The sequence below is a fragment of the Gigantopelta aegis genome, unplaced genomic scaffold (assembly GCF_016097555.1).
Source record: "Gigantopelta aegis isolate Gae_Host unplaced genomic scaffold, Gae_host_genome ctg3480_pilon_pilon, whole genome shotgun sequence".
In the NCBI taxonomy this organism is placed as follows: Eukaryota; Metazoa; Mollusca; class Gastropoda; order Neomphalida; family Peltospiridae; genus Gigantopelta; species Gigantopelta aegis.
This window is the reverse complement of record NW_024533363.1, coordinates 4,301-76,389: the sequence shown is the minus strand read 5'-3', so window position 1 is coordinate 76,389 and position 72,089 is coordinate 4,301. Positions and strand designations below refer to the sequence as shown.

The window sequence follows — 72,089 nt, the reverse complement described above, 5'->3', positions numbered from 1 at the left end:
CCACTTTGATACACATTTTGGGGAGTTGAAATTACAAGAATGGACATTATGGATCTAATCAAATAGTATTTAAATTTATTGAATGTATTTCCTTATGCATTTTTTACTTTAGTTCCATCTCATGGCAAATTGATTTCATGGATGTTGACTTCATATTAATATCTATTATATATATATCTTCTGTATATAACAATGATGTTTATATACTTGCCACGTTGATCATATTAGTGAGCATGGGTGTACAAGTTTTTACAAATAATAATATTTGCCTAATGTAGACTTAGAACAATGGAATTAATATTATTGGTACAATAGTTGTCATTTTAAAGTCAATTAAATGTAAAAAAAAAAAAAAAAAAAAAAAAAAAAAAAAAAAAAAAAAAAAAAAAAAAAAAAAAAAAAAAAAAAAAAAAAAAAAAAAAAAAAAAAAAAAAAAAAAAAAAAAAAAAAGAAAAAAAAAAAAAAAAAAAAAAAAAAAAAAAAAAAAAAAAAAATTTAATGTTTGAATAGCGATTCAATTACAAACCTAAATTGGAGACCCTCACTGCAGTTTATGCAATGATGTTAGTTTGTTTGCAATTGCCATGCTGCATGAGAACTTACTAAATACTTAGAACAGACACCATTCAGAATAATGTAGGCAACAGAACTGTACCTTCACAAAACGTCCCATTTCCAATAATCCTGAATTACATATGTATTTGTAGGTACCATTAATATTTTTGACATTTAGCATTAGAGTGACAGATATCAACATATTCAATGACTATAATAAAATAGACATGATCATTAATTGTGTTATTTACATCCTGGTCATTACTCTACATAATAGTCTTTACATATGTAATGAATGAAGAGGTCTCTCACGATCTAACAACTAATGTATGAGTGTGTTACTGACACAAGGAATAAGGCATACTTTTATTTTCCATAGTATATATATACACAGTAATTTATGACACACGTTTTCTTAGTAATCATAATGTTTTTTAACAGAATATGGAAAACAGAGGGAAGTTATTAACCCTTGCCACTCACTGAGTGGATGATGGTTACAGTTTTTTTGTCATCTATCATTATATATGTCCTGTCTGTTTTTCAAAAGCACAGACCAATCAAAGAAGTCATCATTTATCAAAGAATGCTGATGGATCCAGTTACATAAGTCAAAGGCACAAGCTATCAAGCTAGCTCTATTTGCTGTATTAGTGTAACATTCACTGACATTTAAAATTATTAGAAAATAATATTTCAAAGTAAAGTGAATAATATATTGTTAAATATTATAAGTGTGTCCAATAATGTCCAAATAGCTCACAAGGGTCTGTATATTTGTTAATTCATGAATTGTTCACTTCTGTAGTTGATTGCTATGAGAATTGTAAAATGAAGTTACTTGCTCTAGCCTGTCTTAATATAGAGGAGAGAGGAGAAAAAAAAGTCTTCCAATGCCATGTAAAAAAATGAGAAAAATGGTACATGAAGTCCTATTAGAATAGAAAGACAGTTAGAACTTTTTAAAATAGATTAGTATGTTTAATTATTTTTGCTATTAGTTATTTTAAATGTATATTTTGAGAAGACAGTAACATATGTAAATACCTCGTCTATATATTTTATTTCTTATAAATGTTGTCTTTTCTTATGGTATGTTCAAGCAATAGCTATCATTGATATAAAGTTAATATAAAGTCAAAGATAGTAGAGCCAATGGCATGTTTATCCAGCAGACAAGCAGATTACTCACTGTATCTTTCTTTGTCATAGCATATCATATGCAGCATACCAACAAATAATGTGAAGTAAATTCAACATGAATTGTTTGTATGTTAGGAATGAGAACTGCATGACGTTTGCTTTAGTTCACATCAATAAATTGCTACAATAATGCAACCTGTGTAACAATGTATTGGTTTAATCAATCACTAACAATATCAATTAAATGGTATAGCCATAATTGTATTGGTTAATCAACTAATCATTTTTACAGAGTATTATATATATATATATATATATATATATATAGAGATAAAGACATAGAGGGTTTCGCCTTCTCCAAGTTATGCTGAACTCTATGAAATTGAAAATATGCCTATATCTGGTTATCTAATCACATTACTATATTAATTATTACTGTTTATTCCTGTAATATATACTTATTGCATTTTCATCCTCTTTGTAATGATCAAATTTTTGGAGAGTTTCACTATAACTCTAGTAAGCTGAATAACATGCTTTTGAGTAATGTAAAGTTATAACTACTTCCTGAATTATATTATTAAATTATGATGCAATTAATATTTATAGTACATAACGGGATTCAACTCTCAAAAAGCAACCTTTTTTGTTTGCTTCTATATAACGAAGTGGTTACTTAAAATGTCCAAAGAATGGAAGCTATCTGCTGTTATACTTCAGGCAATTTTATATTTATTTATTCAACTGATCCTACATATGGTAAGTATTGATTAGTAGTAGTTCTATATAATATATATATAAAGATTTTTAAACAATTTGTAAAACTATGATGAACTATAAATAAACTTATAATTTTTGGTTTAAAGTAATATAAATCTAATCATGATATTTTATGAACTATAAACAACACTGCATAATTGGTTTTCTTGATTGTTTTTATTGTAAGTGTGCAATGTCAACAGTATAATTATTGCTACATTGCAGTTAGACTATAGTGTGGCCCTAAGCTTTATGTCCAAATAATAATATAAATGTTTTATAATGTACTAAGTATGATTCACTCTTAAGAAATGACTTCGATCATCAGCAATTCTTATAATATAGAGATCAATATTACATCAATAGAATTCCTATTAAAATTAGTATCAAGGTATATATTACTGAAAGGACATTCATGTACTGTTCTTTGTAAGTATTTTGATGTTTGGGTTAGTATTTCTATTACTAGCAATCCAACATTATTCCATATTTAATTTTGAGATACCATACGAATAGAAAACCTTATAAGGAGCTCTGACGTGTATTTTTGTTAGTTTCTATATGTTTAATAAGCATGTTCAGCTTACCAAATGTTTTGAATTGTTATGATATGAAGAATCATATCCACTGATTTATCTTTCATAACTTTGAAACTCATATCTTCATTTTATATACTGCATAAATTAAAGTGAACACTGATGGTTTAAGACTAAATATTTTGAAGATTTAGTGAGGCAAAATGTTACAATAGCAATTAGTCATGGCAATTGTTACTATGTTCATGATAGACCAAACGATTGTTGTGGATGTGCATTAATGGTAGAGATATATATATAACAGCAGCAAAAAAATGACAATTGGACATAACCAAAGAATGTAGCTACTACATGGTCCCAAGGTCTACATATATGGGTCATTTATTTTTGTGAGTTTAATAGTAAAACAATGTCATCTAAGTACATTCTTTATACTTTGGCATTTCTTATTACAACCTAACAATATCACAATAGCTTATACAGTAGTTGTTATAACTTTTTATCCTCATTAGGTTGTATTACCGGTGTTGTTAGACCTTGTGGATGGAAGCTATACGTATCAAGGAAGAGTTGAAATATGTGTTAACAATACATGGGTACTGTGTGTGATGATGACTTTGACAGTAGTGATGCTAGAGTTGTATGTCGTCAACTAGGATATTCATCAGGTAATATCTACAATAAAATGAGTTTATTTAATTTATGATTTTTACTCATCCAGTTACCACATATTATAGTAGTCCCTACTATGGACAAAGGACTGGTCCAATATGGCTGGAAGATCTTGGCTGCTCTGGATCTGAGTTGACATTGCTACAATGTTCTCATCCGGAGTTAGGTATTGATAATTGTGATCATAGTGAAGATGTAGATGTGGACTGTTCTGGAAATAAAACAGGTTCATTGCTTAACATTGAAGATACTTTTTGATTTATCTTAATGTTTTTACCAGGAAGTTGTACTAATGGTGATGTCCATCTAGTTAATGGTACTGATAGTACATCCGGTCATGTAGAAGTATGTGCTAATAATCAATGGGGTACAGTATGTGATGATTACTGGGATAATAATGATGCTAAAGTTGTATGTAGAATGTTAAAACTATCCTAGTTTCTGGTACGTATATACATTCCATATATTTATTTAATTGTTTTTATTACTTTACTTCAGGTGCTATTGCTAAAAGTTTGCTTACTTTGGTCAGGGAAGTGGTTCAATATTATTAGACGATGTTCAATGTACTGGTAATGAAGTATCCATCTTCTCTTGTTCTAATAACAGTATTGGATCACATAATTGTAGTCATAGTGAGGATGCTGGATTTTTTTGTCTTGATGATCAGTATAATATGAAATATATTCATAGCATGTATTCAATTTATCCAATACAATGATGGTAATTTATTACACAGTAGTGAGTCAATGAGTATGCCATTTTCTCAGATGTAACACAATTCTAGACAAATTATTTTGCTTTTCTGTCTCACATCTTGAGTCCCTTAGAAGAAAATATTCATTTGTGCAGTGGAGTATTGAATTATCTTTGAGATGTATGCATTTTGATTTGATTAAGAATTGACAATATATCCTGTCTCTTCACCTTTAAAGTAGACCTAGCATAATTAGCTATGCTAGCTAATCATTTACCTTGATTTTGGTATTATGTTGTAATCTTAAATCTAACAGCTCTAAAATCATTATTTTGACAGTCTTAAGTGATCTGTTTTATACATACTTGAGATATCCGTTAGAAAGATTACAAGTAGGTTTTGCAATTATGATACTTTTGAAACAGTGATGGGGTACTATTACTTGTAACAGGAGTGAAATTGTAACGCTTGTCCCAAGATTATTTTGATGACACAGTTGTTGCTATAAGGACAGAAGTTTGCTAAAATGAAAATAGGGAGAGTTGGCATAAGCTATGGAGTTACTCAAGGGCAATTCTCAAATCACAATCATTGCCAATTCAAAGCTGTCATGGCAGGAGTAATTATATTAATTGGTTGCTACATTTGTGTCAGTAGTTATTTGATGTTGACTAATTTATTTTGTCACTCTTGACTTTCACATACAACAATAGAATAGCATTATGTGAATGGAAATATCTGAATACATATATATATATATATATATATATATATATATATATATATATATATATAGCTTAGCACCAGGCCCAAAACAATCTTAGAATTCTGGTACATTGGTAACTGCTCAAACAATTAACTCAGGCAATATAAAAGAAAAAAAAAAAATTATATTGTACAATAGTACACTGCAGATTGTAGTTATTGTCACATTTGTATTACTAATGTTGTCACAAGTTAATTAGTGAATATACAATAATAACACAATTAATGATCATGTCTATTTATATAGCTGCTGATGTGTTTGATATCTGTCACTCTAATGCTACAATGTTCAAAATATTAATGGTACCTACAAATGCATATGTAATTCAGATTTACTGAAATGGGACATTTTTGCAAAGGTTAGGTTTGGATATTATTGGACATATTATTGGACATACTTATTAATACTTAACACTATATTGTACAGCTCTTAATATGAAATATCATTTTCTATTAGTTTTAAATATCAATGAATATGACACTGGACACATGACTATAATTCAAATACTAGTACATGTATGAACACAGTTGGTAGCAGTATAATTGTTGATATCTTTTAATAAACTAATAAAATGCAGTCATTGTACACTAATACAGCATATATGGCTAGCTTTATAGTTGTGCATTAACTTTATGTAACTGGATCCAACAACATTCTTTGAATTTCTTTTGCAGGATAATCTGGTCATGTGACAATTGTTTATGTTTTTAATACATTATAATTCTTGGATTGTTCACTTCTGTAGTTGATTGCTATGAGAATTGCAAAAAGGAAGTTACTTGCTCTAGTCTGTCATGATATTGAGAAGAGAGAAGAAATTCTTCCCAATGCCATGCAAAGCATGAGGTCTGTCAGAATAACAATACAGTTTTAAAAACTGATCAGTATATATATATGTTAATGATTTTTGTTATATTTTAAAGTAGACTATGAACATATATAATAGCCAGCTATATTTTTCATTTCTAATAATTGTTGTTTTGTCCTGTAGTATACTGAAACAATAATTATAATTGATATAATTAATATGACACATACATTGCTGATATAGATATATTCAACATTGATTGTAAGAAAAAGAACAATAAATTGCAGTCCTAATCAAAAAATATAGTCAAATAGAGCAAACTCACAATAACATTGTAATAATTAGAATTTCTGAATTATTGGTATTAACAATAATCACTGATAACAGAAGCCCATGACTTGAATGGTTTTCAATTGCTTATTAGTAGTAAGGACTGACAGTCTATATATTTCATGTTAATCCTGAGAGTAAGTCTGTGCATGCCATGTATATAATTTGGATAAAAGATTATAGTACTATCTTTTAAAACAATCTATTATTTATAATCAACTACAACAACTTTAAATGAAAAATATCAACATGTACATTTGACATAAGTAATATTAATAATAATAATTATAGTAATATATTAAAATTTTAGTATATATTAGTCTAAAACATTGCTATTTTCTGATTTAATTTTACTTCCACTAGTGGTAACACTTATACTGATCACTCTCTGTAGACCTTCTCTAATAACATCAAACAAAAGAAGTTTGTATTTCCTACAGTGACAACAAAAAATATACTTAATTACTTCAATTCCTCTTTTGGAAAGTCTTATAGTTTTATTTTGTCTTCTGTATTACCACTGATATTGGTATTAAAGCATTAAAACTAAACATTAGACAAATCAAAAGATATCTTATATCCAGGCTTTTCCATCAGTTCAAGCAAAAGACAAGATTAACAGTATGTAATTATGCATAATAGGGCTCATGCAGCAGTAAGAATAAGATCCCTTCTATAATTGTGTTTCATAACATTAGTTGGTTGAGCAGCAAATTCGCACAGCCACACCACTTGCTAAATTTCCTGCAACATACTGCATAACAAATCACTAGCATGTATACATCAATATATGACAACACAATATAATATACTAAAGTACTAACATTTCCAAATTTACTGCTGAAAAGTTGTCAATTATTTGTCCCATTTCCTTCAAATGTCTACTATATTGGTAATGGTAAATAAGACAACTGCCTAATGAGAGAGATTAGATCCCAAATAAATCAGAATAATTGATAGAATCATAATTAATACCAGAACAGCTGGTGTCTAATTCCTCAATCATTATTTCAATCATCATAGTATCATAACATTAACATTATATATCTACAGAGCTGTTGATAATTAAATATAAAAATGCAAAATTACAATTTATAATTAGAAAGTTAACTAGAACAACACATTAACAAATCTCTTGATCTAATCATACTATAAATAATATCTAACAATTGTTTCTTAACAAATGTCTTATGATTATAGATTATAACGGAAGTAGGAGTGGCTGTAAATGTTGACGTAGGATTAATTGTGGTTTGAGGATTATGAATAATATACAATTAATTCCTAGGATAGTATAAAGTATGACAATAGCCATACGTAGTGGTAGTTGGAGTAGTATTATTTTTTACTATGGACCTCTCTTTTAAATTTTGCTTCTTACTCTTTTCATGACAGGTATGTCAGTTGAACTAGCTACATTACTATTATAACCTGCTGCTATATTTATTTAATATAGGTGCTGTCACTAATAATCTTCTTGTGGTCCCTAATGAAATCATTTAATAATAATGAATGCAAAGTAAGTACATGTTTACAAGACATACTTGTCAAGTCATGGAGGAATATGAGTATGGATCTTCTCCTGATCAATACACCTGTATTGTTACAGGTACTGGATATGCAAGGAAATGAAAGGTGAAGAAGGTATAGTGTAATAGAGTCACACATACACTGTTTATGATGTATAATATTCTGTTAATAGATGTAAATGAATGCGAAAAGGGGAGATCACAACTGTGCCTATTTATGTCTACCTGTATAAACACTGAAGGCAGCTTCATATGTGATTTTCAGGGGAAGTTACAAAAGATAGATTACGTAGGGGTAAGTGAATTTATTTAATTCTATTGAATTGTGTAGATCCTTGACATGTTTAGGTAGTATTATATTCAAAAGGTTAAACAGCCAATGTATTGGCTGCACAACTATAAATAGAGCACTTATAATGCTTTAGAACTAACTAATTAACATTCAATACTTATTAACAAAAAACCACCTAACTTCGTCTATCACATAATGTCATCTCCTAAAATGCAGATTTTTTCTTAATTGGTGGTAATAAAATGCTTCCTTCAAAATAACATCATGTTTTGACATATGATGTGTGTCAGGTAATATGTTACCACATAAGATATATATTGCCTCAGTTTTGTACGACATTTTGGTGAGTTTGAAATTTATGGAACTAGATATTGTGGGACTTAATCAAATAGTATTTAAATTTTTATTAAATCAACTTTATTGCAGTTGGTATACTTTACTTCTGTTGATTTCAATGCAATAATTGATTCATGGAATTGATCTCATTTTAATACCTATTAATTTAAAATATTAAGTTGATCGTATTAGTAAATGAAGGTATCAAGTCATTAAATGTGATAACAAAATGAATTTTACTAGTCTATTGTATTGACTTAGAATACTAAATGAAATTAATATTACGAGACTCAATAGTTGTCATTTAAGAGTTCATACGTAAGTATAGGAATTACGGATTCAATGAATTCCTGCTTGTTTGATATTGCATTTAAAAAACTTAGTAGAAACTTTTCTTGGTAAAAGATCTTACGAAGATGTAAATGATTCTAATGATGTTCATGTGTCCATTAAAAATATTCTTCTTGCAGGATGATAAAGATATTTGTTCCCATAAACACTCATTAATCTCCTGAGCTACTTATAACATCTTTAAAAAAACTGCTATAATATTATCTGGTAGGATTTTGTTGTGTATTATAATACTGATCTATCCATTAAACATTAATAATATATGCAATAATTGGTCCAGATAAATAATCATTTGTGGCATATACACTCAAAAAATAGTGTCAGTTTTAATCAGGTCTTAGTTACTATGGTTTTCATTAATACAATGAGCATAAGTGTTGTTTTTATCAAACCAAGTGTACTGAATACTTGAATTAAGAAGCCATAAGTAAATCTTAGTAGTTATTACATACTGACTGAAGCATTGATCATAAAAAGAATAGCTATTTCAACAGAACCCACAGTATAGTTTACATAACAAGCTAAGTGCGTGGTATCACAATCTTGACTATTTTGACATACTCTAAAAATATTGTACTAAGATAACAGTACTAAAAGCAAAATGAAATAATTTATTTTGTCAAATACAATCTACGTAATTAATGTAACACCAATTTTACTGTGATTCAAGAAATTGTTTTCATGGGTATATAACATAGTAAACTAAAAAGAGAGAGAGTATCTGGTTATTACTAGGTATTAAAAGTTAATATTGAGTGTGAATCCTTAAGACATTCTATTCTCCTTTATACTAAAACATGTGATTTACTAAGGAAACAGATGTGTCACTAGATAAATGTGTGTATATGTATTGGATAAAAAATGGTATGCCTCATTGCTTTGTGTTAGTAACACACTCATACATTAGCAGGTTAGATCATAAGACAAAGCTTCTTTATTAGTATAGTTGTGGTGAGGCTATGTAAAGAATTCTGCAAGAGTAGGTGACAGATGTATAAGTTCTTAATTCATGGAATTTATAATAAAATGACACAATGAAGGATTCTGTTTAATTATACATTTATTCTCCGAAAACATGTGGTGGTACCTTGTCACTCTAATGCTACATGTGTCTCCCAACACATGCGTATGTTAATTTCAGGGATTTACTGGGAATGGGACATTTTGTGGTGTAGTTATTCAATAGTTATTAATCATTATACTAACAAGTTAATTGCATGTAGTGAACATAAAGGAATTAATTCTAACTGTAGATATCATATAAGAAAATTTCAACTCCAGAAATTATAATAAATTAGAATCAGTCTCGTCTAAAATCCTTGAATAAACTAATAAAATGTAGTCATGGTACAACATACATGACTATTTGTATTAGATTGTACCGAGGTCTATATGTAACGGATCAATCAATATTCTTTGATGGGAGGACTATTACATTGGACATATATTAATATAATAAGGACATTATAAGTCATGGATTATTCACTAATTGCTAGTTTGATGTTATGAGAAAGGCAAAAGAGATTTTCTCAGCTGTAGCCTGTCATGTATAGCGGAGAGAGGAGAAACACTTCCAATGCCATGTAAAACCTGAAGTCGGTAGAATACAAGGACATTAACAGAAGATCGATACTGTTCAATGATTTTTGGCTATTATTATTTTAAAAATAGACTATGAACACATTTTAGTAGCCAGCCATATTTTTTTTTCATTTATGTTATTGTTGTCTCTTATCCAGTAGTTATGTTGAAACAATAATTGTATTCTTTGATTTTTTATAAACTTTAATTATTATATTATGTTTGATCTATGACATATGGTCAGGTAATGATACATCAGGGTAAAATATATATTTTTTCACTTTGGTATGCATTTCAGGAGTTGAGATTATGAGAATGCCGATGGAACGATTAGGGACATAAGTTAAATTTTACATGCAATGTACGATTACTTCAGTTTTATTTCATGGCCAATTTATTTCATAAGGTTGATATCATTTGAATATACCTATTATATACCAATTATTCCATTAAACATTAAATTATATATTTGCAATAAACGATACTTACCAGACAAATAACTAATTGTTATATGCCCACATTGTACATACTTAAAAAGCATTGCTGTCATTTTAGTCAAGTCTTAGTTACCATGGTTTCATTAATACAATGTGCATATATAATGTGTTTGTTTTATCTTAAAACAAGTGTAACTGGAATGCTGAAAACACAATTGAAAATACATAAAGTAATCTCTGTAGCTTTACTACCCACTAAAACTGAAACCATGATCAAGAAAAAAGAAATATATTCAACTCAACCCACCTATAAATATAGTCACATAACAAGATCTAGTACAACATCACAATATTGACTATTTGGAAATTGTCAAATGTCATACTAAGTAATCATGTAACACTAATTTACTGTGATGCAGAGAAAGTGTTTCATGGTCAATATAGGTATGGTAAAATAAATAGGAGTAGTATTGTGTTTATTAAGGCTTTAAAAGCTTAATATTTAAGCATTCTATATCCTTTATACTCAAATATGTGATTGCCTAAGAAAAGATGTGTCACTTGAATATTGTTGCACATACAGTACTATTGCGTGATATATGCACACATTTATCCTTGTGTTAGATAAGCCCCCTAACACATACTCACTACAATTAGTTATTAGATCATATAACATCGTTCACTTGTATTATATGATCCTTATAAAAGCATTGACTAGTATTAACAATATACTAATTATAGTAGTACTAGGATTCATGTTTTTACCTTTCACCGAACAAAAATTTTATTCGCCAAACGTTTGCAACAGTGCTAGTTATGACACATGTTAATGATTTTTGCTATTATTATTTTAAAAATAGACTATGAACCACATTTTAGTAGCCAGCTATATTTTTTTTTTCATTTATTGTTTCTATTGTTGTGCTCTTATCCAGTAGTATATGTTGAAACAATAATTATAATTGATAAAACTTTAATTATTATATTATGTTTTAGATCGATGATATTATTCGCCAAAACGTTCAACAGTTAGTTCAATGTCTGGCACATAATAAAATAGGAGTGGCCTGCAATGTTCTGTGTTTATATTTATCATTGTGGTTAGAGGTTTATGAATAATATTATAATTAATTCCTCCGTCCTATGATTGTATTTAGCAGTATTATTTTTAGACAATGGAGCTCTCTTTTAATTCTACCTCTTCCTCTTTCTTTGACAGGTATATCGATTAAAACTAGCTACATTATTATTATAACCTGCTACTATATCTCTATTACAATATAGGGTGCTGTCACTATCATCTATCTTGTGGTCCTAATGAAATTATTATAATAATGGAATGCAAAGTAAGTACATGTTTACAATACAAACCCTTGTCCAACATGGAGGTAATAATGTATGTATGGGAGATCTTCTCCTGATCAATACCGACCTGTGTGCATTGTACAGGTACTGGATATTCAAGGAATGAACTGTGAAGAAGGTATGAGTAATAGAGTCAATAAGATACTGTTTATGATGTATAATATTCTTGTTAATAGATGTGATATGAATGTGAAACTGGAGATCACAACTGCAGTGCCTATTATGCTACTATGTATACACACTGAAGGCAGCTTCATATGTGAATTTCAGGGCCCTCGAGAAATGGGCGAAGTTGCAAAAGATAGATTACGCAGACCGTAAGTAAATTATTTAATCTATTGATCTGTAAGATCTTTAACATGTTTAGTAGTTATATTCAAAAAAAGTTTAATATCTAAGTTATTGGTTTTTGGGGGTTTCACAACTAAAAAGAAGCACTTATGATTCTTAGAATTAACTAAATGAACTTCAACATGCAGACTAGACCAGTGTAGTAAGTAATACTCTAAGAAACAATAGTTGTCATTTTAAGAGCTTCTCAGAGTAAGTATAAGAAATAATGATTCAATGACTTTATAATGTCAAGATCAAAGCCTACTAGAATAGAACCTTTTTCTTTGGTAAAAACATATACCAGGATGTATGCATAGCTGACTTCAAATCTGATGTAACATAGTATCCATTAAAAATATTCTGCTTGGAAGATGACCAACGTGCTACTAGTATTTGTTCCATAAATACTCTTAATCTTTTGACTTGCTACTTATAAACATTTAAAGAATGCAATGATATATGTATATACTTGTCTGGCAGGACTTTGTTGTATATTATGATACTGATCTGTAACTGTTAAACATTATCTATTTGGTATCTTACTATAGATAAATAGACTATTGTATGTTAATCACTTTAAAATCATTACAATAAAGTCTTAGTTACAAGTAGTTTCATCAATACAATGTGTAATTAAATGTTGGGCTGCCAAAAAACTAGTGTAACTCAATTACTATGCTATTTAATACAGCCAAAATTAGTCTTTGTAGTATATGTCAAGTAACAGAAGCCATGATCAAGAGATGGATACTATTTCAAATGAACTAACCAGAAGTCGCATAAGATGCTACTAGAGATGTATAACTGATGGTGTGTAGACTATCTTGAAATAATCTGAAATATTATACTTATCTCATACAGATAAAGCGTACTTAAACAAAATTTATTAGTTCTTTGTCAAAAATACCATCTAAATCATTGCAACAGCTATGTTGAGTATAACATGCTAATATTTAATATATGTAAAAATTACTTATTCATGGTTTTAAGCGGTGGTACAAAAGATGAGAGAGTATGAAGTAAAAATGACTAACAACAAATTTACTATATTACATTGTGTATGGTGTGTGTGGTGTGTATGCATGAGTGTTGTGTGCATATGTATATATATATATATATATCCTGTGTTGTAGCACACTGATGCCATTAGGCTGTTAGATCATAAGACACTTTATACTTTTATCTGTTAGTCTTAGTAGCGTAAGGGTCCTGTAATGAGTATGACAAGATAGATAAGCTTAATTAATGAATTTACAATAAATAACACAATTAATGATCATGTTTATTTTATGTAGACCTTGCCTGGATGTGTTGATACTTGTCCCACTCTAATGCTACATGTCAAAACATTAATGGTGACCACATATGTGTATGTAATTCAGGATTTATTGGAAATGGGACATTTTGTGAAGGTAAGTGAGTTTATCTGCGGTCATTATTTGAACAATTAACACATTAGTAAAAAAGTGTGTTTTATCGATTGAAAAATATGGAGTTGCTTATTACAATGCCAAATTTGTTAATTAATATAAAAGTTTGAAATTAATACTATATATAAATAATTTTTGTGTGTGTACTGCGAGATATATGACTTTTTTCCTATACTTGTCCCAGTTCTCAACATGTCCATTCTAATATGTAATATTAATTATATAAAATTAATTTCATTGTTCATGTTAGTACATGTAACCAAACGGTAGGCTTAAGTTAAATATAAAGGCCTTATTGTATTCACCCAGGCATGTGCTACACATGTTGTAAATGATAGTTTTAACACAATTCTCTGGAATATATGTTTATATTTTTGTTTATTGTAATATATCTTTTCTGATTACTTCAGTGCTTTCACTTAATTCTTGATACAAAAACTGATTTATATATATACGTAAATGCATTAAGCCACATATAACAACTAACTATAGTAAAGAACATAAAGAATTAGTATTCTTTTGCAAGCACTGTAAGGTGATAATTGGGCCCATTTGGTTCGTTATAAACTATTTGTAAATATCTCTAATGCCTTTGATTCACTATATATGCAGTCCCTCAATATTGACAAAAAACTCTTGTCTTTTACGGTTATGTGAAAAATGTATGATATTCTTTACGATATGTGTTTATAAATATCAATGAATGTGACCACTGGAAGCCACAATTGTCATCAAAATGCTGCCTGTAAAACAATGTTAGTTAGCTTTACATGTCAATGTAATACAGGATTTATAGGAAATGGAACACATGGTGTGCTGGTCAGTTATTCAATAGCTTATGATCAGATATACTAACAAGTTAATTGACAGGTGGTAAACTATAAAGTAACTTTAGATATCTATAAGAAAATAACAACTCCTGAATTGTAATAATAGAATGTGTGTCTTGCTATATTCTTTAATAAATAAAATGCAGTTGTTGTTACAGTATCACAGCATATTAAGGCTAGCTCATACCTCGTGCCTTAGTCCAAACTTATGTCAGTATTCTTTGCATAATGGGAGGGTCTATATGTGTGACATTTGTCATGTTTAAAATACATTTTAAGTCATGGATTGTTCACTTCTGTATTAGATTGCTATGTGAATTGCAAAAGGAGGTTACTTGCTGTAGCCTGTCATGATATAGAGCAGAGAGGACAAACTCTTCCAATGCCATGCCAAACATGAAGTCTGTCATAATAACAAGACAGTTTTAAAAACAGATCAGTATATTAATGTTTTTTGCTATTGTTATTTTAAAGGTAAATTTTGAACACAAATTTTGTAGTAGCTAGATTATATTTTTTTCCTTCTAATAATTGTTGTCTTGTCTAATAGTATGTTGAAAAAATAATTTATAATTGATATCAAGTTTAAAATGATACATACATTACTGAGATAGATACATTCAACATTGATTGTAAAAGAGAACAATAAATTGTACAAAAATATATCATATAGATCAAACTAACAATAACATTATAATAATTAGATTTTCTGAATTATTGGTATGCTGTGTTATACATAATAATAAGCACTAATAGTAGTGCTATTCTGATTTCCTTTTTTTTGCACATCAGGTTTAATACACAGTAATGTAGTGACTACTCACGAGCAGATTAAAATTTTTGGTAACTCATAAGATTAGTGCAGTGTGTATGGTAGTAACAAAGTTACACAATCAGACCAGAGAGGTTTAAAACTGTTCCAAGTACATGTTCTTATGTTTCTCTTGAAATTTGTTAGAACATAAATAGGGTTTGTCTTCAACTATATGTGCAAATAAGAAAATATAAATACAAAATTATTATTTATATATCTTTGGTAGCAAATAATATAGCGACAATATCATCAAATTAAAATATTTTTAATTAAAGGAATATATTATGCAGGCAGTATTTGTTATCATAGTTTATTATCAATTATTCATTAGTGAAGTTCAATAACACCCTATATATATATATAATTGGAAATGATTATAGTTAACAAAAAAATTTTGATATAGCTATAGGTACCTTGTGAATACGCATATAATTCAGGAATTATGTTTAACACATAAATCATGAACAGTAATAATGTTAATTTTGTACATGATAATTCATAAGATTTTTTATATACTTACTGTTATACTGATATTATTATTTTCATCATTTAAAAATTTTATAATAAATAAAGCAAAATATTAGAAATATTAGAAAATAATAAAAAATAATAAAAAATAAGTATTGTAATCATTGTTTTAGTAATCCGGCAAATTCTTCAGCCAATTCTGGCTGCTGTAAATGGGACTTTAGCATTTCTTGTATCCATTGTCCAATATTATAAGGAGTATATATTCCAACTTTCTTAAAGATAAACGACCTTCATCAGAATTCATTGGAGAATATTCATTTTGTAAGAGGGAACACAACTGGTTGTTGCACATCGTATTGTCAGAATATTTACCCCCAACAATTTTCTGAAATATTTTTAGAATAAATGCTAGCAATTGTTTTATTACTATACCTTCAACTCTTGCTTCACAAGGTACTGAATTTCTGGCTGTTTATCAGATTGACATACAGAATGGAGCTCTTAAAGTTGTCTTCGTATAATTTATCAGCATGTGTCAGACAAACTAGAACAGGAATAGATGCAAACTCTTTCTCAAAATGTTTGCATCCAATCACCAGCAGATTTTGTATGAAACCTCCTATATAAATTTGAAAATAGTGAAAATATTATAAGAAGTATATTTGTACTAGGCCATATGTAAATAATTATACAAATATAGTGAATATAGACCATAAATAGAAGGGTGTGAAATGATGGTAGTAATACATGGCAACTAGAAACTTATACTTACAAGATAGGATTAAGTGTTGATCCAACAGTAATATATTCTATCCACTGATATTTTACTCAGTATTAATTATGCAAAATTCATAATATAACTTACTCAAAGCTGCAGAGAAAGATTACTATTTGAGCTAGACCAACTAAAATGGCGGCTAATTCAGGTATTGAGTCATCTATATCATCAACGCCAGAAAGTCCCTATTATGCTTAATCCTTTTTATAGCTGTCTTCCATGTTGTAAATCAGAGGCACAGTAGTCCTAGCAGCTTGTGTTGTACCAGCTACTGCCTACATAATGTAATTAATCAAGAAAGTTTAGGATTTATGTCCCTTTTTTTAAAAAGCTTTTGAACAAGTGTTTCGACTTTCAGAGTTGACTAAACCAATAATTCCAATTGTAGTGTAGCTGGCCAACCTTCTCTCAGACGATGAATTTTAATGCCCATATCAACCAACGTACTAGTAATGGACGGTGAGTCTCTGGTACTAAAGAAAGTGCTGTGTCTTTAAATTTGTCATCCCAATGTCTAATGACGATTCAACTTTGAAGAAGTGTTAATTTTAAGTTTCTTGCATAAACCAACTAATTCTCTTTCAAGTGAATAACTAATATAGTGACCTGCTACAAGTTACAGTCTTCTCCATTCCTTGTATTAGAAACTGAAGTTTTCCAGCATAATTCATGTCTTGCATGACATCTTGTGGTTGGTCTTTTCTTTGGTTGAAAGTACCTTGAATGTATTTAGCAATTTGGACCACCAGCGACTGATTTTTTGATGTTGATAGAATTTTTAGAATCTCTTCATTTTTGAGGGCAAACAAAGCCCAGACACCAACTGCTTCTGTGCCATGTGAAGCTGTAAGGGCAAGTGCTGTGTCAAAGGGATTATTACTAGAGGTACACGAATCTGCTGCTCCATAAACCCACCAAGCATGGTAACACAAGGGTCTAAATTATTTTTTTCAATCATGCTGTAACACACGTAGCATTTGGCTGTTGTGAATGGAAGAACTACCAATATCAGATCTTTGCTCCACAGCCAGGAGCGAAGAGTATTTCTTGCGACTCTTAAAATATCAGGCAAAGGAGCAAATGCATTAATTTGCTTGGTATTTTTAGGTTGCTCTAAAGCTTTTGATATGGGATAAACTTCACCTATATTCCTTCCACTCACAAGATTTATATGCTGCCTTTTTGCTGTTTGTGCATCCAACTTCTCACATAGTTGTTTGAAGATCTCATTAAACATGTCGAGCATCAAATGCTACTTTGAAGAAAACAATTCCTCAAGTTTACTACTAGGCTTGCTTTGGTGTTGCCATTGTGGCTTGTGTACTTGCAGTAGCCTCAGATATGATCTCTGATCCAGCTGGGTGACATGACGGAAGGCTGTAATAATGGAGGCTGCATGAACCAATGCTGGCTCACAGCTATTGTAGATAAATCTAAATGCAGCTTGAGCCACAACCTTCAACTATGAGGGAAGAAACCGGTTATTTGAGAAGTAAAATGTTCTGGATAAGGCATCAGCACATTTTAAATGCAGTAACTTCAGATGAGCAATTAGCAATAGCAAAAAAGATGCTTTCCATAGGTACTATTCGAGCAGCCTCTTGAAGAAATTTCAAAATAATGATACGTTTTGATGGCGAGAACGCAACATCATCCAGAGGTGGTTGCTCAAAGCAAAGCACTAAGAAAGCTAGCTTTATTATCTGACTTGGTGTTTGTTTTGCTAACTGACTTGACGAAATGATATTGGATCAATCTACTGAAAAAAAAATATTGAGTAGCCATTAACCAGAATATTCATTAAAAGCTAAATACACAAAAAATCAAGTTCTTTATTATTTCCTTTAGTTATAATTAATATCAGGTGGCAAACTACAAAAGATCAGAAAAAGCACTCAACCAACATAATCAGTCCTATTCCCTAGTTACAGTTGCTTTGCTGACATGTACATTACTATTTAAGTATAAGTTGTAATTTTCAAAAGAACTTCCTTTAATTTGAGCTATAAAGATTTTTTCTACATGACTTTACACAGTTGTTACATTAAGCACGATAGGCTACAGGACAGCCAATTTATCAAGCTGCCAGTTCATTCTCCAATAACAAATAAGTTTATATAAAATACCACGGTAAAAATTGACAACAAACTTTGGCATATGATAAAGTGTCAGACAGACCAAAAATTTTGGCTATCTGTAAGTCAAATTATCAAAAAGATGAACAACAAAAATGGTATTAATATGTATTGCAAAATAAAATATTCAACCAAAGTATCCAATATATATAAAATAAAAAATAGTCCTAAGATTGTTTTGATGAAATTTTTTGTTAGTAAAATATAGTAAAAATCAAAACCTTTGTGATCAAGTTAGCAAAGCTTTATTTGGTACATCCTTTCTAAGAAATAATCATCCATCAATTTTAGTTTATGCTTAAGTGATTTTCCAAAATCATTGGATGGTGAATAAGTAGTCAATTTTCACAAATTGATTTAATTGGCTGTACATAATTAAAACTTTCAAACAATAATTATATATATTTCTTTCAAAATGGACATACCAATGTGGATATAAAGATAACACATGAAAACAATCTTAAGATCACCTTGTATGTTTTGTGTGATAGTTAAGAAAATAAATATGGTTAAAGTGAACTCACCTTTAACAATGCATTGATACATTTCTGAATGGAAGTGGAAAATTGGCTGTTTATTGTAATACATGTAGCTAGCTCTTTTATTGGTCTGACACGATGTTTAAATAAATCAGATTTTTCGTTCAAAGTGTAAATGCATTCTATTTGTTTTTGAGCAATGTTATTAGCTGTAGTCTCAATTTCTATTGACTCTGAAATATTTTCCAAATCAATTTTAACTGTGTCACTAACCAAAAAGATGATCTCCTTTAATAACAATGGCTAACTCCTTTCCATGTGGATGGACATGAACAAAAAGCCCTAAATCAGAAATAGATGGTTTCAAAGACTTGATTCCGTTACTGAGTTTGGAGGTTGGACGGAGGAAGTTCAAAGGGTGGGTCTTTATCTAGATACCCACGAAGAACTTGTGCCGATAACAGCCATGCTATGCTATATGTAAAAGACACAACCTTAAAATAATATTAAATGATTGAGGTATATATTTAATGTCCATCATTCTGACTTTTATGGCAAAATTTTAGTCTTTGCAGACAAATATTCAACGAGAATATATATAGACAATTTGACTAAAAATAGCACCCCATATTGACAGAAAATTTATTAACGTTAATACTAATTCAGTTACAGTTCTTGTAGACAAGAATGTATATACTACACAATGAAGTGATAATTGTAATGTGAAAAATCCTGTCTAACCAAAACTTAAGATAGATCGTTAGTAGAATATCTATAAGTATTAAATTATTATATTACCTGTGCAAAAAGCTCTGACGTCAAATTCTCCACATTCTTCATACCTATATAAATAAGCTCTTGTTCAGGGTCATACAGTTTGAGAACAAATTAATCCTTGATTGATGACACTTTGACTGATCATATATGTGCTTCCAGTAATGAACACAATATCTCTGCTTGCATCATATCTGCATCTGATTTATCTTCAAAAGCCTCCTTCAAAATTTCCTTTAATGAGAGAGTGATGTATCTCTTCCTTTACATCACACTCTGAACATGAAGAGGATTAAAGTTTACAAAAATATATTTGTTTACCTGACTTTGAGCCAGACTGTGCAACAACAAATTTGGCCATGACCTTTCTGAAACCTGTATAATTAAAAAATATAAATTGGTGGTACGTAAAAACACATACCATATTCCATGAAAAAAATACCAAAGAGTTTAAATAAGGTAAGTAATTATTCAAGATATGCATTTATTTATTAACCCTTAGCCAACGACATATACAAAATGTCAACTGTTATTTCTTTTCTTCGCTTTATATAAAATTATATGTTCTTTTGTGTAGAAGCAATAGTGAAAATATTTATTGTTCACAGATGAATCAAAGGTTTGACATGCCCCACAAAGAATATGATAATTTGCACATGAGTCAGTTGCTCTGAGCAAAGATATCCTCCAAAAAGCTTAAGTTTTAGTATAGATATTATAGCTAAAGTCACATGCAAAATCAAGTTAGTCAGAAAAGGAATTTGTTAAGCAACAAACTAACATTGTATTATCTTCCGTGGGATTATGTGATGTGTATGTATAACAACAGAAGTTTGTTTCAATGTTCTTGTTTTTTTATTATATTAAAAAGGCATCTGGATGAATGGCAAGATTGATAATGAACAATTACTCTTAAAGAAAACCATATTCTTCTCCAAGCAATTAATGAGTAGGACTTAGATTGAATTGAAATAATCTGCATATAATAACCTCTTGTAAGTTTGTTTTCTGTTACAACTTTCCAAATAGATCCTATAATTATAATAGTTGCCTAAAGTTTGTTTTGAAGGAAGAAACTATAATATTGCAGGAATTTGTGGCAATGAAATAGGACTCAAGCACACCCCAATCAGTGCAACTGATAGTCAATATATATAGTTAAATTATCTATTAAAGTCATGTACAACGATCAATGAAAAGATCTGAAAATAACTATAATGGACATAGAAATACATGAAGCATACACAGACAGTCAAAGGCGTCTTAAAATTGCCTAGGCTATATAAAGTATATCAGGCAGAATACACTTTAAATAGTTAGTAAATAAAGTTTTATTGTTGAAAGTTTTAATTGCTGAGTGCCTTTTTTTGATTTAGCAAGAGGCAATGAATCCAAACAGTGCCATTAAATCTAATAAAAATTTCTATATCATAATTTGTATATGTAATTGTTTGAGTCACACTTATGAATGCGCTAGTTCACTGGAACTTAAAAGCAAAGCATTCAAGAGCACATGCATTAGTAGTGTCCACAGTATAATGTTACTACTCAATGTTTGATAATTAGATGAAAAGAACACAAGAGAGCAAAAATCTGAAATTATTTAAAAGCACACAGAAATATTTAAAATGTCTCAAGCAAATCTAAGTAATTGAAACTAAAAACAAAAGTTAGAAGCATTGAATTCGTACATTACAGTACTAACTTTAAAGTTTATTGTTCTACTGAATTATGAAAATATAATTGTATTCATCAATAATGTATAACAGATACTCCCATAGTTTTTAACTATGCAAGGCAGATCTAGAGTATCTAAGTATTCCTAGGTTAGCATAACTTAAATTTCAACAACATAACAAACCTTGCCACCACCACCAATCTTGGTATAAATACTAAATTCGGAGAAATCGAAGTAGTTTAGGAAATGATCGTCCTTAAGGTAGAAGGATGAAATGACTGAAGAATCTTTGGAGATTCTTCACAGTTTCTTGCACCAACTTAATAGGGGTGAGAGGAACTCCAAAACATTATGCAAGTGACATTTGCTAGTAGACTTTGAGTGCTACTAATGGTAAATTCCACAATTTAGCCGTAATGTAACTAGCAAGAAGACCACCAATGAGAAAACCTAAAAAATAAATGGACTGACTAAGAGCTATAAAGTGACAGAATTAAATAACATCTATAGGCACATCTGTGGCCATAAAATATTAACTACACAATATCACTGCTTTATATAAGATGTATTAGTCCCTCGTAAATTAATTTAGAAATGCTCACCAACAAGGATCCGAAAAGGGAAAGGTTATAAGGTTGGGATCTAGTTTTGTAGTTACCATATCTAATTTATAAGTGTTAGAGACGATCCATAATGGCATTACTGGACATAACTCACCAGTAAAAACTAGTCTCTTTCCCTGTCGCAAGCAATTCAAAAAAGTATCTAAGAGGAATAGATTTGTGTCTGATTATCTAAACCTAATAATGCAAAAAAGTGATATCTCATTTAACAATGTATTTCACATGCACCTTCAAGAACTGAGGAGTACTCAAGCCATTTTTCAATACAGGTTTCTTTACAATTTTCTCCTTCAAAAGCAATATAGAAAACATCACCAGTAATTGCTATAAACATCTTTTTTTTTTGCTGACTTTGAAAGAGACATTTTCTGAGAATGTATGGCCTTCAATATTAAGAATCTCATTGTGTCTACAAGATGAATAGGTAGAAGCAACGAAGGCACATAATGAGGCATGATAGACTGTACTCTTAGAGAATAGAGGAGAAGGTCAGCAGTAAGACTGTCTGTTTTAGGAATGTTGGAGGGAGAATTTTTTGTGACCTCTACTATTTGCTGAGTCTCTTCAAGTTTTTTTATAACATCAGTCTGTGATGTCTTCTGGAATCAAAGCATCTCGATTCAGCTCAATCAAATGTTGTCGAACAATTTCCGGCTTAACCCCCTCCTCTAGTGATTTTTCAATGTGTTCTTTGATACGAGATTTCACTAGATCAATGTTGCATCAGAATCTATGCCAGATTTATCTAAATCTCCAGAATATACACGAAGTGCTATAGTCAGTGATTTTAAACCGTGAAATCTTCTTCTTTTGAGTGATTAGTTTCATTTCTGCCATCATCTATAAATGAATAAATAAGATATCTTAGAGTTACATGTATTATTATTATAATTGGATGTATCACTTGTAGCTTATGAACAGATATATTCAGGCTAACATGCACTCTTTCAGTATTTACATGAATGAAATGATGTGCAGTAAACATAAAAATTCAATAAAACAGTAAGAGCTTTTTACTATTGCTCTTTTTTAAGTGTATGATTTTCATATCTTTTTTTTACCTTTAAGAATTTTTTTCCTTCTTTTTGACAGATGGTTATCATCATTTTGGGCTGCATAAGTAAAACAAGTGGTGGTTATCATTATAAAATCATCAGACTCAGAATTACTCTAGGACTGCCTATATACATATCACTATAAAATAGGTTGGTAATTTAACTAATCTGTGGTCATTTTGATGATAATTATAATACATGATGAGATGTATTGAGAAGTTTAATAAACACGACTCCTATTACTAATATACTAATGACAAGTTATTTAGTTGATTGTCAGAGTTGAGATTCTTTATAACTCTCATTAGACAATATTCACTTAATCTGTATGGTTTACGTCCTTTCCTAATTACATTTGCACTGTAGTAACAAGGGAGGGTATATATTGCTTTCTCTTAATAGGGAAATCTGTTGTTTACTTATGATTACACCATTACTATTACTAATGCATGTTCTGGGCAACTATAGTATATTAGTATTTAAAAACAGAGTGGTGTTTACTACTTCTCAATATCTCATTATATACTACTTGCAGTAAAAATAACAATGGATTGGTTAAATCAACCAATCTATACTAATCTATTATTACAGTGATAAAACATATTACAGGTATTGGAATGGTAAGTAGGAACGTAACTATAGCTACTTTTAATTTAACACTGACAAAACCATGTAAGCCCTCCTTCCTAAAACAGTAATGACAGTCAATCATCTTATTGATAAGGGAGAGTGAAAACACACTATAATTCCATAATTATCACTATTTATAAAGTTGTACACACAGCATGCCTGTGTGATGTATACTAACCCCTAAATACAACTCAATAGTTTTTACTGTGATATGTTATTATGTGCTAAGCACAGGCAATAATTGGTAGGCTCACATATATTTACTCAAATTTATAAGATCCCCAAGCCAATATTCATGTTTCAGGTTGACCTTGCCCCACTTCACTACTGAGAAGCTGAACATATTTTTACATATTATATAGTCTTTGAAAAACTCTGAGCCTCTCATTAAACGACTATTTTTTCTTACCACAATATTCTTCTTTCATTTATCTACCACTTTATTAAGAGGTATGTGAGAGTGCAGCACGTCTAATACATCAAGAAATTCTTTCTCTCTGTCTTTTTCATCAAAAACGGAGCAAAAGTATGCCTCTATAGCTCTCAATAGAAAATCAGCATCTTTTGATGATCAGTACCGACCTGAGTTTGGCCTTAGTGTTGGTGGTCGATAATTTTTCTCGTAGAGTTGATTTGCAACAATCGATGGATGTAACAAAGTCCTCTGTAGATGAGAATAATAGCTCTTTGATAAGGACACATTCTCTGTAGGCAGCCATAACACACCCCTCTATGTTCTTTAGTGATGTCATAGACATATGCCCAACTTAAGGGGTGTGGCTAAACGATATTCATTATTCATTTGCAACTATAAAATTTTACCGACGCATAAATAGCGTCCCTGTAAATGCATTCATTAAATGTTTGTCTTTGTGTGGTTTAAGAAAGTTTCATTATCATTATATCAATCATCATAGTATCACAACATTAATTAGAACATACCTATCTAGAGAACTGTTGGATTATTACTAAATGATAATAACATAAATGAATGCATTTATGATTAAATAGTAACTTCACTGAATAATACAAAAATGTTAGAGTAAATAAGTAGTAGTACAACTAAGAGATCATACTAATCATAATATAATAATATCTACAATTATATAGTTTCCTAACAAATGCTCTTCAGGATTATAATGATACAGTATATTTTAATGACATTCACTCTAGGGCAAGTTCCAGTAGTGTCATAGTTGAATGTATATTTCCAAATTAATTTATCTTATAGTTAATAATTTTATAGATTCATTGAAGTTTACAGCTACTAGGCATAAACCGTATTTCACATGTTTAGATAGTATGAAAAGACATTGTAAATAAAGTGATGAAAAATTTACTCTCTACTGTACATCTAAATATCAGGCAAATATCAATCTATTTATATCGTACATTAAACATAAATGTTAATTACTTACCTTTACATTGATTTTAACCTACAAACTAAATATGACGCTCCATCCAGTGAGCTTTATTACGTGGAAAAGTAAAAAACCAGTGTTTCCTTCTATTTCATATTTAATATGTAATATTACGCTAGCGTTATAATATTAACGTATGGCTGCAATGTCGGGGTGCACGTTAATTTGGTTTTGAAGATTATGAATAATACTATATAATTGCTAGAGTTTAGACGAAAATATCATTGGACCTCTCCATTTAATTTTACTTCTTTACTTCAATACACTGTGCTTATACAGGTACTGGATATCAAGGAATGAATATGAAGAAGGTATGCATGAGTAATAGAGTCACGAGTCACATATACTGTTTGTGATGTATAATGTTCTGTTAATAGATGTAGTGAAACTGGAGATCACACTGTGCTTATTATGCTACCAGCTTCAGATATGAATTCCAGGAGGAAGATAGATTATGTCTTTATTTATACACACTGAGTAAACAAGTTTTGGCTTTATGGTAACTCAATATTGGCTTACATCATATTGATGAGATTATGGTAACAAAGATAAAGGTTAAAATGATAAAATACATTTCAAGTGTAAAAAATTGTATCATAAGTTTCCTGTTAATACATACATTTGAAAATATTAGCCTCATTTTCTGGTGTTAGTAATACACTCATACATACTGTTAGATCATATGACAATTCTTCTTTCTTACCTAGTTTTGGTTATGTAAAGGATTCTGTAAGAGTAGTGCACAGATGTATAAGTTAATAATGAATTATAATAAATGACACACAATGAATGATTATGTTATTTATATGTAGTTATTCCTCCTCAGCATGTGGTGGTACCTGTCACTCTAATGCTACATGTGTCTCCAACACATGTGTATGTTAATTCAGGATTTACTGGAAATGGAATAATTTGTGAAAGCAATTGAGTTATTATGTCATTTAGTGGACCCACTTATTTTAAGCATACTGTCTACTAAGTATGAAGTGAAATTGGGGCACATGATTGTAATTTAATACTCGCACATGTATTAACACAATTGGTAGCAATATTTGTTTTTAAGAAATCCATGTAGTAGTTAGTGTCATGTATTTAAACAATTTTTACATTGTTTTAATAAAAATACTTCAATGTGTACAGAGATATATGCACTTACTTCTATGTCTATAAGAATTTTCAAAATAGTGACGATAAATTCTACAATTCTTAGGAAACTTTTATATGGTACTTTATAGTAAAATATGTTTTTCTATCTTCTAACTATACTTGCAGGCCTCAAAATTGACATAAATCTAGTATTTTACTGTTATACAAACATCTTATGACATTCTTTACAATATTTGTTTACAGATATCAATGAATGTAACACTGGAAGCCACAATTGCCATCAAAATGCTACATGTGTGAACAATGTAGGTAGCTTACATGTCAATGTAATACAGGATTTTACAGGAATGGAACATCATGTGCTGGTTAGTTATTCATAGTTATCATCCTATATGCTTATAAGTTAATTAAATGTAATAAACTATAAAGTAACTTTAGATATCTTATAAGAAAATATCACTCCAGAATTATATATTGCTACATCTTTTAATAAACTAATAAAATGTAATCAATGTATGAGAAGCACAAACATATAAGGGTATTTTTATAGCATTTGTATTATAGTCTGGTTTACAGCATTGTTTGGTGGGTTGGTCTGGTCATGTAACAATTGTTATATTTAGTAATACATTATAAGTTATGGATTGTTCACTTCTGTAGATGATTGCTATGATAATTGAGTTACTTGCTCTAGCCTGTCTTAATTTTGAGGAGAGAGGAGAAACTCTTCCAATGCCATGTAAAACATGAGTTCTGTCAGAATAACAAGACAGTTTTAAAAGATCAGTATGTTAATGATTTTTTTTATAATTATTTTAGAAGTAGACTATGAACATATTTCGTAGCCAGCTATATTATTCATTTCTTGTAATTGTTGTCTTGTCCTGTATATGTTGAAACAATAATTATAATTGATATAAAGTTTAATATGACACACACATTACTGAGATAAGATATATTCAACATTGTATTATTGTAAAAAGAGAACAATAAATAATTGTAGCCCTGATTCAAACAGTGTAACTAATAGTCATTATGTTTTCTATCCTCTTGTGTCATTTGGATTGGTCTAAATTTATGCTTTATAATGTGTAACAGAGCTATTAAATGTATAAGCTTTATTTAAAAGCTTAATATATTTACTTGCTCTAGTCTGTCATCACATAGAGAAGAGAGGAGAAACTCTTCCAATGCCATGTAAAACATGAAGTCTGTCAGAATAACAAGACAGTTTTAAAACAGATCAGTATGTTAATGATTTTTTAATAATTATTTTAAAAGTAGACTATGAACATATTTCGTAGCCAGCTATATTTTTTTTATTTCTTATATTGTTATCTTGTCCTGTAGTATGTTAAAACAATAATTATAATTGAATATAAACTTTAATATGACACATATATATTACTGATATAGATATATTCAACATTGATTGTAAGAAAAAAGAACAATAAAATTGCAGTCCTAATTGAAAAATATAGTCATATAGAGCAAACTAACATGACATTGCAATAATTAGAATTTCTGAGCAAAGGATGACAGCTCATTTGTCTCATTTGCATTACGATTGATATTAAAAATTACACTATGAAAAGCTATCTGATACCACAACACACATTATAACAAATCACTATACATTAACATATAAAACAACACCATATAGTATACTAAAGTAGTAACATGTTCCCAAGTATTGCTGAGAAGGTATCAATAATTTGTCCAATTTCCTTCAAATCTCCACTATAGATCCATATATGGCTACTAATAGTAAAGGCAAATATAATACCAAGATAGACATCTGAGTGAAGAGATCCCATCCTAAATAAATCAAGAACAATAATCATTGTGTGATAATTCCAAAATAGTTGGCATCTGATGCATTCACTAAATCTTTGCTTTCATTGCATTTGAGGAACTTCTCAAAAGATTCATCAATCTTCATCATAATATCATAAGTATAAATTAGAACAAATTTGCAGGCCTGATTATTATCACATGATAACATATGAAATTTAGAATAGGAACAGTGAATTCAACATAGTCAAAACATTTTGCAATAAAGCACTTATTAGTGCATTGAAATACATATAATACATATACACACACACATACACGCATATATTCATATTAAACAACTCCTTGTGCTATCATAATATCTGTAATTGTAGTTTCTTATCAAAAGTTCTTAATGAGTATAATAATAATATATATATTTTAATAATATTCACTCATAGGCAAGTTTCATCTTGTTTCATATATAGAATGTATTTTAAAATTAATTTATAAATAATACTTTTAATGGTTCCACTGAAGTTTATAGCCACTAGGAAAAAAACTTATTTGAACATGTTCAGATAGCATGAAATACATTGTAAATATAGTGACAAAATTTACTCTATCTATTGTACATGTAAATATCATACAAATATCAGTCTAAATTTACTAAACACACAGACCATGTTTACTATAATATGTAAATATGACCAAATTTTTTTGTCATATGTTGTTGTAAATATCATATATATTTACAGTAATATTTGCATTATATTATTTATACCAAATCAAATAAATGTATATAATATTTAATAATGATCACGATTGGTATGCTAAATTAATAAAGGTGATATATAAAAGAATCAAGATGTTAAAGACACACCCATAAAATTCTTTTATTATTATGAATGAGTCATCCACTAATAAACTGTGAGTGAATGTGATTAAAATTAATGGAATAATGCTAGCTAAACATGAAGTAGGCTTAAACACATGTCTGTATCAAACGTCTATAGAATAGCCAAAAAAGTCTATCTATTTAATTAGTTGTCTGCTGACATTGTACATAAGCAAATCAGATGTGGAGATATTTCACAAGACTCATAGGGGGTAAAGTAATAGCCAACTATTCCCAGCCTAATAACTGTGGACTCACGATCAGCATTAATTCTACCACATATATGCCTGTAATTCATTGTAAACTTTGATTGGTTGAATCAATCGATTAACAATCACTTGATTTGCATGTCATGTTCACTTGTTATATTATCCCTATAGACACATTGACAAGTATTAACAACATACTAATTACTATGGAATTTACAATTGATGTAGTTATTATTGAATTCTAGTGAAAACACCTTCTATGCACATATATGAGACAGCATGACAGATCTACACGTGCACACAAGCATCTTATTTTGTGTATGGTTTTTCATACTTCTGACAATTAGTTACATGAATTATTAATTCCAGAGTAGAATGGAATTGATAATTCATGTAGTTATTATTGAATTCTAGTGAAAACACCTAGCACATATGTGAGACAATTCCATCAGCCTTACACACAAGCATCATATATATATCACTAGAAAAATTGATTGGTTCAATCAACCAATTTATAGTTGTGTGATATCAAAGTTAACAGATGTAAAGTAGTAAACATTATAATGTACCATATAATCAATAATATATTCTATGATTCATGTAGTTAATTGTTAGATGTATTAAGATTTTATTAAAAATAAATGTAAAATAAAACATGAAGCACTTAAAATGTAAAATGAACATTTGGATGAGCTGTTTTGAGATCCTTGTATCAGGACCGTTCGATTCTAATTGACCATATTGTGTAACAAATCTATTGATATTGTCCTTGATATTGCTAGATTCTGGATACAGTTTGTGATAGACTTAAATACAAATGTTAAGTTTAGTTACCTTTACATTAATTATACCTACAAACTAAACATGACATTCCGTCCAATGAACTTTATTATGGTAAACAGCCCTTCTATTTCATATAATATACAAATATATTAATTACTACTAAACAACCGTTATATTAACGGAATAATAGTGGCTGCAACGTCATGCGTGGGTTAATAATGTTAATTGTAGCCTGAGATGAACATGTATAATATCGTGGAGCATAAAAGTATGACTATAGCCATTGATAAAGTATTATTTTGAAATGGAGCTCTCTTTTACATTCTACATCTTACTCTTTTCATTGACAGGTATGTCAGTTAAACTAGCTATATTATTATTATTATAACCTGCTACTATCTCTATTTAATATAGGTGCTATCACTAATAATCTATCTTGTGGTCCTAATGAAATCATTTATAATAATGAATGCAAAGTAAGTACATGCTTGCAAGACATACCTTGTCAACATGGAGGAATATGTAGTATGGGATCTTCTCCTGATCAATACACTGTGATTGTACAGGTACTGGATATCAAGGAATGAGCTGTGAAGAAGGTATGAGTGTAATAGAGTCACATACTGTTTGTGATGTATAATATTCTGTTAATAGATGTGAATGAATGTGAAAACTGGAGATCACAACTGTGCCTATTATGCTACCTGTATAAACAATGAAGGTACCTTCATATGTGAATTTCAGGGGAAGTTGCAAAAGATAGATTACGTAGAAGTAAGAGATTATTTAATTATTGAGTTGTAGCATTTTTAATTAGCATGTTGGTAGCCATAACTACTGTAACTCAAGTCAACTAAAAAGCTAAAAATAGTCTTTGTAGTTTGTTGCTCAATAACTCAAATTCACAAGCAAGAAATTGATGCTTTTACAACTGAACATAGTAGTCAGTAGTAAATAAAAAGCTCTAGTAGTCATATATTATATGTTGTAATGTATATATATATACATTACAACATTGATCACAAGGTTAACTATATTGATATTCTCTCCAAATGGTATACTTATCTCATAAGATAAAATATTTATGCAAAATTAATATTATTTTTGACAAATACAATCAAATAATCATGCAACAAATTGAAATAACAGATAAACTTTGCAGTGATTCAAAGAACTGTTGCCTTATTTTCATGTGTGCACAAGTAACAGACTCATATATTAGCTGCTAGACCATAAGGCAGTTTTTCTTGTTTACATAGTCTTGGTATTGTAAAGATTCTGTATAACAGTAGTGACAAGATGTAAGTATTAATATTAATTAATGACATTTACAAACACAATGAGTGATCATGTTTATTTATATAGTCAATATTGATTGTTTTGGTGCCTGTCACCCGTCTGCTAGATGTGATATGTTCAACAGATGTATATGTAAATCAGGGTTTTCTGGAAATGGAACATTTTGTGAAGGTAAGTCAGTTATCTGGTTGTATTAGACATGCTTGCGCGCACAGAGTATGGTGCATGCTTTCCAACCTTTGGATGTGTGATGTGATATAGCCAATTTACAATGGCTTTCCAACAAGTAATTTCCTAACAATTTGTGTCACAAACAACGTATAATAATTTGATGTTTTTTTACTAATGTGAATGTATTGGACTTATGTTGTAATTCATTTAGAATAGCAAATTGATGTAAAGCAATGTAATTATAGATGAAACTTCTATTGGTAATCCACCAACATTCCAGCAAATAGCACTTGTTGTAATATTAAATTACATTTACATTATTGAAGCAGCAATAACTGTTACGTAAATGTGATGTCATTTAATTGGAATACTTTTATAATTCATTTACAATAACAAAATTGATGTAAAAGCAATGTAATATTACTATGGTTTATTAAATAACTTGTGATTTACTAAGTAATACATGAATTATGAAATAAATAATATATAGTTATCAATATATTGACACCTGTTAATATGAAATATTATTTTCTAATAATTTTAAATATCAATAAATGTGACACTGGGACACATGGTTGTAATTTAAATACAAGCGCATGTATGAACATAGTTGGTAGCAGTGCATCAGGATTTTCAGGAAATCATGTAGTGTTTACTGTCATGTATTTAAATGATTATACATTACTTTTAGATATACTTTATTCTATCTTCTATCAACTATACATGCAGTCATTCATGTTGACATAAATCTAGTATTTTACTGTTATATAAAAATCTTATGACATTCTTTAAAATATCTTTTATAGATATCAATGAATGTGACACTGGAATCCCCAATTGTAATCAAAATGCTAAGTGCGTGAACAATATAGGTAGCTTTACATGTGAATGTAATACAGGATTTATGGGAGATGGAACATCATGTGCTGGTTAGTTATTTAGCTGTCCTCAATATTGACAAAAATATAATATTGACAAAATCTTGTATTTTATTGTCATACTAAACATCTTACAACATTCTTTACAATGTCTGTTTATAGATATCAATGAATGTAACACTGGAAACCACAATTGTCATCAAACTGCTACCTGTATGAACAATATAGGTAGCTTTACATGTCAATGTAATACAGGATTTATGGGAAATGGAACAATATGTGCTGGTTAGTTATTTAGCAGTCCTCAATATTGACAAAAGTCTAGTATTTTTTCTGTTATACTAACATTTTTATTAAATTCTTTATAATATATGTTTATAGATATCAATGAATGCAACACTGGAAGTCACAATTGTCATCAAAATGCTACCTGTATGAACAATGTAGGTAGCTTTACATGTCAATGTAATACAGGATTTATAGGAAATGGAACATCATGTGCTGGTTAGTTATTCAATAGTTATGATCATATATACTAACAAGTTAATTAACATGTAGTAAACTATAAAGGAATAATACTAACTTGAGATATCTTATAAGAAAATATCAATTCCAGAATTATAATGATAGAATTATGTCTTGATATATTTTTTAATGAAGTAATAAAATGTAGTCATTGTACAATAATACAGCATATAAAGCTAGTTTTATAGCTTGTACCTTAGTCTTATGTAAATGGATTCATCAGCATTCTTTGATGGGTGGGTCTGTACATAATACATTATAAGTCATGGATTGTTCATTCTGTAGTTGATTGTTATGAGAATTGCAAAAGGAAGTTACTTGCTCTAGCCTGTCATCACATAGAGAAGAGAGGACAAACTCTTCCAATGCCATGTAAAACATGAAGTCTGTCAGAATAACAAGACAGATTTTAAACTGATCAGTATGTTAACAATTTTGCTATTATTATTTTAAATGTAGAATTTGAACACAATAGCTAGCTATATTTGTTTATTTTGTGATACTATAACTATTTTGTTTTCCTGTAGTATGTTTCAACTAATTTTGACTAATAATAAAAAACTGCAACTAAAACATTTTTTTGAAATGTGAAATAAATTAAAATTAAAACTAAATCATTCTTATTTTGACAACTATTATGTAGCTTACATGAGTGGATCGTTATGAAATCCAAAATTTATGTCAATTACTCATAATATAATAATTCCTTTGAATGTTTTGTAATAGTACAACATACCAACAAATTATTTAGTGAGTAACAAAAAATAAATTTTAGATTACATAATAAACCATTATTGTAAACTACAATTTGTTCTTAAAATAACATATTTAATTCTTATGGTAGCATGTATATTATCAAGATCTAACATTATAATATCATCAGTTTACTAGTATAATGTTGATACTCATTAGTGGTCTCTTAAGGTCAAGATTAAAGAGCATTTTTGTAATTGATGGTTATGAAATGATAATAAAATATCTTTATTTTTAACTATTACAAACTGTTTCTAATAATCTAAAACTACAATATTCATAAAGCAATTGAATTAAATAAAAACAAATTAGTTTTAGGAAACACTAGTACTTGACTTAAAATAATATAAATATAATATGAGACATACATCATTGAGATAGATATATACAACACAAAAAAAGACAATATGTTCTAGCTGGTGTAATCAAATAACAATAGTCACTGATAATAGAAGCCATGAATCGAAAAATAATTTTCAGTTGCTTATTTAACAATGAGGCCAGACATTCTATACATATCATGTTATTCCAGAGAGTAAAGTCTATGATATAAATAATTCAATAAAAGAGTATGGTACTGTCTTTTAAAACCAACTATTATTCCTAATTAACTACAACAACTTTAAATGAAAAATCACAACACGTACATGTGATATAATATTAATAATATTAATAATAATAATAATAATATTAAGTTTTAATACATGTTAGTCTAAAACGATGCATTCTGATTTCTTTTTGGGGTACTGTTTGTAAATCATGGTTTATTTAGTAAAATCATACATTATTTAATAAATCAAGCAATATTTAGTAAATCACAAGTTATTTAATAAATGATACGTTATTTAACAAATAATGAACATTAAAAAGTAAATCATAATTTGTTAACTGACATACATTTATTAAATGCTTGCTTTCATTGCATCAAAGTTCTTGAAAGATTCATCAATCATCATTTCAAGTCCTTTTATGTATTCAGAACTGAACATATCCCCACCCATTTTTGGGATGTTAAAAAACTGCTCCAAACAGGCCATTCTAATTGCTTCATGTTCCTCTTGGAGTTTCTCAGGAGTTAAGTAGGGTTTGTCAGCTCCACATAGCTAAAGAAACAAACAAAAAAATCATTACATGTGTAGATCAGATACTCTGATCTACATGTGTAATGATAGTCTTTCCACAATTTAAAAGTAGTATTTGAAGATTTCATGAATTATTTGAAATACAAATACAAAAAACTTTCTGTTTCAAAAATTCAAAATACAAATACTTTAAAAATATTTAAATACAGCTAAATACAAATACTCATGTATTTGACCCCAAGCCTGATCAGAGTATACTTATATCTATACAATTAAAAGTGCTATTGTACTATACAGTACAAACAAAATATGATAACGCTTAATGTATTTTTTATTGCCACACCCATGTCTTCCATTAATCTGTTGTAATGATCAAAGGCAGACACTTGAGCTGCAAGGTTATTAGCTTCAGCTGTTGCTTGTACATTGATTTAGGTTCAAGTAGTTTATCACTCTTAAGATCTTGATATATGCCTAAAGTAACAACGATATTTAGTGTGATAATACTAGTAACCCTTATGAAAATAAAAATATTAAATCTTAGTTTCTAATCTAATTGTCAACACTATTTCAAAAATATTTAAATATGTTTTAAATCATTATGTCTTTATGGTTTGTAATAGAATTATGCCAAAGTCAAAAATAGAGGACTTCTCTAATACTAAGTATCCGCTAACTCTAAAAACCACACCTCCAACATAAGATAACAAAGACATGTGCTATAAAAGACATGAGAAGACATCTTGTATCTCAAATTATCAAGGATAAAATCCTTCTAAAATGGTTTCCATAAAATGAGCTGATGAGGTAGCAAAAGTTTGTAAAGTCATAACGCTTAATAAATTTCCTGCAACATATAGTGGTTACCATTACATGATTATCAGAGTTATGAGATTCTATATAACATCTCATTAGACAATAGTCACCCTTATAGGCACGGTCTATTTCCTTCTGACATTTGCACTGTAGTAACAAGAAAGGGTAGGGCATATTTGTTTTCTCTTATTACAAGGGAAATTTGTTACTTAGTTCTAATTACACCATTACTATCACTGTTGTCTGGGTAACTGTAGTATTAGGGTTGTGGTCAATTACATGAGAATGAATATGATTACAATTACAATTACACAGTGATCATGCAAGGTGATTACAATTATGATTATAGGGAAAAAAAGGCATGATTACAATTGATTACTATTACAGATTACAGTCTTTAGAAGTAGGATAGTGTCTTTTAAAGTGATAAGATTCTAATAAGGCAGTCTATTAGTGCCAGTCTAGTGACTTTTAAAGCAAGGGTAGTACTTTTTTTGAGTAAAGATCACTACCCTATTTTATAAAACCACCACCCTATTTAACACTTTACTACTCTCTCTAAGATTTCACCAGCCTCTCTTTAATGGTGACTATTTTGGCACTAATCACCTCTCATACCAAATACGCAAGGTGTAATCAGTCTAATCACATGCATCATTTAATAAATTACATCACCAGATGCTAGCACAGGTGATATGTATTTGTTATTAATGATTTCTAGTAAAAGTACTTAGATTACTGTAATTGATATAATTACTTGAACAATTACTTTGTCTGATTATAATTACAATTACTGATTATATTGTTTCTGGAAAGTTGATTATGATTAAAATGTGATTACATCAAAATGTAATTGATTATAATTGATTACGATTATGATTGTAATCAGTCCCAACACTGTAAAAATATATTAGTATTTAAAACAGATTTGGTGTTTATTACTTCTCAGTATCTCGTTATATACAATTTTAATAATAGACTGGTTAAAATCAACTGATCTATTATTAGTGTAAGACATAATAAAGGCATTGGAAAACTGGTAACCTTTATTGGGAAACTATAGTACTTTTAACAATATCTGACAGAACCGTGAAAGTCCTTCTCTCCTAAAACAGTGATGATATTAATTGACCTTAATGAGTGTATATGCTATAATTCCATACTTAACTCCTATTTACAAAGAGTTTGTATGCATGTACACATATTGCTTGTGCAGTGTATACTAACTTAATATAACTACTTAGGAACTTAATAGCTTTATGATTCTGTCACTTATTCCCCTCTATAAGTAAATGATATGCTATTATATACTAAGCACAACCATTAACTGGCAGGCTCACATAGAGTTGCTCCAATTTACAAGCTCTTCAAACCAATGTTCACGTCTCAATTTGATGTTATAACCCTTGCCTAACCCACTACTAAGGAACTTAATAACTTACACATTATAATAGTCTTTGCACACCCTAAAGCATCTCATGAACCCACTAATTTTTCTTACCATAATATTCTTCTTTAATTTAGCCATCGCTTTATTAAGAGGTATGTTAGAGTGCAGCACATCTAATACATTGAGAAAATCTTTTACTCTCTGTCTTTTTTGTCAAAAACAATAAAAGTATGCCTATATAGCTCTCAATAGAAAATCAGCATCTTTTGATGGATTAGGACTGACAAGTTTGGCCTTAGTGTTGGTGTCAATAATATTTTTCTCATAGAATTGATTTGCAACAATCAATGTATGTAGCATAGCCTGCTGTAGATGAGAATAATAGTTCTTGATAAGAACACATTCTAAGCCATAACACACCCCTGAAATCAGTGATGTCATACATATACGCTCAATCTAAGGGTGTGACTAAAAGACATTCTTGATTTCAATATTACAGCTACGGTAATATGGTACAGAAAATATGCCACGTAATAACGCCATAATATGACGCATATAGCGTCCTATAAATGTATTCATTAAATCCTTGCCTTGTTGTGTTTAAGAAAAATGTTCTCAAAATAGTCGTCAATCATTATTTCAATCATGTAGTATCATGGCATAGATTAGAAGAAATCTACAGAGCTGTTGGATTATACATAATAACATTAAAATAATAATAGAATTTAAAAGCAAAAACAGATATAGGAGATGTTTCATCAGATCTAGACATATATAATGCTTAAAGTAATAGTCAGCTATTACCACCAGCCTAATAAAACTGTGGACTCGGCATCAACATCCAACATAAAATGCATGTAATTCACTGTCAAACTTGAGTAGTTGAATCAACCAATTAATGCATATCATGTTCACTGGATTATATGCTGCCTATAAAATACATTGATAGTATTAAAACATATACTAATTACTATGGAATTTACAATGATGTAGTAATAATGATTTCTAGTAAAAAGTACTTAGGCAAATATGTGAGGCATCATTTCAATAGTGACAGACCTATATCCACAAGCATCTTATTTGTATATGTCTCTGACAATTACCTACATGAATTATATATTCCAGGTCTAGAGTACAATAGAATTAACAATTCATGAAGTGATTAAATGATTTATAGTGAGAGCACATAATTTTTTGGTAGTGACGTGTATATACATCCATACACCAAGTACTTAAAAATGTAGGATGACCATTTGGATGAGCTGTACAGACCATTGACTCTAATAAACATCATATTGCTTAACAAAAGTATGATAGTGTCACCAATTTTACTAGATTCTGGATATATTTTATGATAGACTTCAATTATGTTAAACACAATATGTTGTATTTAAATTACTTTACATATATTAATTTAGCTACAAACTAAATATGACATTCCGTCCAATGAGTTTTATACGAGGAACAGTCAAATACAGTTTGTTTCTTCTATTTTATATAATATATAATTATGTTACAATACTATTAGCAATGATCATATTAACGGAAGTAGTAGTGGCTGTAATGTATGTCGGGGGGTTAAACATTAATGGTGGTTGAGGATTATGGAATAATAATAATAATATATAATTGCTGGAGTTTTAAACGATAGCCATCGATAAAAGTATTATTTTGACAATGGGCGCTCTCTTTTAAATTCTGCCTCTACTCTTTTGCATTGACAGGTATGTCAGTTCAACTAGCTATATTATTATTATTATAACCTGCTACTATCTCTATTTAATATAGGTGCTGTCACTATAATCTATCTTGTGGTCCTAATGAAAATCATTTATAATAATGAATGCAAGTAAGTACTGTTTTACCAGACATACCTTGTCAACATGGAGGAATATGTTTAGTTATGGGATCTTCTCCTGATCAATACACCTGTGATTGTAGGTACGGGATATCAAGGAATGAATACTGTGAAGAAGGTATGAGTGTAATAGAGTCACATATACTGTTTGTGATGTATAATATTCTGTTAATAGATGTAAATGAATGTGAAACTGGAGATCACAACGTGCCTATTATGCTACCTGTATAAAATATGAAGGCGGGGTTCATGTGTGGATTCGAGGAGGAAGTTATTATAAAAGATAGATTACGCAGGAGTAAGTGAATTATTCAAATCTATGGAACTGTGTAATGATTAATAACATGTTTAGTGCCATATTCAAAAAAAGTTAATACCTAAGTTATGGGTTTCTCAGCTAAAACGACTAACTACACTCATATCCTTAAACTTCATGACAAATAGTTACTTGTACATACACAAACATGCACACATAGAATCATTGTTTCCTTTTAAGTGAGTATGCTAGACATTAACTAAATTAACATTCAACACAAACAAAACCAGAATGTCAACTCCTACTATGTGCATTCCATAATGTCCAACTCGCCATAATGTTCAGTTTCCTTTATTGGGTGCTAATAATACATCTTTAGACTTTTTGCTGCATCATTTTTGGGCCTATGTTGTATGTCTTACTAAAATCATAAGAGTTTGCATGCTCTTAATATTTATTTAAAGATTTTCTGTAAATATAAATAGATGATTTATCTTTTAAATATATATTTGATTTTTTATACTCAATCTTATTATTAAAGTACACAAATGAACAACATTCAATATCTGGCACTGGGTCCAGTTACATGGGTAAAGGTAGATATTCTCCAACTTTGGTATGCATTTCCAGTGTGAAATTATAGGAATGGACACTGTGCCTAATCAAATAGTATTTTCAAATTTTTAAATTGGGGGATGCATGCATTACTTTACTTCAGGTGGTTCTCATGGAAATTGATTTCATGGAAGTTAAACCTATATTAATATCTATTGTATATAATAGCTATTACTTTGTTTATAACAAGAATGTTTATATACTTGCTATATTAGTGGGTAAGGGTGTACAAGTCTTTACACATGATAATAAAATGAATTATTAGTCTAAATATAGATGTAGATCAATGAAACTTATAGGAACAAAAAATATGTCATTTTAAAGATTTATAATTAAATATAAAGAAACACTGATTCAAAGACTTTCTCCTTTTCATATTCAGTTCAAAACATTGCAGAACCTTTTCCTTGATAAAAAACATACCAATGTGTTAGTGACTTCATAACTGATGTAACAGTGTTTATGAAAAGTGTAACTGAAAGTCAACTAAAAAATGAAGTGCTTATTGTAGTTTATTATCCACTAAAAACTATGAGCAAGTTATAGATACTATTCAGAATGAACAAAACCAGTAGTGCTATTTTAAAGGAACATATACATTCAGTAGTACTATTTGTTGCCCAAGCCACAAAATATGAAATTGATGCTGTTAAAACTAAACATCCAAGTAGTTAGTCACACAACAAGCTCATAGTACCATCACATGGTTGACTATATTGACATACTCTCCAATTTGTTATACTTTATCTCATAGGATACGTTACTTTAGTACAATTGGTAATTTCTTTGTCAAATGCAATTAAATCATTAACAGAGCTAGGTTGAAATAATTAAAATTTTATAATGATGCATGGAATCGTGTCATGGTCATAAGGAATATGGTTGATAAAAGATGAGATATGTTTATTAAGACTTAAAAAGCTAATATTGTGACATTTGTATACTAAACATGTGATTGCTAAGAAATGTGTTAGAAGTCTACTATATAAATAGTATGCTTATTACCTTGCATTAGTAACATACTCATACATTAGTTATAGATCATAAGACAAACTCTTAATTTTTTGCATATTTTGATTGTATACAAGAATTCTGTAAGAGTAGTGCCAGTATATTAAATTAATTAATAATTTATAAATAAATAACACAATTAATGATCATTTAATAATGAATAACGCAATAAATGATGTGTCTATTGATATAGCTGTGGATGTGTTGATACTTGTCACTCTGATGCTACATGTCAAAGCATTAAGGATACCTACACATGTGTATGTAATTAGGGATTTACTGGGAAACGGGACAATTTGTAATGGCGTAAGTAAGTTATCTGGTCATTATTGGATGAATTAAACATTAGTATAAAAGTGTGTTTTTTATTAATTAAAAATATGGAGTTGATTATTACAAGCAAGAAAATATATGGCACAATACAAGTTTATTATGTATATTTATATATAATGGAATATCAGTTTTGTTAACACCACTCATACATTAGCTGATAGATTGTAAGACAACTCTTAATTTGATTAAAAGATTTGATTATGTAAAAGATTCTGTAAGAAGTAGTGAAGGATGTACAAATTAATTAATGAATTTGATATAATTAGCACAAGTAATGACCATGGCTCATTTAATTTTATATAGCCATTGTATGTGTTGGTGGCTGTCACTTCTAATGCTTCATGTCAAATTATTAATGGTATAACACTGTGTATGTAAGTCAAGGATTTACTGGAAATGGGACAATTTGTGAAGGTGAGTTCTTTGGACATTCTTGGACACACTACTAATATTTAAACATCTATTGTCCCACCTGTTAATATTGTTATAGTATTTCTAATAATATTAAATATCAATGAATGGAAAAGTGGACACATGTTGTAATTAAATTTCTAGCACATGTATGAAGAGTTGGTAACAGTTCGTGTCAATGTCTGTCAGGATTCTTAATAAAACCATGTTTGATCATCAAAAGCTACTGTATGAACAATGTAGGCCAGTTTTACATGTCAATGTAATACAGGATTTATAGGAAATGGACCATCAGGTTATGATTAGCAGTCTCAATATTGACAAAAGTCTAGCATTTTATTGTTATTACAAAACATTTTAGATATTCTTTAAATATATCTGTTTATAGATATCCATGAATGTAACACTGGAAGTCATGATTGCCATCAAAAAATGCTACCTGTATAAACAATGCAGGTAGTTTGCTACATGTCAATGTAATAAGGATTTACAGGAAATGGACAAAATCATGTACTGGTTAGTTATTCAGCAGTCATCAATATTAACAAAAATCTAGCATTTTACTGTCATACAAAACATTTTATGATATTCTTTAAATATATCTGTTTATAGATATCCATGAATGTAACACGGAAGTCATGATTGCCATCAAAATGCTACCTGTATACACAATGCAGGTAGTTTTACATTGTCAAGTTGTCAATACAGGATTTACAGGAAATGGAAAATCATGTACTGGTTAGTTATCAAGCAGTCATCAATATTAACAAAAATCTAGCATTTTACTGTCATACAAAACATTTATGATATTCTTTAAATATATCTGTTTATAAGATATCCATGAATGTAACACTGGAAGTCATGATTGCCATCATCAAAAGGCTACCTGTATAAACAATGCAGGTAGTTTTACATGTCAATGTAAATACAGGATTTACCAGGAAATGGAACATCCATGTACTGGTTAGTTATCAGCAGTCATCAATATTAACAAAAATCTAGCATTTTACGTCATACAAAACATTTATGATATTCTTTAAATATATCTGTTTATAGATATCCATGAATGTAACACTGGAAGTCATGATTTGCCATCAAAAATGCTACCTGTATAAAAATGCAGGTAGTTTTACCATGTCAATGTAATACAGGATTTTACAGGAAATGGAACATCATGTACTGGTTAGTTATTCAGTAATCCTTAATATTAACAAAAAAATTTTGTATTTTGTGTTGTACTAAATGTCTTACAACACTCTTTACAATATTGTTTATAGATATCCATGAATGTAACACTGGAAGTCATGATTGCCATCAAAATGCTACCTGTTATAACAATGCAGGTAGTTTTACGTGTCAATGTAATATAGGGATTTACGGAAAATGGAACATCATGTACTGGTTAGTTATCAGCAGTCATCAATATTAACAAAAATCTAGCATTTTACTTCATACAAAAAATTTTATGATATTATTTAAATATATCTGTTTATAGATATCATGAATGTAACACTGGCAGTCATGATTGCCATCAAAATGCTACCTGTATAAACCAATGCAGGTAGTTTACATGTCAATGTAATACAGGATTTACAGGAAATGGAACATCATGTACGGTTAGTTATGTCAGCAGTCATCAATATTAACAAAAATCTAGCATTTTACTGTCATACAAAACATTTTATGATATTCTTTAAATATATCTGTTTATAGATATCCATGAATGTAACACTGGAAGTCATGATTGCCATCAAAATGGCATACTGTATAAACAATGCAGGTAGTTTTACATGTCAATGTAATACAGGATTTACAGGAAATGGAACATCATGTACTGGTAGTTATTCAGTGTCCCTTAATATTAAAAAAATCTCAGTATTTTTCGTTATACTAAATGTCTTACAACACTCTTTACAATATCTGTTTAAGATATCCATGAATGTGACACTGAAGCCCACAATTGTCCATCAAAATGCTACCTGTATAAACAATGTAGGTAGCTTACATGTCAATGTAATACAGGGTTTATAGGAAGGAACATCATGTGAGACAACCTAGTTATTCAATAGTTATAATATACATACTAACAAGTTAATTGAGATGTAGTAAACGTTAACTATAAAGGAATAATACTAACTTTAGATATATTATAAGATAATATCAACTCCAGAATTTCAATAATAGAATTATGCCCTTACTATATCCTTTAATTAAACTAATAAAATGTAGTAATTGTACAATAATATAGTGGCTACTTTTGTAGCTTGTGCCTTTGACTATCGTATTCTTGATGGGAGGTCTGTACATGGACATATGTCATGTTTTATAATACATTAATAAGTTATGATTGTTCACTTCTATAGTGATTGCTATGGGGGAATTGCAAAAGGAGGGATTACTTGCTCTAAGCTGTTATGACATAGAGAATAGAGAGAAAATCTGCCTCCAAACCCATGTAAAGATGTATAACATGAAGTCTGTTAGAATAACAAGACAGTTTGAAAATGGAAAACAATATGCTAATAATTTTGCAACTGTTATTTTAAAAGTAGATTTTGAACACAATAGACCTAGCTATATTTGTTTATTTCTTGATCTTAAAATTATTGTGTTTCCAGTGTATGTTTAAAGTACTGTTGTTTTAGTCAATAAAACTAAAAGTAAATTTAATACTTTTATAAAATAAAACTACAACAAAAATTTTAGAAATTTGAATCAAATTAAAAGTAAAAACTAAATCATTCTTATTTTGACAACTATTATGTAGCTTAAATTAGTGGATGTTATTGAAATCCAAAATTCATGTCAATTACTCATAATATAAATAATTCTCTTTGAATGTTTTTGTAATAGTACAAGCATACCAACAATTATTTAGTGCGCAGTAACACAAATGAATTTTAGATTACACAATAAACCATTATTGTAAACTACATTTGTTCTTAATAACATTTATTTCTTATGGCAGCATGCATATTATCAAAATCTAACATCAGTTTACTAGTATAACATTGATACTCATTAGTGGTCTCTTAAGGACAAGATTAAAAGATTTTTTAAGCGACTAATTTTTTGCGCAATTTATGGTTATAAAATGATAACCAAAAGATCTTTACTATTATGAACTGATTTCTAGTACAACTAAAATATTCACAAAAGCAATTGAACAACTAAAACTAAATTAATTTAGGAAACACTAGTACTTGACTTTTTAAAATAATATAATTGATATAAAATATATATGAGACATACATCATTGAGATAGATATATACAACAAAAAGAGACAATATGTTCTAGCTGGTATGTACTAACAATAACAATAGTCACTGATAATGAAGCCCATGAATTGAAAAAATAATTTTCAGTTGTTTATTTTAACAATGAGGAAATGTCCCAACATTCTATACCTTTCATGTTATTCGTAAGGTTTATGTATGTGAATAATAATTATTCAATAAAAGAGCATAGTAATGTCTTTTCAAACCATATATTATTTCTAATTAACTACAACAAATTTAAATGAAAAATCACAACAAGTACATGTGATATAATATTAATAGTAATATAATAATAATTGTAGTCAATGTATTAAAGTTTTAGTATATATTAGTTTAAAAAATTGCTATTCTGATTTCTTTTTCTTTCACTAGTAGCAGCACTTATACTGATCACTCTTTGTAGACGCTTTCTCTAATAATATCAAATAAACAGGTTGTATTAGCCTATAACAACAAATAAAAGAACAATTAAAATTAGATTACTTTATTCTTTTAAACAAAAGGTTTGACAGTCACTTTGTGCAATATTACCATACCACCATTGATATTAAACACTAAAGCCATCTCATGTTTTTGCAGTTCAAGTACAAAGACTGACATTAGTAAAGTAAAATTCATATCATGAGTGGGTGTGGCAGCAAAATTTGTTATAGTCAGAACACTACTCCCAACACACATTATAACAAACTCAATAAAAAAACACTTCAATATGGACAAACACTATTATAGATTACTAAAGTAATTACTTTGTTCCCAAATTACTGACTGAAAAAACTTATCAATTATTTGTCCTATTTCCCTCAAAGGTCCACTATCATCGTACATAGATCCACACAGTAATTAGTAGTAATGGCAAATATAACCCTAAGACAGCTGTCTGAGAGAGAGATTGGATCCCAAATAAATCAAGAATAATCTGATAAAATATAAGATAGGATCATTGATAAATCCCAAACAGTGTCGTAGCTGGTGTCCGATATGCATTCATTAAATGCTTGCTTTCGTTGCGTTTAAAGAAGTTCTCCGTAAGCTTCATCAATCATTATTTCAAGTGTTTTTGCATGTATTCAGAACTGAATATGTCCCCGCCATTTTTGGGGACGTTAAAAAACTGCTCCAAACATGTCATTCTAATCGCTTCATGTTCCTCTTGGAGTTTCTCAGGAGCTAAGTGGGTTTTGTCAGCACCACATACTAAAGAAACAAACAAAAAAATCATTACATGATGTAAGATCAGAGTATAATAATATTATTTATACTATACACTGTTACTGTACTATAAAGTATAATCAAAGTATGATAAACACTTAATGTATTTATTATTGCCACACCCACTTCTTCCATTTCTCTGTTGCTTGTAAAGATCAAAGGCAGATGCTTGAGCCGCAAGGTTATTAGCTTCAGCTGTTTGCTTGTAACATTGATTTGGGTTCAGGTAGTTTATCACTCTCAAAGATCTTGATATATGCCTAAAATAACACAATACTTAGTGTAATAATTAAAGGAGCTCTCCCTTCTTTAAAAATATCCTGACTCTACTGGTGTGCATTACAGGTGGCTGTGTACAAGTCTACTTACTTTAAAACATTCAAGTAAGCCTTTTCCAGTAACATCACTACCATTGAGTCTCTTTCGAACTAAATTTTTAGGAGCCAAACAGAAATGGGACAAGTTTTGATAAATATTGTTTGAATTCACTATTCAATATCTAGAAATTAAAGGAGAGCAGTAGGAAGTGATCAAAATAAATTAGATTGTATAATGTGTGTATATATTACCTGCCTAATCTACCATCAAAATGAGGATTGGTGGCCACTTTAAGACCAGGATGTGGCATAAGGTAACAAGTGACAGAGTCAAAACAAGAGGCGAATGTGTTTGCGTACTAACTTGATCTCTTCGTGTTGAGATTCTGAAAGCTATATATCAAAATAAGCATATAGCAATCATTATAATGTGCCTTCTTCTATAATACATAATGTACAATGATTATATGTAACTTAACAATGTTTTTGATTAAATATCAGGAATTCAATTAGAATTCAATGAAGTCAAGGAATGGAGACATAATGTAGGTTACTTAATATTATAAAAGTAAAACACCATTCTCATAATGCTTGTATATTACTACTTCAACTATTAAGAGGTAGTGATAAAGTATATGTAGTTAAACTGTTTATCTCATATAGCAGGTTTTGATTGTATTCCAAATTTTAGATACTCAATCTTTACCTTAGTACAGTTTCAAGGTAGCCCTTCCACCACCATCTCCATAAGGATGATCATAAGGGTAGCTCCAGTCTCGTACTAGGAAACACAATGACTAGAGGAAGAATGAAATAATAGTGAAGAGGTAATATTAGTATTATATTAGTATATAGTCCATATAAATTTTAATTCACCAAAATTATTGCTATTATTTAGTACAGTAGTATTAAACAAGCAGAAAAAATGGTCGGCACTAACAATTAAAGTAATGATATAGTAGTTACCTGAAATGGTTTTTAAAGTCACTCTCATCTAATGCCAATCTTCCCATATTCTGTGAATAACTAGTTTAAGAGAAAGATCACTTAATACACAGTGTATATTATGTAAATAATAAATATTTACTAAATGTATGTATTACATGAAGATGGTGAAGATCATTTTCATGAATCATCATTGACAAGTTATAAACCTAAAGAAGAGAAAATAACATTGAGATATTATGATATATGTTAGAGAAGTCATGTACTTTAAAATACAATACACAAAGCACCAGTATTATGGCTGTATATAACTTAGTTTAATAACTGAAATAAATGCTTGCTATAAATTACACATATATAGATCTTACTTGCATAGATGAGATCATTGTACTTAGTGCAAAAAATGGTATAGCACAGTCTTTAACAGTAGATTGGTTATCAAAATGCTCCATTGAGTATCCACTAGGTATATTGCAAACCTAGTACAAAATAAAAGTGGCACATTTTCAAAGTTGTTATAGAAGTTGTCTAGAATCAACACACAGACTCAATCTATAGATATTAGAGTTTATTATGGTATTTTATTGTTTAGTAAATTTCCACACAATCTGTCAATTGACATTAAAGCTGGTCAATGGTAGTCAAGTCTGTTAACTACTAATTTGCTACAGAAAACAAATACTCCTGGTCCTCAACGACCAGATCAAAATTCCCAGGAAGTAACAAGACAGCTGCTGGTGGTTGAAGCAACTGTTTAGAAAAGACACTGTTTGAAAAGCAGACCAGATTGCAATATAAAATGTCAGCTGAGGAGAGTAGAAGGTACAACAGATCAAAACTTACTTGGCATGTTCATCCCAACAATACTTAGATTACTCCATTGAAACCTTTTCAAAGATTGATTACATACATGTACACTAACCACTATAGTATTCCATGAATTGTTATTACAGTAAAGTGTAATTTATATGCTACAGGTATAGATTGTACCTGTTTCCCAGAAGGTAACTTCATTATAAAGGGTTCACTCCACATAATAATTCCAGTGGGTATGTCTCTCCACTCCTCCTCTCCAAGAAAACCCAGTGAGAGGTTCATCATTGCTACCAAGCCAATTATCATCTGTTTTGTTCTAAAACAACCAAAAAAAAGAAAAATTCAATCCAGTTAGTAAGATGTAGTTGTAAGGAAAAAAAAGGGAACAAATACAGTCAGGATTATTATACTAGTATACTGTACATCATTATTAAGAACTCAAACACTATTATAAATAAGTGCAAATTTGAATTTATACAAAAGCACACAAACAGCATCAAACACCTGTCTAAAAACAATGCATCATACTAAGGAATGGCTCAATAACCTGTCACACCTTTACACCATCTTCTTGATAGATGTACAAATAGAATTGGTATCGCCCAAAATATATGTGTGTATTATTCAAGTAGGATGAACATTACTTAGTTCAAAAATAAACACAACCATATGTTATAGAAACATACACACTTCTCTAATATATATATCAAAGGCCACAGGCACTTATTAATGGAGCAAAGGGAAGTGTCTATGATAGAAATGTGAACATAAGATGACTACTTTAGTAGAGAACTCTACACACATAAACCAAACCACTAAATACAGTGTTGTTCACATAACTGACTATCATTACATGTAGTAGTAAAGAAATAAATATTAACTAAACAGTGTTGACAAAATGTATATTATTTTAAGGACCTTAGCGTTGAGGTATCTTAGAAAGAAGTCCAAAACAAATGATTTGCCTTTTCTAAATGCAACCAGCCACAGATACAACAACAACAAAAAAGGTTTATTAATATATTTCATCTCTACATAATATCTTCTCCAAATTCTCAAGGTTGAGCTCAAACTTGTGTTCAGGTTTAGAGATGACAATCTCAAGAGGTCGTGGTCTTTCAGAATCATCTGAGAGATCTAATGAAACAAAGAAAATAATGCTTTAGTTTGTACAAATTAGGGAGTAATTTGTACTTAAAAATACTTCTTAATACCTCTTGTCAACTTCTAGTTTACCTAGCCATTATATAGATTTCCTAAATTAAACTATGAAAAACATTACAAGTCATATTACTAAAGCAATATAATCCGATAATCTGATAATACAGAAGTGTTAAGTGTCTTTCAAATATCACTAAACTGATATATGTCAACAATGCAATACAAAAAAAAATCATCAGCAGATCATGATCATCATTTAGTTGTTTTAACTATTACATAGTTATTGGCCTAATATAATGTGTATTCTTTATTTCACAAGTACACATATTGGATTATAAACACTATCACATGTGACTCAACTCAACAATACCTTCCTTCTAATGATAGCTTAATGAAAGTACCACTAAAACAACTTTCATTATTCCAATTTCCTTCACAAGTCTTACAAACAAACTATTCTTCCCTCAAGCTATCAGGATTACCATAAGGCATCCTATTTTATACTACTATTAATTGTATTTACTAAATTTAGCAATTTTAAAAAACATTAGATTTAACTTGTATTAAAGATTTGTCCAAGTCACTCCCATTTAAATTAATTTTGTTGGTGAAATAAAGTTTCAGTATGTGGCAATTATAAAGTACTCAGAAAATTTGTTAAAATTAGTATACGAAAATATTTTGTAGACTTGAGGTACTTCATTCCTAACTCTAATTATCGTATTATCATTATCACAACAATTTGAAGAGTGATTGTTGCAAAGAGCGCTAACTGATACTTCATTAATAATTCATTATCACCCAACCACATACACTTAAAGTGCTAACCAAATTAACAGCACTTTACTATAGACTACTTATTTAAGTGAAGTTTGTTTAAGCACAAACATTGAAAACAGCTGCAAACAATAATTAGTCCATATAATAACTTACCAGAACGTTCTGGAGTACGATGTCTTTGTCTTACTTCTTGAACGCTCATATCTTTAATTAGAAACCGAAATATTCGCTAAATATTGTAATATAGATTATTCCAAGACGATACTTGTTAATAAAGATGCCGACAGGACTTATTTTTCTTTTAGAACAGACTGATGCTAAACAAGTCGAGAAAGAATTCAAATTTTATGGGCTATTCTTCCCTGCAGCATGTAATATCATGTGAGCTTTTACTCGTCACGTGATAATCATATGACAGCAGGTGGGTGGAGCAACAGTTTTTTACAGTGTGTATTTCTCTCACTATTCTAATGCAGTATGTCTGAATCATATGGTTAGCTTTAATTCTACTTTGTTATTTTCTATATATACGTATAGTTATCAGTATGCAATATTATTTGAGGATGTTGCTTTTCCATCTCTTAGATTTATTTGTTCAAGTTTTTAGTAATTGGTAATGCTGGTGTAGGGAAGTCTTGTCTTCTCCATCAGTTTATTGAACATAAGTGTAAGTGTTAGTATAAAATTGATGATCATTGTGTATTATAATAATATGATGTGATAATAAGAAGCAAAGTAATCTCATTCCCAAATACTTTCCATCTGGCATATCTGGGAACGAGACTAGGTATGTCTGGGAATGAGACTAGAGGTGGAGTTTCCAAATCTTTTTATATGTATAATAAATGATTCAATCTGAAAGCATTCATTGTTAGACATTCTTTTGACTATCTGTAAGTAAGTTATATCTTCATTGACTTTACAATATGTAATATTTATATACAAGTTTTGTTATTAAAAACAATGTTTATCTTTGGTTAATGGTATATCTTGATGAAGCCATTGTTATATTGGGTGTGATAGGGGGGATGAGTTATGGAAGATATTTGTAGGTCTTTAAAAACAACTGTAATATTATAATTAATTGATTACCATATTATAAATTGAACTAATAAAATGGCTACATTATAAAAGACGTATATTAAAATGCTTAACAATTTCCCTAATTATTTTCAATAGACTTAATCATATAATCACATAATTGCCTATAGTGCTTTTAAGGATAGTGTATTTCCTGCGGTAATCTTCCATGGACTCAATATATACTTCTAGTGGTACATATAAATGTGTATATTATATATAGTGTGTATATTATATATAGTCTGGTATATAATATATAGTGTGTATATTATATATAGTGTGTATATTATATATAGTGTGTATATTATATATAGTCTGTATATAAATATAGACTTCATTTTGTGGTTTTGTACTGCTGTAAATGTCATTAGTAACAAGTTTTGAGTGTTAGTATAATTGTTTGCCTTCTTCAGTATGATGGAATGTTCCAGACATATTTTAAGTAACTCATAACTTATATATAATTTATAACTATGATCTCTCTCTCTCCAGTTAAGCAAGATTCTAATCACACAATTGGGGTTGAATTTGGCTCAAAAGTGGTGAATTTATCTGGTAAATCAGTGAAGCTCCAAGTAGGGGACACAGCAGGTCAGGAGAGATTTAGATCAGTCACTCGAAGTTATTATCGTGGTGCTGCAGGAGCCCTGCTAGTCTACGACATATCAAGGTATGACAGAATTGATAAGTTTACATGAAAAGGAGATTAACAATTTCATATCTTCCTAGACTTAATTTTGAAGATATATGTAACAAATAGATAAAGACGTCTAAATCACTAGAGTCCTGCACAAAGTAGGATACTTGTTTTGATATTAGAACGTTAAGCCCTTCTCCCTGTATTTTAAATGCATATATTAGTGAAGATAAGCTGATAAGGTAATATATTATACCCACTTTTATTGCTCTGCTTTTTATAAACATATTTAATATTTCTAATGGCTTACAAGTTTCTCATTGGATCACTGTTCTTATTCTTTAAAGCACTTTTTGTTTACTCCTCAATAAAGTATCTTGACATTTTATAACTATCTTTCATTTTCTAGTCGTGAGACCCTACAATGCTCTCACAAACTGGTTAACTGATGCTCGTACTTTTAGCCAGTCCTAATATTGTCATTGTGTTAGTGGGTAATAAAAAAGACGTTAGAGAGTGAGAGAGAGGTCCACTTTTTATGGAAGCCAGCAGATTTGCACAAGAAAATGGTAAGAAATGTATTATCAAATAGTATGACTAACGGAGATCACAGTATACTCTGTTTTGAATGGTTTATGAATATATAATTATGTGGTTGGTGGCTCATAGCTCAATACGAGTCTTATTAAAGCTTTGTGTAGTTCTTTTGCAAGTGTTTTGCTCTTTATAAAATCTTTTTATATATTTATTACATATTCATGTAAGGTTTGTTAGACTTGAGATTGAGAATGTTAAGATGTCTTCCACTTTATAGAAGGTTTTAGTAGACCACCGTCTATAAGGGCTACGAATATTGAAAATTAGTAAGAAACCAAACTTAATTTAAAACAAATTATTTAAATATATTATGTTATGTTGCATTATCATTTGTCTCTTAAGTGTAATACTATTGTTGCTATCATAATTTTTACATAGCTTACATGATCACATGATTACAATATTACTACAGATGTATATCACCATGGTATATTGTGTAATGTTCATATAAAATGAATTAATAGCAATTTTAAAGCTATATGAAGACAGACTGAAGTGGTGTATAATAGTGAATATCAAAAACAAATTTAATTCTATCTGTATATGGTTCTATATTAAAAACAGATAAACACATTTTTAATGTAAATATTGTAGTGGTTTGTTAAGTAAATAGTTTTTAAAGCATGTTAACCTAGGAGATATCCCATTGTGATATTGCCCTACTATAACAGGTTAAATGTATCCTATTATTATAGATAGAAACTCAGTCTTTAATGCTCAAATCTCTAGATATGTAGTAAATCCACATAGATTCAATTCTAGTACTGATTAGACTGTAAGAGACAGGAATGTAAGAATGGGTTTGTTTTATTGTTCTATTAATAGAGATTTCTTTTTAACCACCAAACTTATAATAAGCTAGGCACTCTACAAAATGGGTAAATGACAAAACCTGTAATAATGGCATACTTAAGTCTAGTTGCTTAAAGTTTTTATAATGTGAGGTAATGGTACATATATTGGCTACTATACAATAAATAACATTCATGGTCCATTACTTTGTTTTCTATTTAGAGGTTAGCATTTCTTGAGACCAGTGCATTAACTGGAGAAATGTAGAGGAAGTGTTTCAAAAATGTACTAGATCCATACTAACAAAGATTGATGAGGTAACTTCCAGCAGAACTATACATATACATGTACATGTACTATACATGTCATATATGGTCATTGCCTACCACTATTATAACTATACTGAGATGTGTTATACTGAACATTTTTACTAATTTATTTTATTGTAGGTGAACTAGATCCTGATCGAGTTGGTTCTGGAATACCAGTATGGTAATGCTTCTGTGAGGAGGGTAACACAGCAAGGACAAGTGGAGGTGGCAAAGAGAAATGTAGTTGTTAGTTTTATTGTGAATTCTTTTGTGTGTTGTAAACTAGTAGTTTTATTTGTACTGTCTCCATACATTTGAAACACACAGTAATGTAACTGGTTACTGTTTGCTGATATTATTAATCTTTTGTTTAAATTTGTTAACTTATATAACCTTCTTTATCATTAATAACTAACTAACTAACCATTACCACGCCCATTTTGCTGGGAAGTATATGGCGGGATTCCACATCCAGTACAATGTCCAATCTGTTCCAATTCTTTGGTTTAGATCGAATAGAAGTCATGTCGATCATGTGCCTTAACTCTGACACTAGCGCAAGAAGGTACTAAAGACACAACAACTCCCATATTAACTGGGACAAATTGCTTTAAATACTACACCAACAAGAAAAGAGACCCTCAATGTTGGCTTAGATAAAGATAGAGCAAAGGACACTAAACATTTAAAATTGACTCCAAATTCAAAGCAATCAACATTTCTTAGGTAGCGATAGTAGGTGGTAGTAGCAGTGCAAGCTGATTACATCATCACAAAAGAGTTATGATATTACTAAGCCATCAGTTCCATTAGCTGATGTAATGAGACCCAAACTAATAGAGGACTATGTTGGACAAGAGAAAGTGATCGGAAAAGAAAGTATTTTACGGGAAAACTTTTGAGATGGTAACATACCGTCGTTATATTTGGGGACCTCCAGGATGTGGAAAGGTAAGTTACGTACTGTTTAGTCTCATTCCCAGACTTCAGTACCTTTCTCTACAGGTCTGGGAATGAACTAATAACCATTTGGTTTTTTATTCTTTTTCTTCTTAAATTCAAGACTACTCTTGCTCGAATCATAGCCCCAATTGGCCAAAGAGAAGCACAAGATGAGATTTGTACAATTATCAGCCACTACTAGCGGTGTAGCTGATGTAAAGGAAGCAGTTAAAGTGGCTAAAAATGAGAAAATTATGTTTAAAAGAGGAACATTATTATTTATTGATGAGATTCATCGCTTCAATAAACTACAACAGGTATATTATATATATAATTTTTATCATCAAAGAATATTTGGACTACTATGAATGTAGTGTGGTTGTTAGTGTAATTTGAAACTAGTCGACTTATTATGGACTTAGTTGTCTAAGAATGTATTTATAATACTCTAAGAAAGCGACATCGGTGTTTGGGTAGAATACGTTGACAGTACTCGTATTAAAAGTTTTTCATCAAAATAAAATATTAACGCCAAATGTATCAATATTCAGAGTGACTATCTTCATTAGTGGCTTAATTAATAAAATAGTAAAAATAAGAGCTCTATTTAGTATAAATAGAGCTTTTAATTTACTTTTTATTCTATTTTTGTTTGGGGAAAAACTTAAGATGAAGTACTGTTAACATATCATACTTAATTTTAGGACTCATTTCTACCTCATGTTGAGATGGAACAATTGTTTTATTAGGAGCCACAACAGAGAATCCTTCTTTTCAAGTGAACTCTGCACTTTTAAGCAGATGTCGTGTCATCGTATTAACTAAACTATCTGTCAGTGATATAGAGAGTATATTGAGAAGAGCTTTATTACAAATTGAAGTAGTTGAATATACAGGTGATAAAAGGTGAATATTATAAGTAAACCACTGATTTTAGTATGCTATCAATGTGCTACAATAATCTCTTCATTAATAGTATTTTAATATTTTATAGTTTGTTACATCCTTCAAGTTTGGCTATTAACACTGAAGCACTTTCATTTCTTGCCCAGTTCTCAGGATGGTGATGCAAGAATAGCCTTAAATGGCCTCCAGTTAGCTGCACAAGCCAAGAAAAGCTGAGTCGTCATTTAATTCAGGTCCTGCTCAAACAGAGGGAGAATGCGAGAGTAGTGAACATTGTACCTCAGACAGTCAACATGTTACATCAAATTAACATCATTGAAATTGATGATATTAAGGAAAGTCTACAGCGATCACATTTGCTTTATAATAAGGACGAACGTTATAATTGTATATCTGCTTTGATCACGTCTATGAGAGGGTAGTGATGAAAATGCTGCTTTATATTGGTTAGCTAGATGCTAGTAGCTGGAGAAGATCCACCTATATATAGCCAGAAGAGTAATTGTATTTGCCAGTGAAGATGTAGGTAAGAAAGTACTTATAATACTTTAATTGGTGTTTAAATTTTACATAGGTTTGGCTGATCCTAATGCATTGTGGTTTAGCAGTGGCTACCTTTTCATGCTTGCCATGCTATAGGCATGCCTGAATGTGAGGTAATAATGTTATAATGATTGCACTTTACTGTTGATTCATTTACTCATGTACGTGGAAATATTACTAAGTTTTTCATAGCAAAATACTTATATATACTTTATAGAAAATTGTCACGTTTGGATATGTAATAGTCCTAGATAGTAACTTCTTTATAAGCCGTTTTTCCTGGCAAAGGAATTGCTCATTTGTAGTGGATGCAATCAATAGTAATTGATGGAATATATTTTGATTTGCCAAATTTGTCAATATTGTATAATTTGTAACTTACATACTAAAAAGCTACTCAAGTATTAAAAACACTTCATGGAAACAAACATTATTTACAAAATCCCATGACAACATTCCTTAGTTACTAAAATTTCGCAAAATAGTTTAATACCTTTTGATAACATCTTTCTGACTAGTATTTTGTATGTAACACATTAAACCCAACAAATAAAAATTTAATAACATATTTCATTTATCATGTTAAAATTAATTAGCCTTTAGTATGACAATGGGTGTGGTTGTTTGAACATTATAAACATTAAGCTTTTAAGTGTTTAGTCTAGCTAGCTTTTTTTGACTTCTACTATTTACATTCTCTCTGTTTTTCCATTTTCTAAACTCAACTGTTGCTTATATATATTAGCATGTTCATAACAATTACAGGACAATTACCAAGCTTTTGTATATATATAGTCACATACATTATCATTGTATTTTATGTTATATATTCTTTCTCTTTGTTAGTATAATTCTGTCACAAGCTGTTGTATATATGGCAAAAGCTACTAAGTCAAGAGTTGCTTGTAATGCATACATGTCTGCTAAGTCATGTGTTGAGAAGTATAAAGGACCACACCCACCTGTCCCTCTTCATCTTAGGAATGCCCCCACTCATTTAATGAAGAAAATTAGGTTATGGAAACAAAGTTGATAGCAGTGATGAGACTGATTATTTCTTACCCAAAGAATTAAAAGGTTATGATTTTTTTAAGCAGTCTGATCACTTCATGTGATTATATAAGCATTCAATATCTTAAAACTGTCAATATATATCTATCATTATCCAACTTTGACTCATTTTAAATGATAACATGTTTCCTTTCATCTTATATCACTGATAACATGTCACTACATAGATTGTAATGATGTGAATAAAAAAGTTAAATGAGGTAAAGTTAACAAAACCAAACAATATTATTATTATTAGTTTACTGTACACACAATGCATAATTATTAAATAAAATACTAATAAAATAATATTGAAAAGCACACTTTTTCTTTAATATTGTTAGTTAGCACTCGACACAGAAAAGGGTAGAACAATTTTATCTTCTTCTAAGACAAAGAACGGATATTAACAAACACACAATAAATATCATAAGAAACAAATATAGAAACCGCAACAATCAGTGCTATCATCGGTGTACCTACAATAAAGTAAACAATTATATATAACTATTAATAATTACACTTACTAAGTCCTGATGCAGGTTCATTTGTTGGTCCTTGTATAATAATACTTTGTGTAGTAGATGTAAAGGTGGAGGTGTATTACGGATGTCCTGATAACTGGTGGTATAGACGTTCATGATCACTGCCTTCGTTGTACTTGCTAATATTGGGGTTGTAATTTCCAGACGAATCAATAGTACATGGACTGGGTATTGGCTCTGGTGCAACTAATAATAGTGATTAATACAATGTAACTATAATATACTCATGTACCTTGGGGTCCGCTCGCATGATAGTATCCTCCTGATATCCAATGTTAAATACTATGTCATTTAAACATGACCTTTATAGGACATTTTTCTATTATACGTATCCACTCCACATTCGGATTATCAAAGAAGACCTTTATATCATCTAGTCTGATCCTGAAAGAGTAATTGGTGTGTTTCAAGTGATGTTTGGGTCAAAAAAAGATGGTAAATTGTAGTTGGTAACTTCTTTATAATCACCAGTTGAACCTATAAATACCCAACAAACTAAACCTCTACATTGAGTTACAAGACGTGGACTTATTGTATCCAGGGATCCAGCTTTGTAGGTTGACTACTAGGAAGTGTTGCTATAAATAGGACATAACAAAAAATATAATATACACTAAATTAGATAGGTTGTTTTGACAGATCACAATAGTCACATGGATTGCATACATTCTAATAACTCTCATTGAAAAGTATTAACAATATAATACTGTTTTGATTAGTAATTACTATGGAATTCCATAATTAATGTAGTTAAATAAAGAACTTCTCAAAATGGACATGTGTGATATATCTAGAGTTGTGCTATCATAAATTCCATAGTGACAGCCTCACACAATGACTTAGCATCCACACAATTGTTTTGTTTAAATTAATGAGATGTTAAATAGAGGCTTGATTGCTGAACAAACAACATCAAATAGGATATTTTAGCAATGACAGCAGTGTCAGTGGATGTTTACTATTTCAGTATTGTATACAACCTAACTGACCACACAGATGTGTTTAAATCAATTGATTTGTTTTTATAGTGATATTATATATATATATATATTCTGCAAAAGAGACCAATTATAATCTCACTATAAATACGACTAAACAGAAGATGACCAGTGCATTCATAAAGTGTACAGTAAAATGACTTACATTGGTCACTAAAGTTAAAAGCGATAAGATTTTTTGGTTGACGAGCGAGACCATCAGAGCTACAAACCTGAGCACTATTACATGTTTGAACTGAATAAATGCTGAAATCATTTGGTGGAGTTCTTTCTATATTTAGTAAATCAACACCAAGGCATGTTTGGAGCAACGTTATGCGATCGAAGGTATTTTGACACAAATGGTACTCATTCAACTTATAGCCATAAGCATTAGTTGTATCATTCCACCAAAACTTAAGTCCAGCATTAGAAAGCTGTAATAAATATATCCCAGGTGGGGACTGTTGATTCGGGATTATCTAATTAAAAAAAAAATCAAATAATAAATGTTGTCATGACAACTTACTATAACTACAATGTTCCTTTCGTCACTGGACGGGTCAGAAGTAAGATATGCGTGCTATACATCACTAAACCCACTTGACACTTGTACACCACCACTATCTGATAAACTAGATGAATTGATACTATAAAAAGCGATAAACTCGGTACTAGATTTTCTGCCCAATTAGAGACCTTCCATCAGTTTAAAGCATTGTTATCTTTTGTCCATGATATTACAAATGAAGAAGTAGTTTGTTTATAACAACAATACAAGATATAACAATTTCAGATGTTGCGATTTTTGTGGATCCGTATACATCAACTGCTACAGTTGGAACAGGAACTAAAAATATGAAAAAAACATATAGCTATTATCATTAATGATGAAAGTAACTCACTCTTTATTGTCAGATTGGCTGTTTTACTGCCACACTGTTGATGTTAAGTAGGTATTTGTATACACTATGTTGGATACTTCACATTCCATAATCTCCACCATCAGTTCACTAACAGTCTTCTAAATTAAGTATATCAGTAAAGTTTGTAGAAGACTAGCTCCAATGGTTTTCGTATCCAAAATGTTTCGAATCCTTTCTCCATTAAACAGTCAGAGAAGATGCAGGTTTGAGTTGTAATAATATTACCATGTCATATCGACATCTGATCCAATCTGCTTTATGAGGTTGTTTACAGTCAAGTAGGTGGATCAACTATAAATACAGAAAGAGATTAATTGTTAGAGTATAATTCACTTACCTGTGATATAGAGTGACAGAGATTTTACTGGTAGTGAGATAAATGGAATTCACGTAAGTAATATTTACAACTGCACATTTTGTATAGTCCTGCATTACTAATTGTTGCAGAAGTAATTGGGTACATCAAATTATAACTACCCATTGTACTATTAAAGGTTTTTTCAACTAGTAATTCACTTCCAAATGTCCATTCAATATCAATTGTGTTGCTGATACTTTTGGAGTCACAATACATTGACGAGCTCCATCTTACCAAGATCAATAGGAACACCTTGTACAACAATATCTGGTGGATCGGACTATGAAAGACAAACAATAGAACATTAAATAAAAGCATTACACTTACTGTGAACTTCAACATGATTAGTAACCATTGAATTATCAGATACAATATATTGATTTTGAATATGTTATTGATATTGTTGTACACTTTGTAGTCTCCAGCATCAGTAGCATTAGTATTTACAATGGTATAATTAGATACAAAAAGTTTGTCAAGCATTTTAAAACTGCTTGGTTTGTAGTTAAAACAGCTCCATCTTTAGCCCATTGAACACTAACTGATGACATTGGTTTGAACTGATTCAATACGACATTGAAGAATTGTATTTGATCCAACAGTCCCAACAACATCTTCCATTGTCAAAGATGGAGCAGCAACTACAGAGTATTAAAATATTATTAATTATAAACATTATAAATCATAACATACTTTCACATTGAGCCTGGCAGTGTCGCTGATTAACATCAAAATTATCCAAAAACTTAATTAAGGTATTGTTGTACTGAACTGATTGGACATGACAAACATATCACCAGCTCTAGACACATTACATTGTCTACTACAAATGTTTTTGTGAATGATGTAGTAGAATATTATTGGTGGCAGTAATATTGTCACTTTTGTAACGTATTGCTACCATTCAGTAAAGCAACTTCAACAGAAATTTGCAAGTTCTTGTAAAGTAACATTGCAATACAAATGATCCACTTTGTCCAAAAGGAAACTTGTAATATTATTCATTAACAACTTTGATTGAGGCTATAAAACAAACAAATCAGTATAAAAAATCAATTAATAAAATAGTTATTACATGTACCTTTCACAAAGAGTACTCCAGACCTGATGATGTTAATTTTTGATCATTAACATGCTGAGCATTGGCACAATTATATCGAGCAGTGACATTACATGTGTAGATCCACCATTAGTTAAAGACACTCAGACACTGTTAAAGTTGATGTAGTGGCTCCTGATATTGTGTTATTTGACTTATCAAGCAGGTATAAGTGAATGTAAAAAGAGACGGTGTAATTCAAGAGGCAGTGTTGCATTGCAAATAAGATCTGCATTAGAACCTGCATATGCTTCTACATGGGGCACTTGGACAATTAGTGGTTGAAGTCTATTTTGAAATGATAGTAAATCTTCAAAGCATTTTATAAATGATCAAATGTTACTACAGTTTTAACGCTAATATAATTAATAGTACATTAATTTTAATATAAATACAAATCACAAGACCAGTATTGTCATAATGAAAAAGTCACTTACTGATTCTACTGTTAGGGGACCTACAACAGACTGAGGTTGATGGTGTTGTGACATAACTTTTATTTGGCCCAGTGAACTTTGATGTAACTTTGGGCATGTATAGCCTCCCTGCATTAGTTACAAGTGGCACTGGTAATAACATAAGTTGGTACTTGTAGCCCCAGATATTGAATTTCCACCAGTAACACTGCCATTGGTAAGTGTACTGTATATTTGTCACACTAGGTGGAGGAGTTGCTGCACATGACAAAGTGGCATTAGTACCAATGTCAAATGTACTACCAATTACTACTACTTGAGAAATCTGGCACTACAGAATTAGAAAATGAGGTAATATAATCAACACATTTGCATATTAAGTTAACTATTAGATTATAACTGATGATGAAATTTACTCACTGTTAACACGCTAAGCTCTCTTGTATTTAATGACTGGCTATAAGATGTGTCACTAGTTTTCGCTTTGCTCTACAATTAAACAAACAGCATGTGCCACAATAGCATTGCCTTTAGTAGTAATTGTTGATGAAGATACTATACCATTACCAGCTGGAATTGAAAACACTTGTTGAGGTATTAAAAATGGCTGAAGGAGGGCGTGGTCTTCATTATGAAACCATTCAATGGTTACTGATTTGAAGTACATATAGTAGCAAACAGTCTACACTACAACGTGCAAACAAAAGAATATTCCGTATTTGAAACAACAGATTTTGAAATGGTAATATTGAATATTTCATAGGGGGGGTGGGGCCTATTAGGGGAGAGAAAGAGAGAATAAAAATGTGCAGAGCATTTTTCATGTAATGGGAGCTAGACTATAGGAGAGTATATAGCAAAAGAGGGCCTGACCAATGCTATCACACAACAAGATATGCATGTAGTTAAAAAAAATTGTAAACATTCCTTTTCTTGTGTAGTTTTATGTTAGTCACATCCATCACATGTGTAACTGAGTATACTAATTACAGTAGGAAGATACTATAATATTTATTGAAGTGTTAAACCTCCATTCATAGCTATCCTTACATTTTAAAAATTTTATAAACCATTTTTTTTCATTGACTATATAAACATATAATCAATACCTTGTCTAAAGTTTTTGAAGCAAAGTAGCTAGAAAGACTATATGTTTTTGTCTTCTTAGTGGTTACTATAGCAATTGTTAGTAAAAACATTATGTGTAACATGAGCTCTCACTACTGGGTACATTGTCATATGGGATACAATACTTGTAACTATGTTCATAGCTTTGGTTTGGTTTTTGCCTGAAGTTATCAATTTTGCAAGTGTTAGAGAGCTTAATGTAATGTTAATGTTAGTAGTGTGAGAATTCTCATTCCCTATATATTGAAATAGGATTTACTGATTTTATAAGCTACTAAAACATGAAAAAGAATTATTCATGTAGGATATAAATGGTATGTATAGTAATAATTATTCAATTACCTTACTATTCCACATTAGAGGTAAGCCCCATATTACTTGAAATTGGCTGGGATGACCATTTTTTTTGCGTACAACAAAATGGCACATATATCTGTTTCCATTGAATAGTTTGTTGGGCTAACACGACTAGTCCAGTAGCATTCTGGGAATGACCATCAGGAATAGCTGAAAACTAGTTCTGTGACATTAATTTCCCCATACAGGTACAATATTTGGATTTGAAGAATAGGCATCCAAAAACTAAACAGTACCTCAGAGGAAGAGTTTGACTGTAGCTGGAGCTGGATCAATTAACTGTGATTTAACAATTGATAATATTTTATACGTAACCATAATAACTTGAAGTTACCTGATGTACACTCAACCGATGGAGAATCGTTATTAGACAGACTGCAAAGACAGAGAAGCAAAGTCTATGGAAATTCATGATAGCATCCACAACATGAGCTCCAAAGAGAATTCACAGCAGTAATAGAGATTAATCTAAAGCAAGAACTCAAAAGTGCTCAATCCGTATAGGCCTAACAACCGTTAAAAATATGCAGGCTCGAGCTTTTGTAAGAATTCTTTGAATTTTTATTAACCGTATGTGTAATTTTATTATCGTATTTAAAGTAAGCACCTCAGTAATTCTATATTTTTCATAATAAAATGAATATCTTAGACGTGTTAAAGTCACTTGAGCCTGAAAAGAAAGTATTGCAATAATTTATTTAGCTTATATTGTAGAAGTAAACTGAAATATGTAAGATTTATGTTATAAGCCATTTTGTTTCAACTGAGGCACCAGTCTTTGTTACCATAGTTTCATCATACCATGTAACCCAATATCTATTAAGCTAACTGCTAGTGGGCTTTATACATATTGAGTTAGACTATACAATGTAAAAATTGATTGTTTTGATTTAACCCAATCAATTTTCATTTTTGTTGCAAATAGTAATGAGATACTGAGAAGTAAAGACCACGCTTTTACTTACTAATTACTACAGTTACTATAATTACTGATAATAATGATGTATACAGAAGTAAACAACAGATTTCCCTATTAAGAGCAAGCAACATATGCCCACCCTTCCTTGTTATTATAGTGCAAACATATAGAAGGAAATAAACCATAGGTATTAAGGTATATTGTCTAATGAGATGTTATATGGAATCTCATAACTCTGACAATCAAGTAAATAATTGTCATCAGTACATTAGTAATAAAAACAGAGTGTGTTTATTAAACTTCTCAGTATTTTATCATTTATTATAATTATGTAATGAAAACAACCATAGATTAGTAAAATCAACCTAGCTATTTTTACAGTGATATATTTGTACGTGGTAACTCAGTATTGGGCCATATTAATGAAACTATTGTAACAAAGACAACAATTGAAATGACCAATACTTTTTAGTATACTTTCATACAATTAAGGAACTTAGAAAATTGTAAAAAGTTAATATAACATTAAACTACAACCAAAAAATTTGTTTTATAAAAGGATTGTTATAGAGAAGGTGTAATTATATTTTCAGTGTGTGTGTACTGTATTATTTAATGGAAGTGTAGTATGTAGGTGTGGTTTAGGACTTGTTGCTTTTGCCCAATGGAGTCATTTGATGCATTACTTTGAATCTAAAGAAAGATACAATAAAACTGTACAGTTTAATAGAAATATACATACACTACTTTCTTGATTCACGTTATTTTGGCATGACTATTCCTTTGACTTTTAACTCAATATGTTCTTTCTCTTCAAATACATTCTTGCCATCTGGGGTCTTTGTATAGAGACCTCATCTAAACAAAAGACAACTATAATAATATATATAATTTTTATGTACCTTTGGAATAAATGTCAAAGTTATAGTGCCAGTTGTTGATGACAGTAATGCTGCCATATAAAGACCATCTCCAATATTACTGTAGTCTTGAAGGAGGTATGAGAAGACAAGCATAGCAACAGAAAGCGAATGCCACAATGAAGACAATATCAATTACATCTTTTGAGTCATTTATTGCCTTTATTGTAACATTACGAGTTTTAATTGCCAATATTACAGCTATCAACTCAAGGACTCCCAGATAAATAATAATAACAATTATCCAAATAAAAGAAAACTTGCGAATAACAGTTTAGTCCATAATATTCAACCAGAATTCCTTTTTCCTATAATTGTAATGGGAAAATTGATTCGGTTAAATAAACAGTTGTACTTATAAGTTAAAGGCTATGTATGTGACACTACCAATTTAGATATAATAATATATTTGCTCACGTTTTCTTTTGGACGATATCCTAGATCTTCCACATAGAAAGAACCAAGGTCTTGTTTGTGGAATAGCGGTCCCAAGGCTAGTAATAGTATCATGACAGACACAATGATAAGAACTATTATTAATAGATGCTTGTCTGTTAGCACCTGTTCAAAGGGGGATTGTTTCTATTTATATCACTTAATTCAACAATAATTGATGTTTTACTTTCTTTTTAGAGGTAGGATTACTAAATATAATAGATTCTCATCATTTTGACTAAAAATTGGACTAAAGAATAAAGTGACTCCCACACACTGTGCCCAAATAGTCATCTGTGGTTATATATAGTAGAGAAATTTATTGTACATTACATGATATTGATGCTTACTGAACATGAAACTTCCCAAAATGCTTCACTTTCAGATACACCTATAGCAATAATGTTGAGCTATATAGACAAAAAACTCCAATAATAATAAAATAGTTGAGGTTAGGGCTAGTGAGACGAACAATTCTATCAAAATAAAATAATTATTAATTTATAGTTAAAATTATAGTATTAACATAAACATACTTTCTTTTCCTAAATAAAATGGTAAAAATGAAGCAAATAATTGAGAATATAATACCAAGAGAGGCCACAAGTACATAATAACCACTAGTGTAGTTGAATAGTACACAATGACTTGTATAGGAGAGCCATCAGGCGGCAGAGGGGGGGGGTCCAACTAAATATATTCACTAAATAAAGTCATTATGTAATTATTTACCTGGCCAAACTGCGAAGTTGTTCTCATAGTCAAATAGACTATGTCATTACTGGTTATATTGACTGTAGCATATCTGTTAGTAATCCTAAACAATACACTGTAAAATGATTAGTTAATTTAACAATGCATGGTTAACCAAAGTAGTATTAAGTAACCTTAATACTACTTTGATTACTAATGTACTATGAAATTAGTGGTTATGTAGTTTACATACATAACAGTAGGACATTAGTAATGAAAACAATATTACGTTTACTTTTTCTAACAAAATTAAGTTTTTAATTGCAACCTGTATAACCAATAATGGTTAAATCAACCAATCATTTTTTACAGTGTAGTATAGAGTGCTCTGTGAGTAAATACATTAATAGTCACGTTTTATAGGGGCTTAAACTAAAGTATTATTATGAGCTTAATTATTATTACTAAATATTTTATACATGTGAAACTACCAGGCAGACTTAATGTTGTTATGGGCCTTGTGATATCTTTGCATTATACCATAGTTAACAATTGATACACACAAAACACCATCAAAAATTCAAGGAAATCATATAATTAACAATTATATTCACCTTTGTGCAATGCTATATTTGTATATTTGTTTACCTACCATTCCTATACTGTAACAGGTATATGATGTGTACTTCCTAGTTCCACCTTTAGTAAATGTAACATTGCCCTTTGTGGTGATAAATAATGTTGCATATGGTTGTTATAGTTGTATGGCTTGCCAAAAAGGGCAAATTAAATATCAACTTACTGATTTTCCTGTGAATTCAGTGTTCAATAAATTATATCTTAGTAGACAGTCAGTACCAGAACTCCTGTTATGTAATGGAGTGAATGGTCCTATACAGAGAGTCTTATTAACTGTATTATCGTTAATCATATTTAGAGTTGAATTCAAAGCTAGTGCAAGACTCCAAACAGCATCATAACCGTAAGATGAAATACTGGATCTCTCATCTTCCTATAGACATATAGTACTTTATATTACAGTCACTTACAATATACACTTACTTCAGTATATTGTTGTATAAACTATCCCTCTCTCTACTACTTTAGTAAGTTGTTGTGTAGTACAGTGTACACTAGGATCAGATAAGAGCCATCTTCATTATACCATCCATGTAGTAACCAACCATAGTCAGGATAATAGATCCCTCTACTGTATGCCTTCAAATGAATTTATTACTTGTAACAATAGAGCTTTAAACAATACATGTATTCATGCATTGTTGTACAAACCTTTACCTCACACAGAACTTTTCTTGAAGTATCAGCAAAAGTGTTAAGGAATAATATTCTAGCATCAGTAACCTGCATGCACAACATAAAAGTATTGGCACCTCAACATCATACACTAACAAAGAGATCTTTAATGTCTGAAACATTCTCATTGACCAAACATGAACTACATTGAGTACATGATTTTGTGAATTGCCAAAACTTTGTCTTAGCTGATGTTCTAAACTTAAAAGAAACATAACATTGGAATTAGAAAATGATACATGTAGTAACCATACATGTATTGTTTATTTAGTGATGTAATGTGTTTTGTAGTGATGTAATGTGTTTTGATAGTTTATCTATTAGTGTGAGTCACGTTATTGTACAACAGGACACCAAAACACACAGAAGAATCTCTTCAGCGAAATCACCTCGTATCAAGTATTGCAGAGGAAAAGTTACTCAAGAGTCCTCAGAGGATGAGTCATATGCTATGTTTACAGGTGGCTCATCAAACCCACTAATTATACATGTGAAACTGAACAATGTTTTAGTACCAATGGAATTGGACACAGGTGCTCTCTAACTGTAATCACTTAACAAAAATTGCTGCTGAATGTCTTAGTCCTATTAAAAGTCAAAGGTCAACTTACACTGGTGAGTGTATTTCCATACTAGGTACTATTAATGTACATGTACAGTATGAGGTACAAGAGGAGGATCTGTCACTCCTTGTGGTTGATGGAGACTACCCAATCTCCAGTCATGGGCAGGGAACTGGTTGGGTAGTGAACCTAGCCAATATTTCATAGTCTAGCTCTCAGCAACATTAAATGAAGTCCTACATAGACACTCCCCTGTCTTCTCTGAAGGCTTAGGTTGCCAAAAGGGGTCAAAGTTCAACTCAGAGTGGATGACAAAGAAAGTAAAAGTAGAGACTGAAACTAGAGAGATTAGTAACCTGGGCATAATATCACCTGTAGAGTTCTCTAAATGGGCAGTCCCTATAGTACTAGTACTAAAACAAACAGCTCAGTTAGAATTTATGGGGACTTCATTAAGCTCAATACAGTGAAGTGCAAGCACTACAAGCTGTCTCTTAGAATGGAGTGAAGCGACATGGTTCCAGTTAGGGTGAGGAGTATAGGATTTTATTGTTAAATATTCAATCGAAGAATAGAAAATAGAATTGGAATATTCTTGGAAAACTTCAAAGTAGAATATGGAATTACGAAGTAGAAATGAATGGCCACCTTTGGCTTCCGTAGAGCTTAGATCTTTTTTGGGCATTATCAATTACTATAGTCGAGATTTTACGTAACCTTGCAGCACAGTTACCCCCTTATATGATTATTACGTAAGCAGTCACAATGGTCCTGGACTACTAAGCAAGATACAGCATTTGAATAATGCATTGAAAACAAACTCATTTCTTGTTCACTATATCCTTCAAAACCTTTAGTACTGACTTGTGATGGCGTCACCCTATGGGATAGGTGCAATCCTATCACACACATGGTACCGATCTTCCAGTAGCTGATGCTTCATGAACTTTACTGTTGCTGAAAAAAGAAATATTCTCAGCTAGAGGAAGAACGATTGGCCATTGTTTTTGATACTAAGAAATTTCATAACTATCTGTTTGGCAGACATTACACTATTGAGTCTGACCAAAAACCCTTATCATTTTTGTTTAGAGAGAATAAACAAGTTCCTCAAAGGCTTCATCTAGAATACAAAGATGGGCACTTACCTTAAGTGCTGACTACTACTCTATTCGTTATAAATCTGGGAAGGACCTTAGCAATGTGATGGCCTTAGTCGAATTACCTAGACCAGTTACAATGACCTCTGACTGTCTTCCATGTGATCTTATGAATTTGTTAACCCATCTGTCAACTACAACATCTTTAAGTGCTTTAGCATCAGGAACTAACAGATAAGGATGCAGTTGCTTTCAAGGGTCCACCACCAAATATCAGTCTGGTTGGCCAGCTAGCATTGATGAGGAAGAGATGCAACCATTTTTCTTAGACGAATTGAATTAAGTGTTCTTCATGGCTGTGTGCTATGGGGTTCATGCATACTTGTACCTAAACTATGTCGAAGTAACTGTTGAAGAACTATACCAAGTTCATCCAGGCTCAAATAAAATGAAGGCATTAGTTCGATCATATGTTTGTTGGCCCAAGATGGATAGTGAGATTGAGGCCATGATGAAAGGCTGTACGTTTTGTCAAGGGTCACAGCCTTTTGCCTCAAGTAGCACCTTTGCATCCCTGGGAGTGACCTACTCAGCCCTGAAGTCAACTGCACTTAGATTCAGGACCATTAATTTTATGGGACACCATGTTTTTGATACTAGTTGATGCTCACTCTAAATGGATAGAAGCCACATTATGCAGTCAATAACATCATCCGAAAAACCATTGAGAAACTTCGAATCATAATTATTTTCAATCTCATGGACTACCTCGCAAAGTTGTGACAGATAACGGCCCTTCATTTATTAGTCAAGAATTTAAAGAATTTATGGAAGCAAATGGCATCAAACATGTGACTACAGCACCATATCATCCCTCTTCAAATGGGCTAGTAGAGAGGGCGGTACAAATTATTAAGCGAGGACTAAAGTGTACTGAAGGAAATACCGTTCAACATAATTTTTTGTTTAAGTACGGATTATGCCATATACAGCCACTGATGTTTCACCAGCAGAATTATTGATTAATCGTCCTAGATCTTGTTTGGATTTCCTATATCCTGTTGTTAGTGGGGAAGGTTGAAAGATCTCAGAGGAAAACAAAAGGAAAACCACGAAAAACAGTAGAAAATATTGAGAATATTTGCAACAGGAGATCAAATTTTGGCTAAAAATTTCAGATCATCTAATCCTGAGTGGCTTAGTGGGGAAAATTATCTGATCAACTGGTCCTTTATCCTATCTATAAAATGTCTAATGGTGTTGAAACTTGCCATTATGTTGACCATATTCGTAAGACAGAATCTCATCATCTTTACCTAATAACATTGATCAACACCAGGATGAATATGTGGAACCTGAAGTATATGACTCTGCATCATCTAGTATGTATAGAATCATCTGCCACACCATCAGAACCCACACCTTACCGTGGGGAATGCTCAACTGAAAGTCACTCTGAAGGACCGTTGTGCCGATCAACTCGAATACGTAATCCACCTGACCGTTTTAATCACCCTTCATATATTGAAGAAGCTAAAGTTGGAGGAATGTAATAACTCTATACATGTATTGTTTATTTAGTGATGTATGTGTTTTGATAGTTTGTCTATTTATGTAAGTGGAATTATTGTTGTGTTCAGAATAATAAAGTTATAGCCAAGTTTCACAATACACTATGCGCGTTCAAGCAACTTCATGGGGTATATGCAGCTATTCCCCATACATTCATATATCTAGTGTATATTGGGAGTTCAAAAATGTTTGTAGTTATTATAAGAATGTAACTTTATAAGAGGTGTAGTTTATGTTAATTAAAAAGATTAAATCTGATTTGATGATTAACATAATAATAGTCACATTCTAAAGTCATTGTCTCACTCATTATTGTTATTAATAAAAGAGGACCTAAATTTATGTTACATTCCTTATATGTACCACTTGTACTTACATTCAAAAATCTCTTTTCCACTTCTGTGATAATTAGATATCTGGACCATCCATAGAACTTGATAACAGTAGCCAATGTTTGAATAACAGGTTCATCAGAAGGATGTAGTTGGTAGTAGTTCATGATTGTTTAACAGTGTCTGGTGTGTAACGATATCTAGTGTGACAAACACATAACATTGTAAACTGAACAAATTAACATTTCCAGCATAGCATATCTAATTGGTTGGGATTGAATTACTTATACAACAGATTGGATTAGATATGGTATGCTTTCTCGCTATCTTTCCTGCTAATTATTTAATGTTGATGCTTTCCCATTTACCAGATTACAACTAATACAGCTTCTTAAACCTTCATATATCTGTTTTTATAAACTGCTTGTTAATTAACAAGCAGTAAAATTTCAGTAAAAAACATATGTCTGGGCTACATACATGAAAGCTTACTGCAGACAAATTAAAGGATTTGACAGCTGAATAGAAGATTAATATTAACTGTTTCCTATTACTTATTGTAAATAAATTTTGTCAATAATCTTACCATAGTATATTCTGATATTCAGCTATAATCTATCAGAGTATCAGTGACTGGAGAACAGCCTCCACCAATGATAGCTAACAGAGGTGTGATAATATAGGATTGTGATGTAATTGAGTGTCTTTTTAATGGTAGATGATTCATTACACTGTTTACATAGACATATCAAGCTATAATAACTCCAGAATTATGACAATATAATATTATATAACCTTGCATCAAGCTTTGCCTTTATTATAGCTCATATCCTGACAATACATCTTCATTCTCAATATCTTCCATTGCATCTTGAACACCATCTAGTGCTTCAGTAGAATTGTATCGAGATGATTTAGAGTACACAAATAGAACTCCAAGACTATGATGAGGAAATCCTTTTGCAACTATGGCACATGCCCATAGAAAGCATGAGAGTGAGAAAGAAAGACATTATGCATTAGATTTTATGATTGATGTCTAAAGTCTTCTATTATTATAATATTATCCAATGCGTGTCGAATACGTCATATTACATTATACAAGGTGTTAATGGTGTAGCATAATAATAGTAGAGGCGTGTACTAGCAAGTTGGATCTACAGCTAATGTTCAGGTCATAAGTTTTTTCCATAGATCATGCTCTTTAGGAGCAAGAAGCCATTTTTATTGATATATATTTTCATATGATGTTGGACAGCTGTTATTAGAAGCAGATAAAATTATGAATTCAGGT

The 72,089-nt window shown here is 30.4% G+C and overlaps 2 pseudogenes; one reads left to right on the top strand and one right to left on the bottom strand.

Annotated features, from left to right (window-relative positions):
- Positions 1-46,390: 46,390 nt before the first annotated feature.
- On the bottom strand, positions 46,391-49,348 carry LOC121392183 (annotated as a pseudogene).
- A 546-nt stretch (positions 49,349-49,894) lies between these two features.
- LOC121392184 lies at positions 49,895-56,187 on the top strand (annotated as a pseudogene).
- The last annotated feature ends 15,902 nt before the right edge of the window (positions 56,188-72,089 follow it).